Raw genomic sequence first — 68,601 nt, forward strand, 5'->3', positions numbered from 1 at the left:
TTCTATATAAAGGATTCAGGTTTTGTTTGTTGTTTTTTTTTAAATTATCCTCCCTTCTAAATTAACCTGGCTTTTGTTTTTAACAATCAAATGAGCTAAGAAAGAAAATGAGGCAGTGCTTCCAAGTAGCGTCTACATAACCAGACGGAAAGGTTTTCCTGCACAGTCGTCATTCAAAATGTCACCATTTTCTGTTAGGGGCTACAAGGTTGTGTGTGGATTGTGCGGGGAGCAGAGGAGGGCGGCTTCTCCTGAAAGCGGGGCCAGGCATGTCGTCCACGAAACGAGGCTCGTGTGTCGACGAAACCGCGTGGCATTCCCTCCGGGCCCCTCCCTTCTCAGTCCTTCATTCATTTGCGCGACACGTAATTGTCGCGTAGGTCCCCGAGGATCACTGAACAGGTCTGGCAAGGACCTCGCCCTCAGGGGCTTACGGTGCAGCGGAAGTCGAACTGGTGAACGAGATGGTTTCCGTACTTCGTGCCACAAGTAATTATCAGTTCATTTTTCAAGACATCACCCTTGAGCCTCCACTATAGGCGAGGTGCTGAGAACCATCATTGTGCAAGAGAGCCCAAGGGCTTGCACTGAACGAAGTTAAGCGGAGACAGGTCCGAGTGGTGCCGAGAGAAGTGCCACGGGGTATCGTGATGGAGGAAGGAAGTGCTGGCGGGTCTTCTGAAGGGGGGAGGAAGGCAGGCGGGGGACCTCTGGTGAAGACCCGCCGTGTAAGCCAGGGCCGCGAGGCTTTCCCACCTCCTCCGCGCAGCCCTCCTGCTGCCTGGCTGCACCCTTCACTGGGGCACCCGTCACACTGCTGGTGCTCCCGTTCCTCCTTGTCTGTGTCTCATCCCCACCCAGGGCCATGACCTCCGGGAGGGCACAGGGTGTCAGCACACAGCTAGCTGATTGCAATTCCCAAGCCTGGGTGGAGGCAGGCGGCGGGAAGAACCTTCCAGCGGGGCGCCGCGGGCCCTGCTCCGTAAACACCGCGGGACGGTCCACTGCGCCCGTCCACGGGCCTCACGACGCGGGGCGGGTCAGGGCGGGGCGGGTGTGCGCAGGCGCAGCGCCCCGGTCCGGCCCGTCCAGGAACCCGCTGGGCCTGACCCAAGTCGGCCCAAAGGTCGGCGGGCCCCGCGACGCCCGCGAGGGGGCGGGCCGTCGGCCGCGTGCCGCGCCTGCGCAGTACAGCGACGGCGCCGGCGTCCCCGAGAGCGGCTCCCGGAACTGCGCCGGCGCAGTGTGCCCGGCGCTAAAGGGCGGGGTTTCCTTGCGCCGCGCACCAGGCTGGGGCAAACCCCGGGCCGGGATAGGGCGAGGGGCAGTGCGTCGGGACGTCCTTCGCGTCGGGCCCGACGGCGCGTGCGCGCGGCGCGGCCGGCTGGGTGGCTAGGAGGCGGGGGGCCGCGGCGAGGGTGGCTCCTCTCCCACTTTGCGCTGCCCCGGTATCGCGCAGGCCCCGGCACCATGAAGATCTGGACTTCGGAGCACGTCTTTGAGTACGTGTGGGGCGTGGGGCGGGTCGGCGGGGGTTTCGGGGCAACTCGGGGTGGGAGGGGCGGCCCGGGCGGGAGTGCTGGCGAGGGCGAGGCGGCCCGCAGGGAGCTTCCAGACGTCGGCCCAAGCGGAGGGAGCTGCGCCGGGGCCCGCGCGGTCCGGGGGGCGCCCAGGCGGAGTGGGCCCCACGAGTGGGCCCCAGGGCGGAGCGCCGACCCCCGGCCGCCGCGCCTCTCTGGGCCCGGGGCCGTGGGGCAGGGGCCGGGGGCCGTGGGGCAGAGGCCGGCCCGCGCCCGTCCCCCCGGGAGAGGCGGCGGCGTCCTGCGCGCGAGGTGCCCTCGGGGGGAAGGCGGCCCCTCGCTCCCGCCTCCGGCCTCCAGACCCCGTGGGACGGGCCGCGAGGGTCCCGGGAGGAAGGCGGGGCCTCGTCCGGCCTCGTCGCCCCGCCGTCGTCGGGGTGCGGTCCTGACCTCGGAGCGCGAGTCCGGGGAGCTCGGGCGCCCGCGAGACGGAGCGCCCCGCTGCCTGGGAACCGGAAGGACGGGGCCTTGGAGTCGGGGTGCAAAGTGCGGCCCTGGCCGCGACCGGCCGTGTGACCTTGGGTGACCCCGCCTCCTGGCCTGGCCTCGCGGGGGTTCTGCCCGCGGGAGATGCGGGCCCCGCTCGCCGACAGCGCTGGGGTCCGGGGAACCTTTACTGACGGAAACTGCCTTCGCCCCGCGGGCGGGAACGAACGTGCCTTCTGGTTCCACGACTCCCCGTGTACAGAAGAACCACGTACATAAGCAGCTAGGTTTTTGCCTAAGTCGTTATTCAGTTATCCTAGTGATGGGCAATTTTTGGGGAGTGAGTGCCGGGAAGGGGCCTCGTGAGGCTGAAGAGTGGAAGCACGGACCGAGGAGAAGCAAAGTTCTAAAAAGAGGACAGTTCATTGAAAGCAAAGGGCAGAACTCGCGAGTGGAGGCGTCCCCAGTGGGGGTGCCCAGGGCCGAAGGCAGCCGTTCTTCCTTTACACCTTCTCTGGCCTGCTTGGGGGCGGGCGCGGCACCTACTGATGGAATTCGTCAGGTGTGCCCGTCTGCCCACCCCGCAGGGATGGGCGATACACCCATTCCTGTTTATCGGATCCGCTCCCTTTGGCCAAAGGGAGTTTATGAGATAACGTGTTGACCTCGAGTCTGCTTCAGAGCCTGGACTTTCTGAAACGGCTGTCTTCTGTTTACGCCCCCAGGGACCTACCTCCCTGTCTACCTGACAACCTGCTGACTACCCTGTCTCACTGGCACTCTTTATTTGACTAATTCGGCTTCTCGTTGGCTTGAAATGCTGTCTTTGTCCTAAGCACTGTTGTCATTTATATATGAATCCATTTCTGAGCTACCTGCTCTGTTCCACTGATCTTGCTATTGTGGCCACACTGTTTTAGTTTTTATAGCTTTGTAGCATGTTTTAGTAACTATTTGATTTCTTTAAGTGGTGTTTCTGAGGGCAATTTTAAAAGAAGTGGAAAACTTTTTACAGACTCAGTGAAACAGACACAGCCCCGAGTCCACTGGATCCTGGAAAGTATAGAATGTTAGAATCAGAGGGGAGATTTCTCTTCTTCCTAGTTTCTTGTCGTTCTGGGGGAAAGACCCAAATGTTGTAGTCTTTCTCATGTTCTTTAACCTGGTCACATTCTTCACTGCTCCATTTCAGCCCTTGGGATGGGGAACGGTTTCTTCCTTGCAGTCCTTTTCTGGATTTAAATGCTTCAGCAGTTCTTGGCCCTGTGTCTCCCTAGAACGTTCTTCTCCTGTCACCCCTAACACTATGCCCTGGCTCATCCTCTACCCCCATTCCCAGTCTTTCTGCCCTTTTTACTTTAACGTTTCCCTCTATTCTTCCCCTTTAGTGTAAGTGTTTCATGCGATTCTATTGTTGGCCTTCTTGTCTTGAGTTTCATCAGTGATTCTTCTCTTTTTCTCTCTTTGTTAGAGAGTTCCCTGAGATTTGATGAAAGCTGTAGGCCCTCCTCCCAGAAGATAGACATGTTCAAACAAATGCTGTACATATCCTGGGAGAAGAAGCCCTGATTCTGACTCTCCCCACATAATCAGGGCTTTTCGATCAAAGTCCCAGCTGTTAGCTACACATTTATACCACCCAAATCTGCACCTTGGGCTCTAGCATCTTGAATTTCAAATCCTCATTTTCAGGTCTCACCAGATAGCTCTACTCGTATGTCCCACAGGCTCTTCAACTCAGCATACCTGAAATTGAAGTCATAACCTGCCCTCACAAGTCTTAGACCATTTCCTTGTGTCTCCCGTCTTAAGGATATTACTTTCAACATCTAAGTCGTCATTCTGTGTCTTACCCCTCCTTGCTTTTCCAACACTTCCTCGCGGCCTGGCATATCGTTTGCATGCAGTCGTAGTCATTCATTGATTCCTTCAACAAACATGAATGCCCACTGTGTGCCAGGCACTGTTCTTTGGATTGGTTACATTTTGGTAAAAGAGTCAAGACATTGCTGCTACTTGAGTGGAGTTAATGGTGTCTCCCACCTCATTTTATAGGCGAAGAAATTGGGTATGTCAGTAAGCTGCCCCCAGGTTCTCCAGACTGCCCTTTGGTGCTGTCTTTGAATGTCTTTCATTGTGAGGTCTTGTCAATAATTACATTGGTACAGTTAAAATTAATTGTTGGAAGACTATTGATTGTAATAGGCGTCGTTTGTAATGTTTGAACCAGTTATGTTTCATAAAGCAGTCTTAGTGAAAGCCAAGTCAACGCCGGTGTTTTCAGGTTGGCTCAGAGAAGAGAGGATTAAATTGCAAGGAATGCATGACCACCCTGAAGTCATACAATTACTAATTTTTTAGAGGGGATGAGGGAAAGAGATAAGTGCAAGGAAGCCAGCTAACCATGCTTAAGTAGCTAGACGGAGACAGGGAAAGGGTTCATCTGATTTTCATTTTAGATAGTTACCTTAGTAACAATCAGTGTTTGGCCTGTATCACTTCTACTTGTGGGGACTGTTTAGATTTATAAAGTAGCTCCACTTATATACCTGCATTGATTTCCTGAGATTAAAAACAGAATGAGGTTCTTTTATATAATATAGCAAAAATGAAAACATTAAAAATAATGTCACTAGTTGTCCAGGGTCCTGGGAAGTGAATGGTGTTGAGATTTTCCCTGTTGGCAGGAAGTAGCTGTCAGACTTAGTTCTCTGAAAAGTTAAGTTACCTTTCATACTCGGTGTAGTTCATAAGCGCTCTTTTGAAAAAGATGTCTATTGTATAAGCATCTTACTCACATAAGTTGTGAAGTGAACAAACGTGCATCAGATTTGAATCCCCCAGGCACATTGCTTTTCCAAGAAGATAAAGATCCTGCAAGTTCCATGATATTGTTACCATTTCAATTCCTAGATGATAAGCAAATGCTTATTATATTAAGAGTAGTAGAAAAATAGCACATTAGGAGCATCTTAAAAACATTTTATTCTATTAGCGACCTTTTCAAAACAAATCAGAATCACTCCTTTGAGAAAAACAATGGATAAAGATTGGAGGGGCCGCTGTTACTTATTACCTTAATATGAGAAAAACATTTTTAATACCATATTTAACTCAGTAATGCTGTGGATCTTTTTGTAGTTCCTGTAAGAATTTACAGTGCATGTAAGTTCTTTTACTTGTTACTTCTTTATAACTTAATAGAAATTTTAAGAAACTGTGCTGTGGTACTCTGTAGGCTGCTCTAATCTTCATGGATATTAATGGAACCGTATAGCCTGTGTCCTGGAAAAATACTGAAACCTACGTGTGTTTAAAATATAGACAGAGCTCCCAGAATCATCTCTCAGTCAATGTTCCAGAAAATAATTGTCCCTAGATATATTAATTAAACTGAACAATAATTTGGTGGGTTATAAAGCTGGCTTAATTTATATGCATATTTTAAATGTTTGATTTTGGTTTATGTTGGCAGGCACCCATGGGAAACTGTTACAACAGCTGCAATGCAGAAATACCCAAACCCTATGAACCCAAGTGTGGTTGGAGTTGATGTATTGGACAGACATGTAGATCCTTCTGGAAAGTTGCACAGCCATAGACTTCTCAGCACAGAGTGGGGACTGCCTTCTATTGTTAAATCTGTAAGTGTGTCTCTATTCCTGTAGAAATGTGACTGCTGGAGAAAAGTTTTCTAAACCACATTATAATTTCAAATAGGTTGTGGGAGCCAGTTCCGAATGTCATTTCTGCATCAGTTCAAATTGTATTATAATAAACTTGAGTTATGAGTGTATAATGAATTAGAAATATTATTACAGTCTTCATGAAGGCACCCGATAAAACCTTCTGCAGGAAGCCAGCTAATGCTCTCAAATCTAAACGGAATTATTCTACTTCTGCTTTGCCACCAACTGGATAATAAGACTTGGGAGTCATGGTCCGTTAGTTGGTGGCTATTAGCTCACAGTTGCTGTGGTCAGTGGCAGGTCGTGCACATTCAGTGAGGAGCAAGTCCTTAGACTCTGCTGTTGCCATATTGGTTCCAAGGTCTGGCACTCCTCCCCATGCATTTAAAAACTGTGTTCCATTCAGATACAAGCAAGCAGGCTTTAGTGAGTCGCTTTAATCAGCAAGAAACTGAATGCCAGTTTATAATTGAGAGAACTCGGGTATGATAAGTGGACCCAGTTTTCAGTGAAAGAGGTTCTCTTTCTAGAAGGTAGGTCCACTCCAGAGAACTGAAGTACACGTTTGTCAACAGCAAATGTCCTCATTGTTTCCTTTGTACAGAGCGCTGCATCAGGTAGTGGGGACACAGAAATGAGCAAGACCAGGGGATTGGCTGGGGGTCAGCACAGGGGGCGTAATACTGCATGTGAGGTACTGTCTTTAGTGAGGTGCCTGCTTTTCTGCCAGGACAAGGAAGCCACGACGCCCTGTCCCTTAGACTGCTCTAGGAACACACCAACAGATACTCGCGCTCTCCTTTTTCTAGATGCCATGTTTCCCCCAAAGGTTCTGATGTCTGTATTTCAGGCTCACTGCTCCACAATCACGCGGTTTCAGCGTCTTGCCTTATATTGCAGTCGTTCTCAGTGGGTTGGTTGCCAATTGCCTCTGGGCAGGGTTTCTTTCTGTGTCTGAATCTTATGTCATCCATGGTGTGTGAATTCCTGTCACTCTCAAATGTGCCTCCTTCCTGACCTTTGTCTGATGCCTCATGTGTTTTAGGAAACATTTTTGATGCAATACATTAACACATTTTACTTTCAGATAAAATATTGATATACTTGTTAAGAAATCCTTCCTCCTCTGATTACTAATTCTGGATGTTTTGTTTAGCTTATTGGTGCAGCAAGAACCAAAACATACGTTCAAGAACATTCTGTAGTTGATCCTGTAGAGAAAACAATGGAACTTAAATCCACTAATGTAAGTTTTGGCTCCCTTTTGTTTTTATTTTAAACTATTTGGCTTAAGTTTTTGTCTCCTCTGCAGTTGACCTACAGAGGAATATAGCTCTCCATTGTGGCTTGGGAAATCGAAACTTACATGCTGGATTGTCTGCCTGTTGGCATCTTAGCCTCACTGCTCTAATGAGCCTGCTTATTATTTCTGGGGGACAGTACTCAATAAAATGAATTTGGGATGCTGTGCATATTATTACTATTGTAAAACTTTTGCCAAATGTATTTTTTAATAAAAAGTAAGCAATGAATAGTGAAATTTAAGTTTCATTTACATAGTAACATCAAAGTGGTTTATTATATATTTAGCTAGCAAGATTTTGGCTTATTAGTTTGGAAATGTTTTTAACCTTGGTTTCCAAAATGATTTGATTTTTTTTATTAATTCTATAGATTTCATTTACAAATATGGTTTCAGTAGATGAGAGACTTGTATACAAACCACATCCTCAGGACCCAGAAAAGTGAGTAAAAAATGTTTTAACAAACTTACTTTACAGGGTATTTTAATTTTTTTCAATCAAATATTTCCTTAAAAAGTGAAAGTTAGATCATTCTGAAGCTGTGTGAATTTGTTTTGTTCCAGAACTGTTTTGACTCAAGAAGCCATAATCACCGTGAAAGGAGTCAGTCTCAGTAGTTATCTCGAAGGACTGATGGCAAATACGATATCTTCAAATGCTAATAAAGTAAGTACGGCTGTTCCTTCACTGCTCTTATTCCTAGGTTTTGTTTGTTGGAAGAGCTTAGTACTGAGTGGGTGTCTGTCCTCATAAGCTGACTCAGCCACAATGCAGTGAGACTCCATATAGACTGTTATTTGCACAGGCTCTGGGTTCCAGCACACCTGGGTTCACATCCAAGTTCTAATTCTTACCAGCCTTTCAACCTTGGGCAGTTAACCTTCCTATGCCTCAGTTTACCATCTGAAGCGGAGATTAACTACCCATCTTATAGGGTTAGGCATGAAGAGTAAACAACAGAATGTACATAGCCCAGGGCCCAGCACATGGGAAGTGCTCGGTGATGTGTAGCCATGTTTCATTGTTTAAAGCACCAGTTCTCAACCTTTTTTCGTTATCATTTCCTATTGCCCCCACTTCCCAGATCCATTTGAGACATTTTTTTCCTAATCACTCTACTCTATGAAGTTATTTAACATGATAGATTGGATGGATGGATGGATGTGCTTTGTACATATAGAGGGCAATTTTTTCCATCACCACCCCCACCTAGCCCGACTGAGAACCCATGATTTAAACAAAGTAAGTTTAGAGAGAGAGATGCTTCACGTACTTCTTTGTAACGCCTTTAATATAATCATTTAGCCGTCAAAAGATACTCATACATGCCTTCTCTGTGCCAGGCAGAGTGCTAGGCTAGACTGGGGATGCAGTGGGGAAGAAAAAAATGTGGTCCCTGCCTTTGTGGAACTCACAGGAAGGTGACATTAATCACACACCATGTCATTAGGAAAGGAAAAGTACAGAAGGGTATGAGAGTATTTAATGAGTGTCAGTAAGTGATGTTTCTGTTAAGTGCTGAACGAGCCACGAGTTGGTTGCCAGGGATGTGCAGGAAACATTCCAGGCAGCGGAGCTGCATGTGCAAAGGCCCTGAGACAGGAAGCACAAATGCTTCTTTTTCTTTTCCTCGAGGAACTGCATAGAGTGCCAGGAGAGAATGTTGAAGACGTAGTCAGGGACCAGATCTTTCAGGGCCTTTTACAGGATTTTGGTTTAAAATATGGACATAAAAAGAAAAGGATTTGACCTCACCCCCAAAAAGGGCACCACTCTAATCATGAAATAAGTAAAATATCATTATTGTCATTTAATTGTAGATTCTTTTGAGAACATCTTTTGCATACAAAATAAAAATCAGTTGATAGATCAAGCCAGTTGCTCAAGTCACTTGATATTTGGTAAATAACATTAAGAAGGAAAAGCCAGGTAAAAAAATCATCCTGGTGAGGTTTAGTTATGTTTGTAATGATCCTGGTTACTTCCTGGTGTGCCATTTATTTGATACGTACCTTTGCTCTCTTGGTAACAATAAACGTTTTGGATTTGTTTAAGGGCCGAGAAGCAATGGAATGGGTAATACATCAATTAAATGCTGAGATTGAAGAATTGACGGCTTCGGCAAGAGGGAGCATGAGGACACCAATGGCAGCGGCAGCATTTGTAGAGAAATGATGAATGTTGACATGCAGCACCCAGGACCCTGGGTCTCATTAGCTGGCAATATATTTATTTGTTATTTAAAAAGTACGACTATATTTTAGGTAGAATTTTTTTTTTTTTTAGTAAACTGAAGAAAGGCTATGTGACTTGCTCAAAACAGAGAGGTGCAGGGTTTCTAAATAAAAAGGGCTCATCTGAAATGGTTAGTGTTTGAAATGACTGTCTGGTTTTGAGGGTTCCATTATTTATGTGAAAAATTAACAATTTTTGAAGAGTACTTGGAAATTGGTTTTAGCATATTACAGCGCCTTAAGTTAGACTTTTAAAGCTTTTCATGCCTTGGCACTCTGCCTGGCTTTGGACCAGCTGCAGAACAAAGCAGAGCCACCTCTTAAATGTACACAATTGCCCTTTGCAGCAAACTTTAAGAGGGAACTCACTTTAAAAGGAGAAATTGTATAGTTCTAAAAGACATTGATTTGTATAAAATAACTTTCTCTGCTATAAACCACCATTAACAACCATACTTTTAATTTGGTACTTAAATGACATTTTTGTACTGAAAAATATCACTAAGTACATAATGCCAATCAAAAAATACGATTTTATTGTATTTAAGAGTACCGTCTTGATTTGCCAAAGTTTTGTAACAAGTAAAAGTATTTCCTTCCTTGGATTTGTACTTTGTGACTTAGTATGCTGTATCGTGGGCTGGTTATGTTAACTGAAAAAAATAAAGTCATTACCGGAATTTTGCAGCACTCTAAACTTAAACAGAGAACAGCTGTTCACATCTTTTAGCATTTCACATTTGCCTAACTTATAAATTGCCATGTGTCAAAATCATGGTTCTGTAATTGCTAAAGCATGATATGTCAGGTTATTTGAATATAATTACTTTTTGAAGTAATTGTGACCACAAAACATCTTTTTTACATGAGGAGCTAGCTGTACATCACTTGAAATTACTCAAATGATGTCTTGCTCTGAAGCATAAATCCCAGGTACTTAATGTTTTTAATAATATGGCGCCACTGCAGGGGCTGGGGGCCGTGAGGAAGAAGAATAGAGAGGAAAAGACCATTGACCTAAACTAATGACTACATGAATTGTTCTGCAGCTTTTATTCATGGGAAATCCTCATTTGGGGTGCCAAAGGGCAGCTGCACTCTGAAAAACTATCCAGTAATATATTTTGTTTCATATTTTGTAGCAGTCAATTATCCACCATAAATACTATATTTAATACTTGCAGTTGTTGCAGACGGTGTTTTTGTTAAAACGGTGATTAGCTCTTTATTTTACAATGCTTAATGTGATAAACTTCAGTCAGGTTTCCTATAAAAGAAACCAGGTAATATATGTACAGAAGTAGTACACCAAACTATTTAAAAGTTAGTGTTTTTCTACTTAAAATATTGTTTAGCATAACACTTCTTAAGGCATTTGTAAAAGCAAGTTAAATTCAATAAGGTTTTTGATTATTTTTGATAACCAGAGATGGTTTTTACAATTGAAATATTTCAGCTAAACAAAACATTGCTAGATACTGATACTTAATAAAAAGGTGCCTTGTACAATTTCTTGTAAATTATACATGTTCAGAAATTACAATTTCTTGTAAATTATACATGTTCAGAAAAAGGTGTAATGAATGCCCCAATGATAAAAAGATTTCTGAACAAATTTTATCCTGGCTTTTTTTTACTCTGACCCAATATGATAAAATTCTCTAAATCTTTTTCCAGTGTATTTACCTGTGTCGTGCGGGGTATCACGCAGGGTCTCTAGTCCTGCTCCCCACATAAGAACACAGGACATGGTGAGGCCAAAAAGGAACACCCACGGAGCCATAGGTAAGGGAGTCACACCACTATGGTCTCCCTGGAGGCTGGATTCACACGACGTGCGACCTGCTGTCCGCTTTGCTGCCAACTGACCGACTTCCCTGGCTAGCTGCAGTCCGCCGTGCTAACTGCAATCCGCACTTGCCAGCCCCCATCATTCGCTAGCGTAGCCACGGCAGTTATACTAGTGGCCAGTGGCTCGCTGGTTACAGCTGACGGCCAACTAGCCACAGCTGATGGCCATCCAGTCACAGCTGACGGCCATCTACTACCCGAGCCAGCACCTTTCCACGTGAGGCCGAGAGCCTGGGAACTGCCCTCCGGGGCTCTGTCCCCACAACCTGTTTTAGTAAAATAGCTGGTAGTTTATGGCTTTTACCTGTTAAAATAGAAATGCGCAGCAAGCAGATGCATTTGAGAGGATTAAACTGGCAAGTATTCAAAGATGAGACTCGGGGACTATGGAGCATTTATCCTATTTAACATTAAAAGTGGAAATCATGAATTAAGAACATTCAATAAGAAACTTTATTTTTACTGTTTTTCCTATATTTTCAATGTGAAGAGCAAGATAACTTTTTTCACCCTGAGAATGCACTCGATTGCGCAGGCTAGACGGGCTCTGCGCTGCGGGGCTGCGCCCTCCCCGCTGGACGCGCAGAGACGGGGTTGAATCCCACGCCTCCGACCCTTCTTTCCGCCGGTCTTTCTTCCCACTCCTTGTCCAGGCACTTGCCTCCGGTCTCGGCACACTTCGCGGGTGGCCGTAGCCCGGTAAACGTCGGGGAGTCGGCATGCTCTGTCCAGATCCACTCGTTCACTAATTCACAGGTGGAGACGCCCAGGTGTTTTCAGTGTCAACGACGCCACGCAGCGTCTGGTCCGCAGGTGGGCCGTCCGGCCGTGACCCGGGGTGGGCTGCGCCACGACAGCGGCCTCGGGCGTGGCTCCGCGTCTCGCGCCCCCGAAGCCACGCGGTCTCGGGCCCCCTGCAGCTCCGCACTCGCCCCGCCCGCCCCGCCGGGCACTACGGAAGCCGCCGGACACTCGGGGCTGTCGCCTCGCCAATCGGTAGGCGCGGCCGGCCGGCCGGCCTGGGGATTGGCACCCGCGGCCCGGGCCCTGCGCCCCTATTGGCTCCCGGAGCCGGGGATTCCACGGCAGAGCAGCAGGGGCTGTTGGAGGGGGCCGGGCGGGGCCAGGGGCGGTGGGATTGGCAGGTCCGAAGCCCCGCCCCTTCCGCTTCTCAGGCCTGACCTTCCGGCCGCTGGGTCGCGCGCTGAGCCGACATTGACGCGTCCTCGCGATTCGACTCGACCGGCCCGCTCTCGTAACATCATGGTGGCCTACTGGCGACAGGCTGGGCTCAGGTAGGCCCGGGCTTGGGGGGTGGGGGGGCGGAGAGGGCGCGGGGGAGGCCGGCGCGGCCCGAGGCCGGAGGTCACGCGGAGCGCGGCGGGGGTCCGGCGACCCTGCGACGTGGGGCCGGGCCGGGCCGCAGCCTCGCGGGACGCGCGTCGTGTGTGCCGACGGCGGCCCGTGCCCGTCGGAGCACCGAGCGCCTGCGGCAGGTGTGCCGCTGCCTCCCGGACTCGGGTCCCCCGCGCGGGGTCTTGTCCCGCGTCTGCGCGGGGCCCGCGGTCAGCGGCGCGTGGGTGCAGAAAGCTGGGGGCGCGGACGCCCTGGGCCGCCTTCTCTGGTGGAAACCACTCGGCATCGCCATCCTCCTTTCCAGCATCAAAGTGGGGCCTTTGCAGATGGTGCACACTTTCTAAAAAGTATTATTTTAAATTGACTCCTGTTGCTCTCGGGTCTCCTGATCGGTAAAACGGGTGAAACCCTTGGTCACCTGTAGGGCGCTCTGCGCACAGGTGAGTGGTGGCTCCTGGGACGTTCAAATGCGAACCCATTTGAAGATACACCGTCTAGTGTAAGGGGAAACCGTCCGGCTGGGTGGTCCACACCCGATGTCTCCGGGCCTCGCTCCAGGTGGCACTCCAGGCGACACACTCCAGGTGACACACTCCAGGTGACACTCCAGGTGGCCTTGCTGCAGGTGACACACTCCAGGTGACACTCCAGGTGGCCTTGCTGCAGGTGACACACTCCAGGTGGCCGTGGTGTTTCACTGGTGACACACTCCAGGTGACCGTGGTGTTTCACTGGACAGAGCAGCAGCTTCTGGCGGTGGCATTCTTGGGTGTAGGCCTGAGAGGCTGCTGAGCAGCCCAGGACGGTTCTGACTTGTGAGGCCAAGCACAGTGTCGCAGATTTGGAAGGATGCTTGTTCCAGTAATGGGTGCCGTTTAGTAAGCACCTACTATGTGAGCAGTGGGGTGATTCATGCTTTTCACACTCAGTCTCTCCTCCTCCCACCCACCGGTGGGGCAAGTATAATTATCCTTCTGTTTTATTCTATTGTTTCTCTGCGTGAATAAACTAGCTGAAAAGATTGAACAGCCTGAAGGTCACCCAATTAGCAAGAGTGGAAGCAGGCATGGGAACGCCTACCTCTTGGCCAAAAAAATAAATAAAGTAAAAACCGAATGTGAAACATGACAAAATAGACAGCAGCACCCTCCCCTCCCTTCCTGTTTTCAAAAAGTGTTAAAAGTGAGCTGACATCTTTTGGATAATATGTTGATGGGAGTCCATCTATTGAACAGGAAGCAGACTGTTAGATATTTTGCTGTAATTGATGATGTTCTCTAAGGACTTTTTAGTTAAATTTGGAGACCTTGATTGGGAAGTATTTTTGATGGCAGACTTGTGAAACAGAATATGGTATTCTCAGGAAAACCTTTCAATAATTAACCAGAGGAAGAACTTTTGATTCAAAATAGTTGTTTTCTCTTTTAATTATATATACTTTACCTTGTAAGAATAATATAAGAAAAAATTTTAAGTAGAGAATTAGGGGAAAGAAATCACTCATGTTACAGATTCCATTAAGATTTTGGTCCATTTCCTGTGCTGTGGGAGTTTTTAAAATAATGCATCTTTTCTTTTAAATGAATGTGCATTAAAGTGGGAAAACAGTTCAAAGTAGAAAAACTAAAGATCACGCATCCTAACACTAGTTAAGACTTTGGTACATTTCATTCTAGTCTTTTTTGTTTGTTTCTATAGATTCCTTTTGGTATTAGTCATTTTTAAATCCAATTTTATAATAATGTGCAATCAAACCAAAATTAAAAGTATAGGAAGAAAAAAGAGTATCACAACCAGGCTGTATGGATCATAGATAATTAACTTTATATTCTCTCATTTTCTCCCAGCTACATCCGATATTCCCAGATCTGTGCAAAAGCAGTGAGAGATGCTCTGAAAACAGAATTCAAAGCAAGTGCCGAAAAGACTTCTGGCAGCAGTGTAAAAATTGTGAAAGTGAAAAAGGAATAATCTGTAAGTTCTGATTTATTTAGGAGGCTTGCATCTTAAATTATTAGAGTACTTTAAAAAATCACAGTAATTTTACTTTGTTTTGAGTTGTATCCTTTTTTTTTGCTCAGTCCGTATGTGGAGAAGTTAGGTAGTGGGATAATAATTGAAAGCACACAGGTTATAAAGTCAGGTGGCATAATAGAAGAGTGATGTTTTGGGCCCTGACAAGCAGAAGTAATTGGCACGTTGATTTTCAGCTCACTTAGCAATGCTTAGGAAGAGAGGCCTTCTTATTTTAATTAAACCTGTTTCATTTGCGCAAAATCAAATAATGGGAGGATAAACTCCCCACTTTTGTAATTGTTATTGGAGTTATTAATACATAACAGTTCCGGAGCATGAAAAATCACAGCTCTTTGTATTTTGATTTCCCCCACATCTGCGAGTGTTCTCACAAATCGCTGCCTGAACGGAAGAGCTGCAGGTGCTGCAAGGGTCCTGCTGTCCCGTCCAGCCGGATAACCTACAAGACCCTGCAGTGAGCCCTGTTGTGCTCAATGTGTTGTGCCTGCAGAGGGTTTGGTTTATTTCCCTTCTCCAGAGGTGTTGGCAATCTAAAGTTACAGCCTATACAGGAAAAGACAGTTTTGTTCAGGCTTTTGTGCACCAAACTGCTGAAGTGATTTGATCTCTAAACCACTTTCTTGACTTTGTCATTTCGAAGACAAGCAAGGCAAATTTCCAGAGAGATGTTTTTCAGGTTTGATTTTCTTGTTTTGCTTTTTAAAAAGCGTCAGACCCGCAGTAGCAGGGAAACGTAAATATTAATCCTTTGGCAGCTTGTGGTTATGAGCAATTTTACTTATTGGAACTGTCTACCCTAAGCACTTTTCATTTTCATTTTGAATTAGTAAATATTTTATTACAAGCCTAGAGATGCAGTGTTTTGAATTTAGCCCTTTTTCTAGGGGCCCTCTGTCTAATCTCATAAGTCTGAGTAATGAGACCTGGTTTTATGTTGGGCTGTTTTGTTTTTAACAGTGAATTAACAGAAAATCACTTAGCCTTTCTCTGCAGCATAATTGAGCCAAACTGCATGTAACTCCCTTGACGTTGTGATATCCTTGAGGTCAGAAAGTAGTGCCCAGCTCCCTTAAACAAAGCATTGACCACTCTCCATATGTCCTGCAGGCCAGTCAGCCCCCACCCCACAGCACAGGGGAATTTTAGTGTCTTTTCAAGGCAGAGTAGGTTGTTTATTGCTAGGAGAGTTTGGGTTTTACTTAGCAGGAAGTACTTGCCTGTTGGGCGGAGGCTCTGCGCGTGAACCAGCACTTTTTTGGCAGCCAAGACCAAAGTTCATCACCAGCCGCGTGAGTGGAAGCCACAGTTAGCTTATACAGTTCAGTGTAAGGAAGTCATTTCCCCCATTCAGGTGGGATTTTTAAGAAAACACAAAGGACCAGCAACTTTTGCTTTTTCTTTTTTCCTCCTAGGCCCTGACTAAAGCTTGAAATGCTACAAGGTGAAGATGTATGGGCACACGTTATGGCAGATTGAAAACGATCTCACTTCTTGGGGAAGAAAATACCTGTCTTGTTCATAGATTGACAGTGTCAATAAATTGAAGTATGGTTCACTCATGCTGTTGGGTTTTGGTTTCTGTCGGACTTTTTCCTTTTTTTATGGGAACTGCACAGCTGCAAGGTTATGACTATGTGAACCGAGATTTTGTGAGATTAATTGCTAAAATTAGACTTTCATTGAGGCTCTCGTCCCTTTGAATTGCAGAAGCCACGCCAGAGTAATGGATGGGTCCTTAACCCACCGGCCTCCTCCTTTTGTGCAGGTGGCACTACCTAGGGAATACTGCTTGGCCAGTGGCCTAAATGAAAATAATAACTGAAACCCTGGATGAGAAGAAAAACTAGGAAATGGTAGCAGTCAGTTTTTATTGTGCGCTTACAACCTATAGAGAAGAGCTATCACTGTTGGAATTTCAGCACAAAGGGCTTTTCACATTGTTTTATAAATGACTCTCCGTGGGCTGAGAGTCTTTCTCTTAGGAAATGAGGCAAAGCTATTCAGTCACCAGGTCGATGGCCGAGCTGCAATCAAAACCTAAGATTCTTGCCTGCAGCCTCGGGCATGGTGATCACAAGTTAGGTGTTTGCAACGTGATTCGTTTGTTCATTAAATATTTACCGGTGAAGAATTGTTGGAAGTGTTTTGTTTTCATCTTTCTTTGAAACTTAGCTGAGTAAAACTCCACTGCAAAGTTAACTGCTTGATTTTAACTGTTTCTGGGGAATGGAGAAATAAATTTGAACAGGGCATTTTGAAACACTGTTGAGTTTGTGCACCAGGCCAGTCTTCAGCCTGGTGCTGGAGCTAGCAGGAATTTATCAGGGAAGGAGCCTGAGAAAAGGTCCTTGTTGTCAGCTTCTGCTGGTGACTTCCAGGACACTTGGCGTGTAGGTTTGATTTCATTCTCAGCACAGGGCTTACAAGGAGAAGTGACACAGCTCAGCTCTGTACCGGCCCACAGCCTACGAGCTTGAGGCCTCTGCCTCGGGGCTGTTGTCCTGCTATTTTGAAGTCGAGACACCTGGGTTGTCAGTGCTTCCTCCCGAGGTGAAGGTACTAGGAAGCACCTTTCATACAGACAGGACTAAACGGGCCTTTGTGATGCCAGACAATAAAGTAACTGATAGGCAAAGGGCTAACTGATTTCCAGCCAAGGAAGGAGAGAAAAGTCATTGATTAGGGAGGCTGGCAGATGTGATCATTAGAGGTGAGACAGAGACAGGGCTGTGGTGTGGCAAGGATTAAAGTAACTGAAAAAAAGACGCTGCCAGCAAAGATTCTTTAAGGCTCTTTTCTGTTATTAAGAAACACAACAAACCTGAACTGTAACTGATGAAACAAACTTTCCGCATCCAGCCCTGCTGGGTAGCTGGCAGCACTGCCCCGGTTACCCGGGGACCCTGATCAGATCTACTTGTGGGTATTTCACTACCTGGTTGTGTGATTTCATTAATATCTTGCTCATTCCATGTTCTCATGTGTGAAGTGAAGGAATTTGACAAGCTCTGAAATGCTGATTCTACTGTGTCGGTCTCTGAGAGACCAATGTCACCGTAGCAACCATACCGCTAAAGGAGCAGTCTTCAAAATCAGAGGACGGGTTTCTTTTGGTTTCTAGTATTGTTTTTTAATCTATTTCTACCATACAAAAGAGTAGGCTGGTGAGATGCATTTTGAAATATTTTTAACTACTCAAATTAATCAGTCTGGGTGGTTAGACTCCAAGAAAAGGAATTTATTTAGTCTGAAATAAAGCAATTTAGCCATTTGAAATTGAATTTCTTTGTACTTTAATGATTACTATTGAGCAAACAAAAACCTTATAGTAATATGAAACAGAAGTTTTTTAATTTAGATTTATATTCTTCCTTGCATCTATTTAATTGCCTTGTGAGATTTGAGAAGGAAAGTGCTAGAGAAAGCATGTGTATCAATTCTTATATAACCACAGGTTGTAGGACTTTTGAGCATCTAAGGCAGTTAGGAACTTCAAAGTAGGAGTAGATAATTGCAGTTTCTTATTAAATCTGCTTTTGTTTTCAGTGATCTTGATCAAGTAAAAAGTGTTTAAAACCTTTTTTTTAACTTTGTAAATAGAAGACTTCCTATGATACTAGCAGGAAGACTTAATTTTCTCTTGCTACATATTTTAGTTACTTCCTCATGAGGCATTTGTGAAAAGAGTGAAGTTTCTCAGAATGAGCTACTGTCGTCCACCCTCCTGCTGCTGCCTGATGATTGCAGATGACAAAGCAGTTCGGGAGAGTTCTGCAGTGAGGGTCGAAGCATCTTGCCTTTGCAGGCTATGCATGGATCAAGTAGTACACAGCTCACTGGTAATTGTAGAAGGCCATTAAAACCCTTATGGTACTGGAAGGGACGGCAGTGCTATATGTCAGAAATAGGTAAACTGTAATTAAGAAGTTATGGATGATTTGATTACACTCTTGTGTATTTGGTCCTGTTGTAATGTGAGCAGATTAAAATCGTGTAATGGTTAAAGCTGTGTCATCATGCAAACATTTATGGCAACTTCTGCAAATTAATTTGAACTGTGAAAGTTCCTTAATGAGATGATGTCCTCCGTAACCGAGAAGGACACTGCAGCCGTCGCTGCTTAATTTTTAGATTTGAATGGTTGCCGAGCATACACTGCCCTTTTAAAGAGCCGAGGCTTCAGTACAGTCTCAGAAGGCGATCTCAATGGAAGGGAAAAGGGCATTTCGAAACAGCCTTTACAAGGAAAACCAAAGATGATTCATGAACTCCCAGAGTCTAACGCTAATAAGAAACTTAAAGTATATAACTATGTTGGTTAAAAGCCAGGTATTCAGAAAGGAAGATAAGGCACGATTGGAGTTCCTCAGTTTTGCTTGTCATTTGGGGGCTTTTATTTTTCAGCTGGGTGTTTTTGTGGAGAGGACCGTACTTGCGTCCCTTTTATCCTTTTCATTTAGCACGTTGAACTGTGCACGGGTCTACACTTTACTCGTGGACACTGACTCACGGACGTGGGCGGTGATACTCCCCACCTGGCACTTAGGTACCTGGAGGCCGGCAAGTACCACGAGGCAGGGTGCTGGGCAGAGTCCTCACAGCCCTAGGATTCCCAGGCGTGAGTCTGCGGAGCTTCTCAGTCTGCTCAGAGCTAACAAGTTGGTTAGAGCGTGGTACTAATAACACAAAGGTTGCCAGTGGGATTCCCCACGTGGGGCGCTGTGGATTGCACCCTCCTTAAAAAAAACAAACGCTAACAAGTTAGTGTCAATTGCAGTGGTTCCCTGCACAGCCACATGTGTCATCCCGAGGCCTGGCATGCGCTGTGGCCTACGGGAAATACCCAATAAACACTTGTAAACAAAGGGGATGCTTTATGATAAATGCAGTTTGCTGTGAAAAGTTCCTAGAGTATGTGCTGAATATCAAACTGCGTGTTGTGTGCCAGCAGAAGAGCCTCATGCCTGCCAGCCGCGTGCCCAGCCCCCGCCCCGCCCGCAGCCCAGCGTCAAAGCTAATGCCGAAGTGGCCATGTGAATAGTTCACGGTGGTGCCCAGTGGGCAGGCTTGGCATTGCGGCCGGAAACACTCGTGTGCAGAGGAGCTCTTGTGTAAGGGCCAACCCCCTGCAGCTGACACTCACAGGGCCTCTCCTGCCTAAGGTTCCTTATTTTCTGCTTCCGTTTCTGCCTCCTCCACGACCTCTTCGTTTTCCTCTAGAACTACTCTGGCATCTTGGAATTGCTGGTACTCGGAAACCAAGTCATGGATGTTGCTCTCAGCTTCGGCAAACTCGTTGACATCCATCCCCTCCCCGGTGTACCAGTGCACGAAAGCTTTCCTCTTGAACATGGCGGAGAACTGCTCGGACACCCTGGTGAAGAGCTCCTGGATGGCCGTGTTGTTGCCGATGAAGGTGGCGGCCATGTTCAGGCCGGGGGGCGGGATGTCGCACACGGCCACCTTGACGTTGTTGGGGATCCACTCCACGAAGCAGCTGCTGTTCTTGGTCTGCACGCTGAGCAGCTGATCGTCCACTTCCCTGGTGGACATCTTCCCCCGGAAGATGCAGGCCACCGTCAGGTAGCGGCCGCGCCGGGGGTCGCAGGCGGCCATGGTGTTGCGGGCGTCGAACATCTGCTGGGTGAGCTCGGCCACCGACAGGGCGCGGTACTGCTGGCTGCCCTGCGCCGTGAGCGGGGCGAAGCCGGGCATGAAGAAGTGCAGGCGCGGGAAGGGCACCATGTTCACGGCCAGCTTGCGCAGGTCGGCGTTCAGCTGGCCCGGGAAGCGCAGGGACGTGGTGATGCCGCTCATGGTCAGTGACACCAGGTGGTTGAGGTCCCCGTACGTGGGGGTGGTCAGCTTGAGGGTGCGGAAGCAGATGTCGTACAGGGCCTCGTTGTCAATGCAGAAGCAGGCGTCGGAGTTCTCGATCAGCTGGTGGATGGACAGCACGGCGTTGTAGGGCTCCACCACGGTGTCCGACACCTTGGGCGACGGCATGACGCTGAAGGAGTTCAGGATGCGGTCGGGGTACTCCTCCCGGATCTTGCCCATGAGCAGCGTGCCCATCCCGGACCCCGTGCCGCCCCCCAGCGAGTGGACCACCTGGAAGCCCTGCAGGCAGTCACACGCCTCGCTCTCGCCCCTCACCACGTCCAGGACACTCTCCAGAAGCTCCGCTCCCTCCGTGTAATGGCCCTTCGCCCAGTTGTTGCCGGCCCCAGAGTTACCTGTGGCAGACAGGGGTAATGGTTACCTTACCCAGACAGGAGGGAAGGGGGGTGGCGGGAGAAGGACACCACCAGGAGACATCCCCATCGCATCCTGGTGGAACCTTCCAGAAAAACCTACCATGGACAAAGTTGTCTGGTTGAAAGAGGGTTCCCAATTTGCCAGATCGGATGCTATCCATCGTCCCAGGTTCCAGGTCCACCAAGACGGCTCGGGGCACATATTTCTTATCTGTGTTGAAAAATAGGAAGAAGTCAGCAAACTGTTGTTTTTCTAAAAGTTAATGTTTCATCAAAATAGAACCTTGTGACACTGGCCAAAAAATAAAACAGGCATTCTTTTATTTTTTTAAAAAGACATTCTTTTATAAGAAGGTGTCTTTGGTAGGTAGAGATTTGGAATCATCTCCTTGACCCCAGTAACAATCACAGAAATGGATAAAATACCTTACAAATTCTCTTTCTAGCATTGTTTTGTTGTATTGCCCATGACAGATTCTGTTCCTACTGGAAGTGATTCTGGTTTTCATTTTAAAACCAAAAAGGAAAGTTGGTGTCTTATCTGCATGTGTTAAGACATGTGTCCCCATTTAGTGGCTTCTTTGAGCAGAGCTTGAGGACTTGTCACTCAGCGTTCCCATGTAAAAGCTCGCGGGCCCCACTCTCTGTGCCCCCAGGGTTGGGGACCATGGCTCCCAGAGCACAGCATCCTACCGTGGGCTTCGTTGTAGTACACGTTGATTCTCTCCAGCTGCAGGGCAGAGTCTCCGCCGTAGCTCCCAGCTGAGTCGATCCCATGCTCCTCTCCAATCACCTCCCAGAACTGAAAACAGAAGGAGGGAGGTCGGGGGTTGGGGGCTGAACCTCTGGAAAGGCCATGTTGGCTCCAGCAAGCCAGCAGATTGAGCAGGAAGATGGGGAGGTGAGCCAGGGCCTGCTTCCCTGGGTCTGCCTGACCATCCCGTCCCTGAGACCCTTTCTGGTCCTTTTCATAGATGCCTTCTCCGTGACATAATTCACTCTGTGCCTCTACGAAATGCAAATTGCCGACTGCATTTTACAGCCACCTAAACTCCTTAAATGAAATGTTAACACAAACTATTCAACTGGACTTTGCTCCTGTTGAATTCAGGCCATTGTATACATTACAGCTGTTTTAGGATTTCCCATCAGACAATGTATCTCTTAATTTCACCTTCAAGCTGGTACGGGCTGGATCCCATAAAATGAAAGGAGACTGAATGCTCATCTGATTTCACAATAATATCTCGTTTCACTTTGGAGATATATTTTCATGAAGTTTCCCAAAAGGCCCATAACTGGGACATCTATGCACAATTTAAGCAGTGTTTGTTTTTGGTCATCAGGTGGGCTCACGATTCAAAGCATACATAGCTTGTTATCTCTGGCTTTCAATCACATATCCAGTATTTATTAATACAGATAACATGCCAAGCTCTTGGTATGGAAACAGTTACTGAGAGGACTTCTTTGTTGCCCTAGAGAAGCACATAGCACAGTGCAATGAAAACATTTATGGCCAGGTCCCCAGGGCCATGTTCCCAGCCATATCTTGTAAACGCTGGCCCTGCTTTGGCCATGGTCTTATTAACAAGACTATTTTGTAGTAAATTGCCAGCACTGTTCAGGGTTTTATGGCAACCCAAATTAAATGTGATTTAGACTTCCTATGGCCCCAAATAATAAGTAGTGGCCAGGGCGCTAAGCACTGGGCAACACCATTCTGGAGTAAGAGCTGAGACCCTATCTAGACCCTGCACTCCCTCATGCGGTCGTCTCCATATTATCTTCCAACCGCAGAGCAGTGGGGGCGCGACCTCCCACTTCTCTGTGTCTTAGTTTTGAGTGTCTTATCACTGTGACATGGAAGAATGACTACTTCTTTTCAAGCAGCAGTATTCCTTGCCTCAGGTTTGAAGCACTTGCATTAAAAGACTAGTTTTTGCATAGCTGCATTAATCACAATAACCAAAACTTGGAAACAATCCAAGTATCCATTGACGGATTAGTGGATAAATAAAATGTGACATATTCATACACTGGAATATTATTCAGCCTTAAAACAGGAAGAAAGTACTAACAGTACAACATGGATGAACCTTGAAAACATGCTAAGTGAAATAAGCCAGTCGAAAAGGACAAATTATGATTCCACTCATAGGAGGTCCCCAGAGTAGACGAATCCATACAGACAGAAAGGAGATAATAGTTGCGAGAGGTTGGGGGAGGGGAAATGGGGAGTTAGTGTTTAACGGGGAAAGAATTTCAGGTTTGCAAGATACACTGAATGATACCCTTTAAAATGGTTCAGATGGTAAATTTTATGCTGTTTTATCATAATTTTTTAAATTAAAAACAGTTTTAATACAATTCATACTTGTAAAAGTAATTTCGAAATAGCAGAACAATCAGATAGCTGTTACACTCTACAATTGGTTATCTTAAAATTAGGGTTGGAGACCTTGGGCTCTGCCATTGGTTTTCTTAGTGTTAGCCAACTGAATCATGTCCTTTGTAGAAGAATTTAAGGGGGGAGGAAAATAAACACACTTATACCCCCCAGGGAAAGGGGGTGTATTTTAATGCTCTCTGCTACTGTACACAAAATTTTTAGGTTTACCTCTACTTTTCTATTATATTAAATGGAACGGTAGTTGATCTTTTTTAACTTCATAACAAACTATGGGAGAGGAGGGAAAGATATCTTAGTGACATGGTGTAAAAAATTTCCCAGCAAACCTTGGAAAACTGTTTTGAGACACATTACTGTTTTTAGATATGAAAAGTTCATCGCTTAATGTGATAAAAGTCATTGATGTGTATTATACACAAGTAAGAGTCAACATAATTAACATGAATTAAATGAACCCTTTTAGCCTTTACTATGTCCTCTGTCTCTTTAATTAAAGGCATTGTTTAATAAAACAAATATTGAGCACACGCATGCACTGGGCGCGGCTCATTGTCTCCCCTGCTAACTCGGGGGTATTTTCTGAGTCGTCTACTCCTATGGACCGTGGTACAGCCAGAACCAGCAATCGAACTTTCCTTACCTTGGATCCAATCTGGTTACCGCACTGGCCAATCTGAATGTGTACAATTTCACGCATCCTTGCTCTCTGCCCGAGTATAAGATCTTCACGGAATCCTCTGACTCTGGGAGAGCCGCCCTTCACTGGTGTGAGCCCAACACGACTCTGGTCATTCAGTGATGGGACCAGCTGACCCAGCTACCCTCCCAGTGTGACCCAAGGGTGTGTCCAGCCCAGAGGCCAGCCCTCAGCCTTCTCCTCTCTCCGCCTGTCATCCTGGTGAAGGGGGTGTTTTTCCCTCTCCCAACAAAGAATATTGCCCAGTCATTTCCCAGAGTTTAAGACCAAAGGCTGCCTTTGTGCAGTGCCTGGAGGTCCTGCACTAGGTGTGGGCCTTCTGTGATGGACTCTGGGCTTCCAGCTGGTGAGGCGTGCGGTGTGAATACTGAGCCGAGGCCCCTGGCTCACTGAGGCGATGGGGACCACCTCCAGAGCTCCCCTGTCCAAGCCAGTTGTATTATTAGAAACCCTTTTGTCTGAACCCATCACTTGGCAGATGAGACCATGCGTGATGTCCCAAAACATGAAGAGCCTTCACCACAGCCACACAACCATGCTCGCTCAAGAACTTTCCACGGCCCCCATGGTCTTCAGCCGTGTTTCCTAAGGAGTCTGAAAGCCACTGGCGGCACTGGGCGACTTTGGGGGTAACATGCTTAGACAGTTTTTATGTTGTGTACCTTAATGTGGATAGAAAACAATAACTAGTATTTGTAATAGTAAAATAATAAGAAAAGTTTCCTTTTTGAACTTGGCCAAAGTTGTAAAGGTGATATGTGATTGTCAGGAGTTTGGGAAACCATAATTGCAAGATAAATCTAAGCTCCGTGGTCACCATCAAGGCCTTTCCCAGCCTGGTCCCAGACCCTTCCCCACCCCTTTTCCAGACTTTGGGCCTCATCAAGCCAGTGCTAGAGAGGACAGGAAGACGTTTCCACGTGGGACTACTGTGTTTCCCCAAAAATAGACCTAGCCAGACTATCAACTCTAATGCCTCTTCTGGAACACAAATTAATATAAGACCTGGTATCATATTATGTTATATATTGTTATGTTATGTTATGTTATATTTTATTATATTACATTACATTACATTACATTATATTATACTGGTATTATATAAGACCTGGTCTTCTATTAAAATAAAACAGGGTCTTATATTAATTTTTGCTCCAACAGACGCATTAGAGCTGACGATCCAGCTAGGGCTTATTTTCAGGGAAACATGGTGTCATGTCTGTGACTTGTAGCTGTGCTTTCCCATTCTGCATGTTGGCACGTGCTCGTTTTCCCTTCCCTCACATTTCCCACTCCTCTGCCACCTGCTCTGTCACTGCCCTGCCACACCTGCTGCCCAGGCCTGGGCCTGGCTGGCCGTCTCCTTGGCACCTCGCCTGGTTTTGTGCACTGCTGCCCCCCTTTGTCCCTATGTCCAGGGTTATTGCTTGCCATCGATTTCCTTTACCGGGGTTTCTCCGAGAGACGGACAGACTCCCAACAGCGTTTCCCTGACTCCCACCCACAGCCCGGCTGCCCAGCAGAGAGCTGCAGAGGTGCAGGCCCAGAGCAGGAGAGCCACATCCCAACCCTGGAGCCCCCGGCACCTGGACAACCACAGCTGCAAGTGCTTGCTTCTCGAGGCCTCTCTTCAGTTTGCCCGGCACCCCAAGGCGGGCCCCACTCACTGAGCAGCTACCAACAGGGACCTGCCCCATGCGGGGCGTGCATGGGGAGTTGGGGACTCAGGAATGGAGGAGACGGGTGTGGGCAGCCCCTGAGCTCACAGAGCTCTCCTGATTTAGGAAGAAAGCATCGCCCAGGGTGTGGACCCAAAGGCAGCACTGAACTAGACTCAGACTTGGAGCCCCTGGGCCCTCCCTCCCCTGCCCTGCCTCGGGCCCTCCCTCCCCTCCCCTGCCTCGGGCCCTCCCTCCCCTCCCCTGCCTCGGGCCCTCCCTCCCCTGCCTCGGGAACCGCTGGGTAATGTGGGCTAAGGGGTCGGCCCTGCCCCCTCCCAAGCCCCATCCTGATGGTCAACCCTGTGCACTTCCTACCTCCAGGGGAGGCCCGAGTGGTGAGGTCAGATACTGGCAGGACAGTGACTAGCAATGGACTTCCTGGGGGGAATAGGCTCCACTTACTCCCAAAGGAGATCATCCCCACAGTGAAAGCGCCTGGGCTGAGCACTGCAGGACAAACCCAGAGGTGGGGGAGGACTCTGTCCCTCGGGAGCCAGCTCAGGACGGCTCCCGGGCTGTCCAGTGACCTCTGGCCTCCAAGAGCACACATGGCCCTGGGTCGGGTCCTGGGCCAGGGAAAAGTTGCTGGAAGGGACGCTACTAGGACAATTGCAGTCATTTGAATATAGACTGTGTAGAATGGATAATAAGTATCCACAGTGGAGCTGCTAAGTGGGAACCTGGCCTGAGGCTTCTGCAAACAGAAATCCTTGTTTTCACGAGATACTGTGTCGCATTCAGAGTCAAGAGTCACCAAGCAACTTACAAACATTTCCTCAAGAAGAAGAACAGTGTGATAAATGGAGAGAGAGAGAAACACACGTGGCAAAATGGTCACAATTGGTGCATCTTTGCAAAAGGGCTCTGGCAGCGCTTCTCTGAGTTTGGAATTTGTTTCTATTCAAATATGAATCACTGTGCCCTTCACTGGTGCTTCTGGTCCCAACCCTGCCACCCCCACAGGTAAAGAGAAGAAAGTGTAAATTCAAGAAGAAGAAATTTGCAGGTGCCTAGCAGTCTTTTTCTCAAATTAAAAAACATACACAGAATAAACCTTTCAGCTTCCAGAGACGTCGCCCTATCCCGCTTCCCTCAGTGCCTCCCTTGAGCAAGCCTTCGCCCCTTTCCTCGTCCCTCTGTCCTCCCGCACCTGCCCTCCCCACCCTGCTCATCAGACTCCTAAAAGTTCCAGGGCAGCTCTCCTGCACCCCTCCTGGAGTGTCTGTGACCAGCCCCGGGCCCAGGGTCAGAGCCCCCCCCCCCCTCCGCCTCCTGCGGCCCCAGCACTTCACCGCATGCCCACGTGTTTGCTAATTACTTACAGACATGCCTTATCTCCCCACCAGCCTGGCAGCTGCCACTGCCATTTCAGCATTGAGGTCCCTAAGTGCCTGATGGGCAACCAGGCCTCAGTAAATGTTTGTGGAGCGCACACTGACAGCTGGGCAAGTTTGAGCGGCCATGCTCAGCATGGCAGGTTTTCTTAAAGCCAATAATGCACTGATTCACGAGTATGTCCTTGTGGGGCTGGTGCCCCAGGACTTTTTCCTCCGTCCCCTAAGAGGTGATCTAGGCTGAAAGTATAAACTGTTCCAAGAAACCTGGATGTCAGGAGTGGCTTGCAGAGGGAGTAACCGGAGTGGCTTCTGGAGGGGCTGAAAGGGGCTGTGTGGGCCACGGGGCCGGCCAGAGGGGCGTTTCTGATCTTCCTGTGTTCATTCTTGGCCGTATGAGCAGGGTCCAGTGTGTTGGGTCCCCCCACCACCTCTGCCCTGGGACACATCCCTCTTGGTCATCTCCGTTTGCTCAGGGAGGAAAAGGCTAGGTTTCCAGATGAGCGCTTAAAAGGTTTTTCTGTTAATGGGGCAGTTGGCAAAACGGGGGAAGGAGGAACCCTGTTTGCCTTGATTCCCAGCTCCGCGGGCAGTGTTTACTCAGTCTGGGCACTGTGCTGAGCTCTGGACGCTGCTGGGGGCAAGGGCAGATGCTGGGCAGCGAGCCTGCGGTCCCCGGGCCAGGCAGGCGGCAGGGGACCCACCTCCTGCCTAAACCTGAATTTGCTCAGCTGTGAGATGGGATAAATGGTTGGTCCCAAGCTTGCTGTGGGGACTAGCGTGCCTTTGCAAGCAGTGTTTCTCAGCTCTGCTTCTCGGTGGAAAAAGCTGTGGCTCACTGTATAGACGGCACCATTCAACCCTAGCTATTGAACACCTACTGTGTTTCAGGCTTGAGCTAGTTGTGGGCACAGTGGGTTAGCTATCTGAATTTAAAGTTCAGAGGTCTGAAAAGCAGTCTGTTCTGTCTCCATTCCTTTGTCTTTATTGAGGAAGGTAGCTGTTCCCCGAGGAAAGAGCTGTCCTCTGACTGCCAGTTTAGTAAAAGCCAGGGAAGCGGTGAATATATAGAGCCTTTCTCAGACCAGTGGTAGTGGTCCCTTCCCCAGGACACAGCAAAACAGTCCCCCTTGAGCAGCCGGTGTTACCCAAGTCTATTCTCTTGCCAGGCTGAAGGTGACCCTCTCCCTCCAGCCCTGAACTGTTGCAAGTGATTAAAAGTGGCCATCTGCGATGAATGACAAAGTCTTTTTCCCCCCTCCCCCCCACGAGGGCTGGCCAAAGTGTGTTAGCAGTGACTGCGCTGGAGCTCAGAGGTTTGGGGAGCGTTGCCCCCGAGGGCAGAGGGCAGGAGCAGAAGCGTGCCTGAACACGCCTGGCGGGGAACACGTGTGGTAAGGATGCCCGCTGCCGGAAGACACGGATGATTAAATACCACCGGCCAGCCAGGAGCTGAAACACCATCTCCTCCGACACACTGTCACTGTCCACGAGGACACGCGACGGTAGCAAGCCTTTGTCTGGATGGTAGCAAGCCTTTGCCTCTCCATCTATTATGGGAACAGAAGTTAGATGATAAGAAAAACCAAGTGTCACCCAGAAACGCCACATCGGCTGCTTCCACACTTCCCCTGGGAGCTGTCCTCGAGTGGTCAGATGGAGCCCCCACACCCCCCCTCCATTTGACAAATGAAATGTAATTAGGAGAAAAACAGAGTACTCAGAGAATTCATTGATTTCATCCGCCCCGATGTTCCACTCTGAGTACATTGAAGTTCTTTGAATAACTCACGGAAGATTGTTGAATTATAGTGTTTGCTTGTGATTCAGAAGCAGAAATTTTTCCAAATGTCTTAGCAAGAAAATGACATCTGAGGGGCCATTATCAGTGAGTCAGCAGGTGTGGGCAGCTCATCAGATGAACTGAGCTCCACTTCCTTGCCCTCTGCTTTGATGTGTGTTCTCTTACTGTAAAAGAAAGTTCTGGGAAGAAGAATAAGTAATTGTAAGAGAAAAGGAACTGGGAGAACGTCTCCGTGTTTCCTTACTCCAGGCTGCCAGGCTTCATGGAGGAGCCTGAGACTTTCTCCCCCGGCCCAAGCGTGGTATCGTACCCACACCACGCTGGCCTTGCTGGGCTGCTGTCCCTCCCTTGCCAGCCTCCGAGCCCAGATATGGAAATGCTGTGCCATCCCTTCCGGTACACGTAGGATCAGAGTCCTGGGCTGTGGCACCTCTGCTGTGCCGGAGGAAACACAAGCCCCCCTGAACCACTGTGAACCTCCCCCAGCCTCTCCGTCACCCAAGGTGGGCAGCTCCTGAGAAGCAGCGGCCCGCGGCAAAAACAGAGATAAGCATAATAGGGCCAGGCCCCTGGAGCTGAAATCAAACAAAAGTACACACTTCTTCTAGCCCGGTGTTTGTCCTAGGAATCTCTATTGTATGCATCTCGGAAATCCATCCGTTTGTGCACAAATATTGGCTGAGTGCTCTGCTCTTTGGGGGGCTCGCGGGACCTCAGGGAAGTGGGGAGACATGGGCCCTGCACTCACTTCGGGAACACAGAGACACAGCAGTACTTTTCCCTTTCCACTGGCTGTTACCAAGTTCTCTGCCACCTCATTCAACCGCCTTGGAGCTGGGTGATGATGGTTCTCTCCATTTTGCAGAGTAAGCAGAGGCTCGGAGAGGAAATTGGCATGTTCAAGGCTAACACGGCGGAACCAGGCACCGGCCACGGGTCCTCAGACTCCTACATGGGGGGCGGGGGGGGGCGGGGGGGGGGGCAGCTTGAGGCGTCTGAAGGCAGGCCAGCGAGATGCCTCCAGCTGGGCACCCGAGGAGACTGGACAGCTATTTTCTCCTTCCTCCTCACTACTGGCCCATGCCTGGGTCCTGCCAGCCCTGCCGCCCAGATAGGTGGCTCCTTGTGTCTGCTGCCACCATCTCTCCAGCAGCACCCTAACCCGTCACCACCAGCGCGCCCATCTGCAACGACAATAGCTTCTAACTGACCGCCACTCTCGCCTCCTTCCATTTCATCCTCCCCCTGCCACCAGAGGGATCTTAACAAACATAAATCAGATCTCGCCTGCTGCCCTTCAGGAAACTAGCTGCCACTAGGGTGAAACCACCCCTCTGACCACAGCTGATGTGTGGTTGAGATTCTTGATGGGAAAACACTAGTGAGAGGAGTGAAAAGACAGCCGAAGAGGACAGAGGTACAGGCCTACCCTGAAGATGGAGAGAAGAAAAAGAGGCGGGCGGGAATGAGGCAGGGGTCCAGCCTTGATGGCAGAGCCAGCAACTGTGCTCCCTGCCGCCCGGAGGTCTGAGAGACGCGTTCAGGCCGCCTTCAAGCTCTCCAGGGACCTCACCCTGCCTACCTCTCGCCAGCCTCCCTGCTGCCACTCTCCCCAGCAGCTCCTTCCAGCTGATCATACCCACCAAGCATGTTTGCATTTCAAGGACTTTACGTACTCTTCCTTCTGCTTAAGAAATCCAGCATTTTCTTTGGCTCTGTCCTCATCATTTAATTCCAACTCACTGGAGAGCTAAGGGAAGTGTCTCAGGCCGAACTCCCCAGAGCCCCTGCCGGTCTCTAAACCCCGCTCCCCTCTGCCCAATTGATCCATCTCCAAGCCCTTTTCTACTTCCAGAGTCTGTTCCTTTATCTACATGCCCCTCACCAAGGTGTAAGCTCCCTGCAGGCAGGGACCTCCCACTGCTGTACCCCAAGGGATGGGACACTAGTTTGGCACATACTAGGTGCTCGGCACATGTCTGCTGACGGTCCAACTGTAGAGAGCTGACCGAGTTGACCAGGTGAGTGACCAAGACCACTGAAAAAGTTCATGGGCCAGCTCCCAGGTGGGCCATATGTGACGTGCCGGGCCGTGGCTGGCACGTTCTGAAGGTGCGGCTCCCGGGCCACCCTCACCAATGTGACCCCAGGGAGCCATGTTCCCTCCCACGCAAGTGTGTGCAGCCAGGAGAGGGTGTGGTGACGATGGCGCGTGGGGACAGCAGCCGGGTGGACAGCACCCCGGACCCGCCCCAACGCAGGCCTTTGCTGTGAAGGCCTCTGGGAGCATCCGACCCAGGGGGCACGTGGTCCTGCTAGAGGAGCCCCTACAGCTGCCAAGGAAGCCAGACTTGCCTCCCGAGCAGTGTCAGCATCCATCAAAACAAACGCTGGTTTCCAGGATGTGGCTAAACTCAGGAATGCGGGATAATAGGAAATGTCTGCAGTTTGCCGGTGGGAGCCAGACAACGTGGCACGAAGGAGCAGGGGAAGAGGCTTTTGAGGCAATTCCACAATAAACAAAAACTCAACCTGTGTCTTCTCCTCCAGGTTGGGCAAGTGGGCCGGCCCTGGCCTAAGTTATATGTGCTCTTTATCGAGACGAAGGGGAAATCAACCTCATTTTAAAAAGTGAATAGGTTTTTGTGTCGTGGCCCTGGGTCGTGTATGTGCCAGGAGACCTTATGGGGGGGAGGGGTGGCTAGATTCAAACCTGCCATCTACAAGCCTTATGCTAAGTACAGGTCTCTTGACCTCTCTGGAACCTCAGTCTTCCCACCTGTAAAATGGGGCGATAACATCACCTCACTGGATCTTGCCAACATCAAATGAAGGCAGATGTTCCCCAGACTGAGACTATTCTAGAATGTCATTGTCTCTCCTTGTAAGCACCACTGGAGAGCAGGTATGACTCGGTCACATCCAGGAAGAAAATCCCAGGGCATAAAGCTGGTCGGCTTCCAGGAAGAGGACTTCACTCCGAGTCTCAAGTACTTAGGAGATGTAACCCAGATGGGACAGTGGGGGCACACACAGCCGAGGAGAGCGCTGCGAGCGCCAAGCTCAGGCAAGGAGGCCTCAGAGGGCAGCCAACCGAGGGGCCCTGTCCCGCTCCTCCTGCATTCCAGGCCACAGGAGCTGAGTCACAAATGTCCTCCCAGGCACCAAGGGACACAGTTCCCAGGTTTGCGAAGTCCCGGCCGGAAGCTACCACTCAGGTGCATTGGTTTTGAAGAGAGATGGGTAGGCAGGGCAGCCAGTCGAGCAGGTTCTTTGCTGTGCTTCCTCTTCTGTGCTGCAGATGCCTTTTAGGTTTATCTGTGTGCCTTCCAGAGAGCTCCCGGGGCCAAACGCCCTTTGCTAATAGCAGTGCACCCACCTGCATTGCTCTGACTGCATTCTGTAGCCAAAATTTGGGCTGGGTTGGTTGGTACCTGCCCGCCTGTCAGAGTGGTCAGCCAGGGGGACATGTATCCATCCACTGACCACAGCCAAGTTCAGTTGTGAAGAAAGGACCCTGGGTCTGCTTGGCTTCGTGTGTTTGACCCATCAGGGGCTGAAGAGACAGACTATGTCACATTAGTCCTCACTTGTTTCTTGCCTTGCAAGTTGTGGTTTCAAATGTCTAGCCTCCTCCTGCCTGATTTTCCCATCACCTTGAGTTTGAGTTGCTTCTAAGTCGGGGAAAGCCCAGGGCCACACAGCTTGTCAACTCCAGATGTCCTATCCGTTAGCAGCCTGAAAGTGTCACCATCCCTCCCTCCACTACCCTGCAGTCCACAGGGTTGAACGGCCTTCCCACACCCTCCCTCACCCTTGCCCAAGACCCTGGCTTCTGGAGGCCAGCTGATTAGGCAGGCCTGTACGCCCTGTAGCAAGTGAACTGTGCAGCTCAGCCTTACACTGAGCAAGGGGCCCTCTGAGCACAGGGCCCTGTGTGACTGCAGGGCACCTGACGAATTGACTGGCGCCATGGGTTACCAGCAGCTGACTTTCCAAGAAGAGAAAAGGCACTTCCAAGGATGGAGCCCATGACTGCACTTTACCTCGGTGATAGCTGTTCAGGAACAAGGCCTAAAACTTCTGGGCTGATAAAGCAATGCCCTTGGCCGCAGAGGCCTTGCCTGCTCTGACAGGTGTCCTGGCCCTGCAGGGATCCCTTGGTCATCTCAGCACTTCCAAAGGCGGCCACAGAACTTGCTGCAAGTCAAGGAGGCAGTCATTTTGATTTCTGATTGCCAGCTGGGCACAGGCTGAGGCGAGTACCCTTTCACGGTAGAAGGGGAAGAGCAGGGCAAGCTCACACATGGGGGGACCCCACAACAAAATGCCTGAACCCTGTTGTGTCACATGAGGAGCAGAAGGGAGGGAAGGAATCTTGTTATGAAACGAGGCCCGCGGTCCCACTTCTGCTTTTGGTTCCCCATTTGACTCTGAAGAATTTTGTTAGCAGGAAACCTTTTCAAGCATCTTTGGAAAGCAGAACCAACGATTTCTTTGCCAACTGAAGTGTTCTTTGGGGGCATTTGCGGCCTTCCTCCTTTGTGAAGGGTGAACCTCTCTCCAGAGGGCCAGGGCCCTTGGGAAGCAGGGTTCAGAGAAATCAGGCCAGGGCCTAATTTCTGTGGGGACAGTGGCTTCCTTCCAGGACTTGGGGAGACCCCTGTCCCATGGGGGGGGGCGGCCTGGGCCCAGGTGTATGTGGGGACAGGCAGCACCACACCGGGCCCAGGATCCCAAGAATCAAAGGCTGGGGAGCCATTCAGACCCTGCAGTTCCCACCCAGCCCCCGGTGCCCTCCAAGGTCTGACAAGCCACCAAGCCACGTGGCTGGTGGCCGGCGGCGGGTCAGGGTTGGGGTCTGGCGCCAAGCCAGGCTCGTGACCCCGAGTTCAGGCCCCTCCCCTGCCCGGCGGGAGGAGGCGGCTCGCCCTCGGCTCCGGGCGGGGCGGGGTCACCGGGGGCAGGAGCGCGCGCCCCGCCCCGGGGGTGTGTCCGGGCACCCGCGCCACCACCTTAAGGGCCGGGCGGGGCCGGGCCCGAGCGCCAGGAGCGGGGCAGCGGCGGAGGGGGTTCGAGTCAGGACGCGGAGCGGGACCCGGAGCGGGACTGGGCGCGGGGGCCATGGCGTCGTCCGGGCCGGCGGGGCCGCCGCTCGTGCCGCTCGTGCTGCTGGCGCTGCTGGCGGGCGCGGCGCGGGCCGGCCTCCACTTCCGCCCGGGCCCGGGCTGCTACCGGCCCCCGCGCGGGGACCGGCTGTCCAGTCTGGGGCGCAGGTCGGCGCGGGCGTGGGGGCTTCGCGCGTGCTCCTGCCTCGTGGGGACCCTGCCGCCCCCTTGGAGTGCCAGGCGGCCAGGCGCCCTGCCTCCCTTGGCCTTTGAGGGTCACATTTCGCACCTTTGTTGTGCAGGTCACCCTTGGCTTTCACATCCAGGGGAGCCCTGGTATTTGCAAAGCCGGACAAACCCCACTTTCCTGCATTTGGGGGTGCCCTGCCTCCATCATATTCTGAGGGGGCTGCGGTCTTCTGCTGTGGGATGGACTCACTCCCACGCCCTCTCATTTGGGGGAGGAGGCGGTGCCGGGGACCCGTCTGTGCCCGCCGCCCAGCAGCCCCAGTGCTGATTCTGTGGGTGGGGGTCTCTTTCCAGGACATATCCCCGGCCTCATGAGTACCTGTCCCCATCGGATCTGCCCAAGAGCTGGGACTGGCGCAACGTGGATGGGGTCAATTATGCCAGTGTCACCAGGAACCAACACATCCCTCAGTACTGCGGCTCCTGCTGGGCCCACGGCAGCACCAGTGCCATGGCGGGTAGGTAGGGGACCCGCTGCCCCCTTGACTGGGCCTTGTCAGCACAGGAGGGCCGCAGCCCAGGGTCCCAAGGGCCTGTGATTCCGTGCCAGAGCTCAGCCTGGGATGGGGAGGTGTGTGACCCTCAGACCTGGGGGAGCTGACCTGTGCTGCCTGCTGCCCCAGACCATCAGGCAGGCCCAAGTGGCAAAAGCTGGGTCGTGTCTCCACTATGCAGGGCCCGTCGGTGGCAGGCAACACTAGGGCTGGAGCCCAGTGGCTCCCAGGTTCCTTTCCCAAAGTTTGTGAACCCCGCCATTTGGGATCAAACCAGAAATGCAAACTCCCCGAACTCCCTGCCAGAGTTTGGCATGGAAGTGAAGCTGCTTTTCAGCCGCAGTTAATATTTGAGGGGAATGCCTGTCTTGCCCTTGGAGCGTTAAGTAAGGCCGGAGCCGTCTGACCATTGAGGAAGGAGAGGCAGCTGAGGCCCGTACCACTTGGAAGGCTGTGGGGCCTGGCCTTGGCAGAGGAGGGAGAAGGACAGACTGCACACCAGTGGAGCCTTCCTTCAGCCCCAGGCCCACCTGGCAGCCCGAGGGAGGGGCTCTGGCTTCTCCCGTGGCAGCCCTGAGTTCCAGGAACCTGCAGTCACACTGGAAGTCCCTTGGAGAAGGGACTGCTGTTGGGAAGCTGGCCCCTGAGGGCTGGGAGCACCCCTGCTGCAGGAGGGGTATCTGGGGGGGGGTCTCCCTGGTGGCCTTGCCCCATCTCCTTTTGACGACAGAGGAGGAGACTCCTGAGGGGTGGAGTATAAGGGGGCAGGTCGGTGGAAGCCCCCTTTGAAGGTACAGGAGCCCTCAAGGGAGCTGGAGATGGACAGGGCAGAGGCTGACCGACTGGGAGAGATGGGTGTGGGCAGCCTCCATCTGCCACAGGCAGAGAGTCAGAGCAAAGGCCGGGCAGGCCGGCAGGCGGGAATGGCGCTCTGGTTGAGGAAGTGAAAGAGGGCCTTTGTGGCAAAGCCCAAGTGTGGGGGAGGGGAGAGGGGAGAGCTGGAAAGGTCACAAGGGGCCCTGCCCTCAGGGAAGCCTCAGGAACTTAGAGAGGCAGTCATGTGCCATGATTTGCGTTTGTAAGACTACAGGACAGGCAGGGGATGGCTAGAGGTGGTCACTTTTCAGATGGGTCAACCTGCCACAATTCTGGAAGGGAGTGTCTATCCTGGGCAGAGAGACTGCGTCTCTCTTTCTCCTCAACCCTCTAACATTGTCCCCAGTAGCAGGGCCCTTCTTCCTCTTTCACTGAGAAAATATGTGTAGACGCCCCCAGAAGGGGATTTCCACGGGCCCTGGCCCAGCTGCCAGCTAACTCAGCTGATCCCCGCCTGTCCCCAGGAGCCCAGCACCTGAGCCCCTTGCCGAGGCCCCGCCGCCCTGGGCTTGGACTGGACCAGGACTGTGGGCAAGGGCTTGACCCCAACCCGCTTCCAGCCACCACCCCACTGCTGCGCTCCCTGAAGAGGTGTCTGCAGCCCATGCTTCCTCTTCTCTATCCTGAACCCACTCCAGCCTCACTCCCACCCCCCACTCCACAGACATCATGCTTGCCAAGGTCATCAGCAGGAGGTCGCCATGCTGGCAGGTCCAGTGGTCAGCCCCCGGGCCTCTCCGTCCTGGGCTCTGCTTGCTCAGTCCTCCTTGTAACGCTTTCCTCGACTTTGCATACACCCCGATGTCCTTCCTCCTCTTTGAGGTTCCTCAGCCTCCCAGCTTCATTAATGAAGGTTGGGTTCCCCAGGACTGAGTCCTCGGCTGCAACCAGCCCCTTCACCCGAACTCCAGCTTGAGACCCAGCTGCCCCCTCTCCCTCTCGCTTGGACACCAGACTCCTCAAACCTCATATGCTCAGATCTCAACAATTCCTCCTTCCCACCACCACCCTCACCCCTGTCAACGTGAAAATATCCAAACCTGGAGAGAATTTTTCTATGAGTTTATTTGAGCCCAAACTGACAACAATTGCCGGGGAGCAAGATCCCAAATGCTGTTTTATGCATTGGGAATGAAGGAGGGGACGCGAGAAGAGTATCTGCGGGTGGAGGAAGGGAGGCGGGGATTGTGGACAGTTAACAAGGGCTTCTGCTCTCTTGAAGGTCCGAAAAGAGGCATATCAAAGGTGTGTTCACCTAGATGTACAAGGGCAGGGCTGGCTTAAGGCAAAGATAAACCTTCCACTAAAAAATTACATGCCTGGGGATGTCAACCCACCATGACCTGCCCCATTAGGGATTCATGGTCAGATTATCCCGTGAGGTGACCTTCCATAGAACCCACGCCTCCAAACCTGGTCCTTCTCCGGTCCTCCTTGGCTCACTCAATGAAAACATCCCCCATCCAGTCTCTCAGGCAGAAGAGCCTGGAGTCTCGCCTGACTCCTCCACTGCATGCCCTTGGTACAATCTGGTGACAAAATCTTGTCGGTTCCGCCTTCAAACTAACTGTCTTGCAAACTCCTCTGCTTCTTACCACCTGCACTGCTACACCCCGCCTGAACCCCACATAAGCTGGCCTCCCTGCCCTCCGGTCACAAACAGCTAGACCAAGCCTGTTCAAACCCAGGTCTGCTTGAAACTCTCGAAGATTTCACGCAGATAAGACACAAAATTCTTCCTTGACCTCCAAGCGCGCATGTATGCTGCTCCCTGTCCCATGTCTGGACCCAGTGTGCGTGCAGCGGCTGGGCCACGGGAGGGACCTTGTCACACCAGCCCCTGCTCTCCCAGACCTGCCTCCCATGGGTGCCACCCCAGCCAAGGGCTCAGCCACCCTCTGTACCCACTCGGAATTCTCTTCCCGTTTTCCTCAAAGCACTATACTCGCGTTTGTTTACTGTCCCTTCTCCCCCACCACATGGCCTTCATGTGGCGAGAAGCTTCTGTCTGTCTGGAGGTGGGCCAGGGGCTGCAGGAAGGGAGGCAGGGCGGCCCGGAGAGGGCCACCTGCACGCCCGTAATCAGCGGCAGCACAGGTGAGGCTGCTGTGATTTCTGCCGTGGGGGCGGGAGCATGAGCTCACACCTGGCTGGGTACGAGGTTGCGAAATCACCTTGAGACAGTGGAAAGTGAGCTGATGGGAGCTGGGGTAGAACTGGCTGCAGGGCCGGTGATGGCAGGTCAGTGGGCCACGGGTGGGTGCAGTGGCTGCCTGCAGCTGTCCCTGGCTGCCCACGGTGAAACGTGGACCCGGCCCATGGGCAAGGACAGTGTCACCCTGACCAGCCCCTGGCTGGCTGCTTGGAGCCCTCCCTCTGTGACCCCCTAGGCCACAGGGGCTGAGTCTCTGCCAGCCTCCCCCCGGGGCCTGGTGGCCTGGGCTGCGCTGCCTCATGCAGTGTGCTCCGGTGTCTGTTCCTGCCTCGTTCAGCTCTGCAGCCGGCACTTCTGTGACATCCACAACCCCACAGGACAGGCCTGGCCCTGCCCGCATGGCACTTCCAGTCGGGTGCTTTGGGCAGACACATCAGGGCCTGGGAAGGGCCAGGGGAGGCCTCCAGGAGGTCTGTGGGCGGTGCCCTTCAGAGAGGGGCACACAGCCGTTGCAGCGGCCGGCAGGACAGGGTGGGTGCTGACCTTCCTGGGCACTGCCTTGCAGATCGGATCAACATCAAAAGGAAGGGGGCGTGGCCCTCCACCCTGCTGTCCGTGCAGAACGTCATTGACTGCGGCGAGGCTGGCTCCTGCGAGGGGGGCAACGACCTGGAGGTGTGGGAGTACGCCCACAGTCACGGCATCCCCGACGAGACCTGCAACAATTACCAGGCCAAGGACCAAAGTAGGAACCCCCAACCCCCTGCCCAGGGAAAGTGCGGCCTGCGCCCAGGCCAACCCACGCTTCTCACACTGTCGGGCGCTGGGGGAAAGCTTGAACCCGGTGGGTCTGGGGGTCCAGGAAGCTGGCGCCCATAGGCCTTGCTGAGAATCACAGGAAGGCCTGGGGAGGGGCGTCTCCAGCCCTGTGTCCCTGTGGCCGGGCCTGGCTGTGGTTCTGGGTTCTCACGTGTTGGCTTCGTGGTTCCGTGGGCCTTTTAGGAGAGGCGCAGGTGGCCCTCATCCAGGGGAGAGTAGGCTTTTCAGGAGCTGGGTGGGGAGAGCAGGCAGGCCCAGCTGGAAGAATGTCCCAATGGCCTGGTTCCCGCCCCATGACCCCAGGCCGCATGCATTCAGGTGGATCTGGGGCCGAGGGGCCGTTGCATGGGCCAGCAGACCAAGCTGGCCTGAAATCTGTGGAGTTGGCACATTCCTCTCAGGCTGCTCCCTTTGGAAAGGAAAGGAAATGTCCAAACCCCAAGCCCATAATTGGCAGTTTCGAGTCACCTGCCTCTGTCAGAGTTCCCTCCTAGCTGGCGCAGAGTGCTGGGACGAATTCAACAGGCTGTTTGAGATGAGAGGGGGTGAGGGTAGGGGGAAGCCCAGGTGCTTTTCCACCCCCTCCATCTATAGAAGGGTCAGCCCAGCCCCCTGTGCCCTCTGAAGCAGCACCGCACATTCTAGGAACCATCCCACGCCTCCTGGGCCATATTGCCCAGCCACAGAGAATTCCCCCAGACTGGTTGGGTGAGTCTTGTTGAAGTGGTAAACGCAGCAGGGGTCAGAGAAGCGGGAGAGGGACAGATGGGAGGTGGGGGGGAGTGACTGCCAGGAACCAAGAATCAGGTGGTCCCTGCGGCCGCGCCCCGCTCGGCGCAGCCCTGAACTGGTGTCGTCCAGCCTAGGCCAGGCCTCTCTAACCCCCCTAGTGTGACAGGGCCAGATGGAGCTCATCGGGACGTCACTGTTTGCAGTAAATAGTCTGGTCCTTGTATTAGCAAATGTGGCCCCAGATCCAGCACTTTCCAGTTGTACTGAGCACTGGGCATTTGGTGGCCAAGGGACACGTCCAAGCAACAATTTAATCCTACAGGAGTTTATAGTCCTGGGGAGGAATCTGGATAAGAAACTGTGACAGTAACAGGGCAGGTGGAATCGTTGAAAAGACCGGTCGCGGGCCTGGGGAAGGCAGGCGATGGATGGTGTGGAGTCTCACAGAGCTAAGGACTAAAACTTTGTTTCGTTTTAGCCTAATTCTTGATACCACCCCAAAACAAAATAATTAGAAAATGCACTTCTTCCCCCCAAATGATTGGCCTATTCACTAGCCAGCAATAGAATCATAAGAGCTTATAATTGAGTTACACTCTGTTTTTAGCTCTAAAAGGACTGTGAAAGGGCCCTTCTCCAGGCCTTTAAAGGAAAAGAAAAAAAGGCTATCTTGAGGGCCTACTGTGCGCTAATCAACGTGTCTTTCCTTTTCGCCAAGGCCTGGGAGAGGGCTTTTCATAACTCTTTTGCAGTTGAAAGAACGGCATGATTAAGCAGCACCTGGTGCCAGATGGTGTCCGTGATTCACTAAATGAGACAAGAGGCGATTGGGTCTGGGGCGCTTGTGTTCGCGGGGTAACGAGGGGGTGGTCTCACGCTGCCTTTCCATGCCACCCCTCAGAGTGTGACAAGTTTAACCAATGTGGAACATGCACGGAATTCAAAGAGTGCAGCCCCATCCAGAACTACACCCTCTGGAAGGTTGGCGACTATGGCTCCCTCTCTGGGCGGGAGAAGATGATGGCAGAGATCTACGCCAACGGCCCCATCAGGTGAGGGGCCCTGGCCATGGGTGTGTGGGCCGTGGTCTCCACCCTTTTCCTCCTGGCCCACTCTAGGCTGGAGACAGCTGCACAGGAGTTTTCTCTGAAGTAAAGCAGAGCTGGCCAGGGGGCCCTCGGGGTACTTGAGTGACAGACACATGTGGAAAGGTCCCTGGGTTGCAGCAGTGCTGTGGGGCTGTGGGGACCAGTCACCAAGTGAGGGACGACGGCAGTGTAAGCAGTCACCTGATGTGCCTTGTGACTTGAGTTTACACCCATTTCCATCCAAGTGCTGATTCTTGAACTGCTTGCTCCCAGCTGCGGCATAATGGCGACAGAGAAGATGATTGCCTACACCGGCGGCATCTACGCCGAGTACCAGGAAAAGGCCTACATCAACCATATTGTTTCCGTGGCTGGCTGGGGTGTCAGCGATGGGACCGAGTACTGGATCGTCCGGAATTCATGGGGCGAACCATGGGTGAGACGTTCCCACTGACCCTGCTGTCATCGATCGTTCTGTTGGCTGTGGAGCCAGGCACTGCAGCCTGGGAGCACGACTGACCTTTGGGGTCGGGTACTTGTGCTGTCGGAGCCATCCTGTGCATGGTCGTGTTTAGCAGTACCCCTGGCCCCCACCCACTAGACGCCAATAGCTCCTTCTCCCTGTCCCTCCCTCCCCCCACCCCCCCACCTCCCCCTTGATGAAATATGTCTCCAGACATTGCCAGTCTCCTGGGGAAATCCCCCCGGAGGGGGGGGGGGGGAAGTACCGCCTTAGAAGTTTCGGTTTAGTTTATTCCTTTACAACCATCTCATTCTTTTTCTTGTGCGTTTCAGCTCCTAAGCAATACTGTGTAATTTTTTAAAAAATACTTTTCAGTTGGGTCAAAAATACAGGGGAGGTATACTGCCTGCCAGAATTGTAATTTCTAAGACCTAGTATGAACCATGGAGGTGGACAGAGAAATTCCATTATTATGAAACAGAGGGAAGTGATTAATGTAGAAGTGATGAAATGTCAATTTTTTAAAAATCAGATGACTACAAATACAGATATGAATGGGAAGTGAAGTCATCTGGGCCAGTTACATTTCAGTTACATTAACTAGCTTTTGGCAGCAGGGCCGTGTACCCCTCGTGTTACATATTAACCAAGTTAAATATTTCCCAGAAGGTATTTCCAAGCAGGGGTCCAGAAAGGGGAAGGAGCAGCTGAGCAGGTGGTTTGGGGCTGAGATGAGGCGGAGAGGGGGCCGGTCTGTGTGTGGGGGGGTCAGGAGACTGCTGGCTGAGAGCTGACATGCCCCCACTTCTCACAGGGCGAGCGAGGCTGGATGAGGATAGTGACCAGCACCTATAAGGACGGGAAGGGTGCCGATTACAACCTTGCTATCGAGGAGAACTGCACATTTGGGGACCCCATCGTTTAAGGCGATTGTCTCTGGAACAGCAGTTTAAGAAATGTTGCCGCGAACCATGACCAGAAGCGACCCTGTCCCGTGGGCACTGGGTTGGTACTGCCAGGGTTTGAAGGAGCTGGGGGCAGAGAGTGAAACCAAATTGATATCCAGGCACTGGCACTTCGATGGGGCGCCTGTCGAAATGCCGACCACGGGTGTCCTGGCTGAGCACTGCTGAGAGTCTAACGTGGGAGGATGTGGACACGGGCGCAGGACAGCTCCCCACCTGGTGACGGCAGCAGACCACCTGCCTGTCAGAGAAGTGGCCTGCGAGGACATTAAATCCCGTGACCCCCAGTGTCTTCAGCTGATGGTTTGGTATTTTCTATCTGGCAACTGTGGTTGACAATGTGGCATTTATCACCAGTGCTTATGGGGGGTGAGGGGGGAAATGGCAGTTTCCAATCGCCCCAGTGATGAATAAAGCACACGACTTCACACGACAACTGAGCCTGAGTGTGCCTCATTTATACATGACAACACCTTTCTGCACCTTTCAGCCCAGTAGAAAGGCTTTTATTTGTTCTTGGAAAATTAAAACAATTACAGTAAAATATCAACTAATCAGGTTCTTGTGAGAAAACTAAGTCAGCTTCGAAAGCAGTGCATTTAAGTGTCTCCGTTTCTGACTCCCTACCACCCTTGGGGCTGACATCCGGAGAAGTGGACCCCACACTGGACCCCACATTGGGGGAATACTGTAAACAGGACTTACAAGAAGGACAGAGGACTGTTCATAGTAGCAGTTTTTCACTTATACTGCTAACATTTTCCTTTTTAAAAATGTTACCTCCTCCCCCCAGAATGCATTTCCAAGATGCTGACTGAGCCTCTTCAAACAAGTTTCTGGAATGTTCTGCTTCAGCTCTGGAGGATGCTCTAAATTAGTTCACCAGGATGAAGTTAGACTTGCAGTGAGCTTTAACAAACAGAAGAAAAAGTCAGAGATTAGAAACAGGAGGTAAAAGAATGACGTTTAAAATTGTAGCAAAGGGACAGTCACGTCAACCGTACCTACAAATTCCGTCACAGGGTCATGTTCGCCTTCTGTTTTGATGGTGCCTGCGATGCTGTCATTTTCCAAGATGGGGAGGAAAAGCTGCACGAAGTCCGAGGTGTACGGAGGAGCTATGACATCCAGGACCTGCAGGGACAGACAGCAGGTTACTGCCCCGGCTCAGCCCGAGAGCAAGCTGACGGCATGGCAGGCAGTCTGGAGGAAACCCCCCTCCCTTCCCTGCTTCTTGCTTCCTACTGACAACAGCAATCTCCATCATAAGGCACCCGGAGGCAATGGAGGTAAAACACGTAAGCCAGTCCCTGCAGGTAGGAGGTGCCCGGTAAACCTATCTATGTCACAGTCATCAGCATGATTATCAGAAAGCACAGTTCTCAGAGTCAAGGTACAAAACGAACTAAATTAAGCCAAAAAGGGCACTGGTAAGGTAAACAGTATGAAACACGAAACAAATGGCGTGTTGCTGACCTCGGTTACAAAATAGCGAATGAGTGAAATGTCAGTGTCCAGCTTCTCCAGACACTTTCGGATGTAACTGACAACAGGAAGTACATAACCTCGACTCAGCAGGTGAACCATTCTGTCCAGCAGGGTCTTCTTCAACTCGAGCTGCAAGAGTGGGGGCAGAGGTCTGTCAGGAGGGGCCCCCAAGCAGCACACGACCCACGGGACGCTGCTCACCTGCTCCATCACGTCCAGCTGGGAGTGCTCAGTCTCAAAAAGCTTAACAAGCAGCTGAAGGACCTGCGGGTGCAGGAGCTGGTGGCAGGTGCTGATCTATAAACAGGCCAAAGGGAGCCTTGCTGAGCGAGCCTTGCTCGGCTCTCTGGGCTCCCATCAGCATGCAGGGACCGCTCTGTGACCACAGCCACCAAAGACAGCTGCTCGCTGACAATGACGGTCCTTAGCATCATCCCAGAGCCAGTCAGCTTCTGTGCCATTCCTCATCCTTTCAGGGACACTTGATAAAACAGAAATCTACAGACTCAGTGCAACTAGTTCTTTCAAAGGACTAACTAGCTTTACGCAGCATCTTCTGAGCTCACTGAACAGAAGTGCTGGCCACACAGGCCTAAGAGGACAGGCACAGACAGAGCAGCGGGTCACCGAACATCTCAGTCTGCGGGCTTTGGTTACCATGTGATGGGCTGCAGTGGGAACTGAACTCTTGTTTACACCAGTCAGCCTGTGGGAAATGGGTTCGGTTCTACGGCATCTGCCTCACAGTGGCAGAAGCTACTGACAGCGTTCAGTGGGGGCTCTGTGTGCGCTGTACGTGGCCCTGCGGCCCCCTACCTCGTCGAGCAGCGCCAGGTGGACTGGTGTGTGGTCAGTCTGCAGCTGGAAGTACCTCGGTTCCGACACGGTCCAGTCCACCCACTTCAGCACACCCATTGCTACCACGGGGAACCTACAGGCAAACGAGGCAGGACGCTCCTTTACACAAAGTGTGTCAAGAAACAAACACCACAACTAAGCGGGGTTTAAAAGACAATGAATCCCTCCCGTAATTCACTCCTCTTTGCGCTCCCTGGGAGCTGCGTGTTAGCGTCGATGGTGTGAGGAGGCTGGCACCGTCAGTGCCGTCGGGACCCCAAGGGGCGAGCGCTCAGCTCACTGCACACTTTCATGGTTGGCACGGTGAAGCTCCTGGGTGCACAGTGCCCCGCAAGACAGGTGGGCTGGCCTGAAATTTCCTCTTCCCTCGCACACCCTTTCCTGTCCCTAGTACAAATCAACAGGGCAGAGACCCAGAGACCCACGAGGACAGCCTACTGGGAAGCTTTCCTCGTGAACTCTTATCTACGGAATTGCAAATCACTTCTATGTCAGCACTACGTCGTTGGTCTAACTTTTACTGTAAACAGACCCTTTTCTTCAAGTCAATGTTTATAATCCGGGTTGGTCTTCCTTTCTGTTAGTCAAATTTGTGAACAGACCTCTGTCAAGTAACACCTGAAAATTACCCACGCTGCTAACACCATTTGAAGTCCTCCATATATGTTCAAAGAAGGAAAAGTAAATCAAATGAACGTCTTTCTGAAGTGTTTCTGAGCTTTCACCATGGAGACTCGAGCTGCCCTCCCGAAGGAGCTTCCGAAGTGAGAGCCCGTGCCTACCTGATACACTGGTACAGAGTGCTCAGCTCTGCCACCAGCTCCGACGCCCCTTTGTTCTCGTTGCAACACAAACTGTGAACGGTTTCAACAGCTTTTGATGTTGACTTCAGCTCGTCTTTATTGATGCTCGCTCGTTTGTTCTGAAAACACAAGGCGCGGAGTCCGACGGAGCTCCCGGCCTCGTGGTGGGGTGACAGGTAGTGGCCACTTCTCTCTGCAAACCACCCCCCATCGCTGAAGTCAGGAGTCAGCTGACTGGCCAAGCCCCACTCGCACGGCACATGGAAACTGACAACCGTGGAGACTAGCAGTGTCCCGTGTCACAAACTTCAAGTTACAGTCTGAGTGACGAGTGGAGGTGCTGTGCACATTTTCTTGAGACATTTAGCACTTTGACTATTTTATGGATAAACACTAAAAAAGACCTTTTCGACGCTAGATGGGCTCACGGTTTCTCGCAGCCCAATTCCCAAATAACACCAGCGAGGGGGTGGTTACTCGTCTCGCTGCCAGCCTGGCCTCTCGGACGGACAGTACCTTCTTCCACGTCTCCACCACACTAGCTGCATACGCCAAGATGTGGATGTACTTATGCTTGTGGTCCTGGTTGATCCTGGCGCCCGGTTTAAAGAGCGACTGCATGAACAGGTCCAGGAAGGCTGGCACCCGGATCTGAGGGGAAACACAGAAGGCTGACAAGGAAGGCGGGAGGGAGACGGCGGCTGAGTTCACCACACCCCGCCGCATGCGCGCTCGCAGCCACCCCAGCGCGGGCTGCAGGCCCAGTGTGTGACGGCGAAGGACCAGCAAAAGGACAGAAACACTTCACCAGGAACGTGCACTCACTGACTTCAGAAAAGTAAGGCCAACAGACTTTCCAAACTAACCCTTCCAGCTCACATGGGGGGTGTCCCACCCTCTGATTAAATTGAAAAGCATCTTACGAGTTCAACAGGAGGTGGGTCCATGCTTGTAAACATCTTGAACAGGACTGTGATGTCAGCCGGGTTCAGAGCGCCCTTGGACAACATGGCCCCCAAGGCCTGACAAGCCCTGGGGTAGGAGGCAGCTGTGCCCAACGCTAGCGTGATCTGACTGGCGTCGTGGCCTCTTGATGGAAACAAAATCATATACCCTATAGTTAATAAGGTGGGACACATGGTTGCTAACGCTTCCCTTCTCCCCTTCCCTTCCTTCCTTCCTTCCTTCTTTCCTTTTCCCACATTTCATGCTTGGAATTATTGAGATCCCTTTATTTTTTCGTATTTCTGTCATGTGCTGGTACACTGACTGACCCAGGAAAACAACATTTGGAGCTAACTTGGAAAGAATGATTCAAATACAGCTCGCAGACTTTCTGAAAGGAAACACACTTTTTAAATACCTTATTAAGACTCCGTTAGTAGAAACTAAAGACAACAAGAGCTAATTGTGTTCTAAGATATGGACTATAACACCACGAGGAGTCTACGGAAAAACTATTGCAGGTTATTTATGGTTGATGAATGCCAGTGTGTGAAGGCGCGGACTCATGACTCCGGTGAGCTGACAGTGACAGTCATCGGCACCTAACAAACGCTCGTTAGTGCTCTAGAAAGCACGCTCTCTGCAGGAACTGAGCCGCCCGGACTGTTCCAGCCCTGCTGGCCAGCAGGCAGTCCACCCATGTGCCGAAACGACAGGACCCAGTTGAAGAAGGGCGATGAGGTGAGGTGGGGGCCCTAGTGGGGGACGAGCAGACCCTGCTGTCACCTTTCCTGCGCAAAGCGCTGGACCTCCTGAGCGATCCTACGGACAGCCGAGCCCCCCTGTTCTTCCTGCGCCAGCACGGACATCATGGCCTGAGCAAACAGGTATGTGTGCTCCCCGTGGCACACCATTTTCTGGAAAATCGCAGAGAGAGAGTTTGGGGAGTCACGACTGCAGCAATGGCAAACGCAGAGAAAAGAGTCAGATGGGGACAGTTGTCCTGCACGAAGGTGTTTCCCTGGGAGGAGCCTTCTGACCTGGACATTCTCTAAAGGAAAGGGGCGTTTCATGTTTGAAAATGCTTGACCCCAAACAGCCTCCTTCAAAGAACTTACAGCAAACTCAGGGAGATTTTTTTCAAGGTTTTCTTCTCCTCCATCCAAAATTGTTGCTAGAGAGGTACGGAGTACTCTAGAGAACACTTCCAACTGCTGACAAGCTGTGGACACACTGGTTATTTCCCCTTGGTACCCTGCGTCAGAAATAAGCTACGGTACAAAAATAAGAGGCCAAACAAAGTGTCAACAAGAAGTGACCACACGTTTCATAGAAAGTTGGCTTGCTGTCTGTTTGTGCTGAGATGGACAAGCACTGGTCTCAAACCCTTCCTCTGACCCCGGCTTCGCCTCTAACTAAGTTTGTGGCCCAGGCTAACCACCCCGGCTGGTTTCTCTGTGTATGAGATGAAGGACATACACCAGATACTCTTAAATGTTCCTCTCAGGACAGCAGGAACTCTAGCAATATATTCCTGCCAAATCTCAACACACCGTCCACACTGATCCAAATAGAGACAAACTCTGTGCTTTTCTTTCTCAATGTAAGACTTACTAAAGTGAAACGATGAAGGCCTTTACCAAAAGAACACATATGATCTTTCAAAGAAAAACGATTACCTACCAACCAACCCAACATAAGCCTTGCTCACAAACACTTTTATCTTTTCCTCTAACTCCAATACTCTTCCTACCTTAACAGTGAAGTTAAGCATCAAACAGTCTGGATGGGCTTCCGCCAGTTTGTAAAAAAGATCTCTCCATGTGGTGTGCGCAATCATTTGTTCAAGCCACGCTGGGGTCTGCCAACAAACAAGCAAACAAACAGCAAGGGGCCCAGCTTTGGCTTCAGTGACACTTCCGCAGTATAAACAAGCACAGGACCTTCCAGCTGGAAGAGCACAGGCCCAGTGAGCATCCAGATCTGGCCCTGCAGTCCCAGGGTGGTGATGCCCGTTGGGCGGCTAACGGGCAGAACTGGGCCCTGGACGCCCAGTCAGAGCTTCCAGAAGACCCAGCGCCACACCAGAACACCGACAGGGCCTCCTGCAGACACCAAGAGCCTAGGGGAAGCGTGTGTACAGTGGAGCTGCAATCACGTGCACAAAGTGAACTCATGCTCAATCAGCCGTGTGCCCTGGGCATGAGAAAAGGGCAATTTAAATACTAGGTTGGTGCAAGAGTAACTGCGGTTTAAAAGAGTAAAAACTGTTGCACCAATCTAATAGCACAGGTGGTTCTGCTCCACCACCTGAAGAGGCACCTCAGCGCTCGTACTGTATGGCTGACGGACCCCGCGCTGCACCCTGAATCCACCATCACGGTGGGCCAAGGCCAGGCTCCCCACGGGCTGCTCCCACCACTGATGGGGGGCGGCTGGGCTCGAAGCCACACCTGTTCCTAGGAGACAGGGGCTCCAGTGACAGGTTGTTGTGGCCTGAAGACTCTGGGGACGCTGAAACTTTCTGAAAAGCGCACTGTCATCTGAGACTCCAACCGGAGCGAGCTTCCTGCATCACCGCAGGGGTCAGACCTGCATCACCACACCCCACCTCCCTCCCCTCCCCTCCCAGGTGTGTGCTCTGTGATCTCCTGCACCTCTAATCGTGTCCTGGCAGCTGCTTTTAGGAGGACCCAAAGGAGAACGCCGCACCACACACAGAGCCTGCGCCCCGGAGTCAGGAGAATGCGGGAGGTGGGCACTGCTGCTCTTCCTGAGCTCAGCACCTGTGTGCACCTTCTCCACGTGCAGGATCCCACGACACCGACGAGGCCGTGTGAAGGGCGCCTGACCACGGCGCAATTTCTGCCGCCCAGCCTGATTCAGTCCCGTCCCCAGCTCTACCATTACTTACACAACAGGCCACACTCCAGTGTACACATGGAATGAGCAAAAGCCCCTAGGAATTGGTATTGGAAAAAGAAGAGATTCCTCACCTCTCCTTCTTCAGTAAAAATCGAATCTGCTTTGCGGGGGTCAAAATGTTTGATCAGTAAACTCTTCAGGTGATTTTCCACCGTTTCCTGAACCTGCACCGGTTCAACACCTGAAAGAAAAGGGCACTCTCTCAATTCACTGTATTACTTTAGAAAAAGTAGACAGGCCAGAAGTCTACGTGTGAGTCAGGTACCACAGAATCGCTTCTGACAACTTAGAATTTGGGGCCTCTTATCAAAGTTAACATTTGAGAATCACATTCAGCGGGAAGAAGCAAGCAAGAACCCAGAGCAGGACCCACGAGGGTGCTTGACCTTGTCGACAGGGAAAGGTCATCTGCAAAACCTCGCTAAGGACAAGGACAAATTGCCGAAATAGTAAGTAAGAGGGTGGAAAGACACACGCTTACACAGGAGAAGAGGGACACTCGTCCCCAGTCCCTGTGACAGCAGCGCCTGGACTCGTTTCCTGACAGTGTCATCAGTGATGTCGTCTGTACCCACTTCAGTGACTTACAGTATGGCTCCACCTCGATCACAGTAGCTAAAGGCCATCGTCACACCCACTCTTTAACTGTCCCTCACTGGCTGCTGGCTGTAACAGACAGACCTCTACAAAGTGACACAGGGAGCAGCGTACGCTGCGTGGTCCTGAAGTCTGCAGCATGGTACAGAAAACAGCTCAGTGGGCACGGCACGAGCTGCCTATCTATAAACCTCAATGATCGAAGCACAGAGTCAAGCGGACAAAGGGGCGTAAGCAGTTCAGTCCTTCCGTAAGCGAAAACCCAGGAACACAGAGCCTTTCCAATGGGTCAGCACTATAGTGACCCAGAGGCCTACTGAAAGGGGGAGTGATGAGCAGCCAGGACCGACCACCACGAAGCACCTGTCTGGATGAGCCACTCGGCCAGCAGGTTGACAGTCTGAGCCACAGCAGTGTAGTTTTCTGACAAGAGCTGGATGACGTTCTCCGGTGACCCTCCTGCCTGAAAATACCTGGAAAAGGTAACCAATAAGCTTTTACCTAAAATGAAGGTAGACCGGCGTGGGCAGGGATGCCGACACGGAGGGGAGGGAAGAAGGGAGACAGCTAGGTTATTAAGATTTTTAAAGCGCAGAGCCTTCGTTGTAACATGACATTATTCTTCCTTTTCCATATCACCTTCTGGGTCTCCTATTACACAACTCTCCCCAGACCCTCCCACCCTCCTCCCAGCACAAACAGCCCGCCACGTACCTCTTCAGAGTGTTAAAGATGGAGGGTTCCATTATGTAGTCCCGGGTGGAGAACTTGTGTAGGCATTCCTGCTGCACCTCGGCGTCATCTTCTCCCTCTCCATAGTCGTCGTCCTGCTGTTGGGAAATGCCGCGGGCCACGCTAGTTTCTCAGCAATGCAAATGTCGTATAACTCCACCTTAAATCTGTGTAACACCGTCCCTTTCAAAAGTACTCCACAAACATTATTTCACTTGGCTTTCATGAGAATGTCATGAAGTGGGCAGGACAAGTACTGAGTGGCTGAGGGAATGGGATCCACAATCACACCGAGTGGGTCTGCGTCACGACCCCACTCTGCGAGCTGTGTGCAGCGGTCATGTAAGTTACCTAATCTCTCTGGGTACCCATTTCCTCCTGTTAAACCGAGGTGATCACAGTAGCCACTCCCGTTTGGCTGTTGTCAGGATTCCATGAGCTAAGTTTTGAAGAGCCAAGCATAACCTGACATTTAGTAAGAGTTCGATAGATGTCAGCTATTACTGCTCTTTCACTGTTACTACGTCCCACGTGCCGTTTAATAATTTCCAACAAAGTCGGACACGGTGTTCTCGAAGGCATAAGCCATGAGTTTCCTGTTAGAAAGTAAAGACCACTGACTCGCGGCGAGTCAGCAGGCCTGGCCGGATTCTAGTCCCAGTCCTGCGTGGAAACACATTCCCGAGTCTAAGGACAAAGCAGGGCAGTAATGTGACAACTGTGGACTGAACGGCCCCGAGGGCTCCATCTTTGACACCGTCACCCTAAATAACCAGTGGGTGCTTTCTGAACAATGACTGTGCACTGAGCACTGTCTTTGTCACCAGGGAACCTAAGAATATATAAGAAGACATGTCTTTTTGCAGGAAAGGAGTTCACAAACCAGTAGGAGAGACCAACCACCATGCACCTGACTCTAGCATAACGGGTTAACCGCTGGCCTAGGAGTCAACAAACTATGGCCCAGGGCCACATCTAGCCCCCGTTTTTGTAAACAATATTTTATTGGGACACATTATTAAAAACAGTATGTACAGCTGCTTTCCCCTATAACAGCAGAGTTGAGGAGTTGTGACAGAGACCTGCAGAGCCTGAAATAGTCACCAGCTAACCCTTTACAGGAACGTTGACCCCCACCCCCAGTCTAGTTGAACATCCTGAAAGCAAGTGTTGTGGGAGCAGTCTTCACTCTGGAGGCGGGGTCTTCTCTCAGACCGTTTTTGTGTGGGGAGCCTTGGACCAGGCTGTGAAGAAAGGCCAGGCTTCACCCTGAGACCCCTCATGTCTGCATTTGGGGGCTTCTACCCTGGACCCTCTTTGCTTCCACTAAATCTTCTCCGGGGCCATGCCACCTCCCTACTCGTGAACCTCTCTCTCTCCCCCTCTCCCCCTCCCTCTTCTCCAGACTCAAGTATTCAGCAGTCTATTCTCATTTCCTATCATCTTTCGCACGGATTCCACAATGAGCTTCATAAGCCACAAAGCTGATGACTCTCTCGTTTCAAGTGTCCTATCTCAGAAAAGACATCCAAGGTCTAGCATGACCGTCACCTTCCACGTGTTCCCCAGGCCAGTCTCCTCTCCTGCCACTCCCATGGGCAACCTGCAGCCAGACTGAGCCATTTGCATTTCACTATCTCTTAGCTTCCACGGTGGCCTTAACGTCCCAGCAGCCTTCCGACACATCGTCCTGCCTTCCACAATCCACCTAACTGGGCCTCAAGTGACTCGAGTTTGGGTCACAAAAATTGACCTAGCACTCCCGTGCGAAATCCAGCTTATGCCACCGTCCTGTCACTTTACTTGACGTTCTCTCTCTCCTCCAAGCAGTCAGATGACTGTGAAGGGAACATCTGGTCCACCCAGATGTCATCAACGAGAGTGGATGAGGGTCGTGATTCAAGTCCTCCAAACGTGAGCGTCCCCAGCCGCCGTGGGGTGTGGACCTGGCCGCGCCATTCCTAACTGATGAGCTGGGGCTCGTCACTCGGTTTACAAAATGGGCACCTAGTTCTGGGACTCTGGGACTCCAAGGCTCCACGTGCCAAGAGCTGACACTCTGAACGGACGCTCCAAACACCCACCCGCCGCCACGCTAGGCTGCTCGCCCCTGGACCACGTGGGGGACCAGCGGTTTGCTAAGTAGCGAGGGAGGCCAGGGGCCTGGGGGGTCGGCAAGTGACAGCGCCTCGCACTGAGCCTGGCCCCAAGTCAGTGGCCAGCGGGCCACCTCGCGCCTCGCGTGGGAGCCAGCACGAGCCCTTCGCTGGGGAAACTGAGGCCCCACCGTGCAAGCGGGGCTCACTCCGCGGGGCGCCGCCCCTCGGCCCCACTCCCACTCATCCGCCAGCGCGCAGAGCGAGGCCGGCGAGGCCGCGTGCGTGACCCCGCGGGCAGCGGCGAGAGGGGCGGGCCCCGCCGGCCTGGGGTGCGCGGCGGCCAAGAGTGGGGCGCGCTGTGCTTAAACCACACGGTGACCGCGGGGCCGCGGCGGAGGGGACGGACACCGACAGTCCTCGTCGGGGCCGCCCGGTGCCCCCCTCACCTGGCCGCCGTCCGCCTCGTCGCCCCACTCGGCCGCGCTCCCGAAGTAGTCCTCGTCCATGATGGCGCCCGGCGCGGCCCCCGCCATCCTCTCCCGCGAGCGAGCGCGCGAGCAAGGCGCAGGCGCACGGCGGAGCGGGCGAGTGCACGCGCGGCCCCGCGACCCGGCCCTCCACGGCCGCGCGCCTCGGCCGGGGCGGGGGGCGGGGCCCTGGGAAAGGGGCGGGGCACAGGGGACCGCCCCTTGCTGGTTGCTGCGGGCGCCCGGGGCCCGGCGGGAGCCAGCGGGAGGCGGGGCCTGAGCGAAGGGGCGGGGCTACCCCACCCACGTTGATCCCAGTGCCCAGCGGCGGCTGGAGCTGGGCGGGGTGCGGGCTGAGGGAACTTCCTGAATCGACCCAGGGGCGGAGCCTGGATTTAGGCCCGGGGCATTTCAGCGGTGGTTAGAATTCTTGAGCTAGACTCACGCTTGCTTTGGGTTGGGGTCCCAGCTCCACCCGCTTCTTCCCTGCAACTTTCAGTCCGGAGAGCAGAAGTTTCCATATCTGACGACTGGGCACGCAGCAGAGCCCACCTATCAGGCAAAGTACCGAGGGCCCGTGAAAATGTTTTCATTTCTTTTAAAATCATTAGAACAATGACTAGTATAACAGTGAATCCAGCCTGGATTATGTCAATATGTGTAACTGGTATAAAGAACACATGCAGTGTAATATATAATTTTTAATATTTCTTTACGGAAGAAGGGCTCACGAAGGCCAAAATGCCTAAGGCCCACAGATGTCATAAGGCAGCCCTGGAAAAGACGGCCTCCCTCTGGGGTTGCTGCTGAGGATAAGTGAGATGATGCTTTTAAAGCCCACAGCTCCCTTCCCAGCAAGCAGGAGGTCCAAAGGGAGAGCCTGAAGGTCACCCCAGAAAGTTGTGAGCAGAGATGTTAACACCATCTGCTCTGGATGCTCTGAAAAGTGATGCCCACGTCAGTACCATGTTTCCCCGAAAATAAGACCGGCGCTTATATTAATTTTTGCTCCAAAAGATGCATTAGGGCTTATGTTCAGGGGAAGTCATCCTGAAAAATCATGCTAGGGCTTATTTTCCAGTTCGATCTTATTTTCGGGGAAACACGGTAAATTAAGAGCATTGGAGACAAGAGTTCTAGGTAATAACGACTGCGACGATATATGAAGGGCGCTGTGCTTTCATTAATTCCTTCTTTCAGTCATTCGACTACTGTTTATCCAGTGCCTGTAAGTGCCTGGCTGTATTCTACTCCCTGAGCTCATCGCTGAACAAATTGGACGTGGTCCTTGCCCCAGGGGAGCCTACATTCTACTGAGGGAATGGAATGGGAAACAAATAAAATAATGACAGCGGGTGATAAGTGCTAGTATTCTGAGATAAGAGGAGAGAATGACTTTGGGCGATCAGAGATGGCTTCTCCAGGAAACTTATGTTTGACCTGAGAGTCATATGACAAAAGGAGTCAGAGAGCGTAGGAGAGCGTAGCTGCTTGCCATGTGTCCTTGGAACACAAGGGCCACTGAGACTGGCCCCTGGCAGGCCAGGGAGAAGCCCAGATGAAGTGGGCAAGGCAGGCGGGGCCAGATCTTCGTGGGGAGTTAGGTTTTCAACCGAGGGCTATTAGGAAGGGTTTAGTACAACAATGTATGTAGAGCACTGAGCATGACGCTTGCACACAGTAGGTGCTCAGTAAGTATTAGTTATTATGATGAGGACGAAACCTTTGGGAGCTTTTTTGTTTGCTCACTTTGAGGGAATAACAGGACCATGTCTGTGTGTTCAAAGCTGTGTCCTGTAGCTGAGGCAGGAGGCCTTACCGAAGGGAGCTTGGAGGTGGGAATGCCAGTTAAGAGACCTCAGTGAGAGGTAGGGGGCGCTAAAAAGGGGCGGGGGGTGGCTGCTGTGAGATTGGGTTTCTGTGAGAGAACATGACAGCCTTGGGGGAGCCAAGGAGCAGTCTGGGAAGATGCCCCTGAAACTTGCAGCCTGTGTGCCAGGTATGGCCCACTGCGGAGGCAGGAAACTCAGGCAGAGAGCAGATTTCTGCAAGGGACCATAATGAGTTTGATCAGGAGTTCAGATTGGGATGCACTGAATTAGAGGTGCCGTCAGAACACCTATTTGGAGATGTCGTGCTGGTGACTGGAGGTGTGAGGGTGCAGCTCCTGATTCAATGAATGGAATTCAAGCTTCTATTCAGAAAATTAAAGTGTTTTAAGTTAATGAGTGCCCCTGCTGATGGCTTGTTTCTGGGTTCATTTTCATGTGCTTTTTGGAATGTTGCAAAGAATGGATGGCTGTTAAACTCCTACTCCCACTCCCCTTGGATTTTCTTTTATTAAATAGTGCCTGAATTGAAAGCAGGCAAATTAATATATGTATAACTAATTGCTTGTATAGAAGCAGGGATTGTTTAACTCACCACGCCCTCAACCAAAGGGTTACTCATTAAATGGATTAACAAACAACCCCTAATGAAAGCATTACATTTGGTCTATAAATCGCAATGATTTAGCATAATTGGGCCTATACATCTTGCCTCCTGAGATATTGTTGACTTGTCTTTTTTGAAAAGCCTCATCTAAAATGTCCAAATTACTTTGCATTACTTAAAATATGTATTTAAAGTCATTTAAGGTATTTTCCTGTTTAAGAAAAATTCTGGTGGAAAATTTCCATGGAAATGAGGAATTGGTGTCACTTAATCCCGTCAAGGAATATTGACTGATTGATTACTTGGTGTTATGGGCTGGAAGGTAGCTGTGAACCATACACATGGTCTGTCTACTGCTAATGGCAGAAAAAAGAAAAGCCATCTGTCATGACAGGGAAGGTGCAGATGGGAGGGCACTTGAGCCCAAGCAGATGTGAAGGAATAACTTTCTAGAGAAATGTATGTAAGCTGAGACTCTAGACTTGAACCTGGAGTCTGAGGAGAAGAGAGCACAATAGAGAAAATAAACGATGACAGTGAAAAGAAAGTGGCTGGAGTGCAGACACGAAAAGAGGAGAGAGATGCCAGAGAGATAGGCAGGAGCCAGAGGACCTACAAACTTCCAAAGGGTTTGGACATTGTCCCCCAAGGTAATATGTAGCCTTTGAAAGCTTTAAACACAAGAGTGATGTGATCAGATGTAGGGTTTTCAGGAGATCCTATGGCTGCCACGGAGAAAGGATCTGAAGGGAGCAAAGCGGAAGTTGGGCAGCCAGTTAGGATGCTATTGACAAGATATCCAAGTGGGGCTTGATGGTAACAGATAAAGGCAGGCTTGAGGACGAGGCGAACACGTTTGCGAAAGGCTTAGGAGGCCAGCTATGTGGCGTTTGAAGGGTCTTCCCTGATGAGTGTGTAGTAAACACGCAATTTTTAAATCCTGCACTTTCTATTTATGCTTCAGCCAACCCCTCTCGTCTTCTGTCTCCTTCGTGACGCTGAACAACGCCTGCCAATGCCAACCTTTATTCCATATGCAGAGAACTTTTCTCTGTCTTCGTTCTATTTGACCTCTCGACACGAGGTGATACAGGTAGCTCTGACCTTCTTGAAACACTACCCTTCCTCTGTGTCCGCAGCATCACACCTTCCTGATTTTCCCCCTCCCTCCTCAGCTGTCCCTTCTCAGACTTCTTCCCCTGCTGTTCCTTTACTTGTTCTCTAGATATTGTAGTTTCTTGGGACCCAGGCTTAGAGTCTTTTCTACCTCCACTCTCAACCATCCCACATCTTTAAAACCATCTATATGCTGAGAACTGTCAAGTTTGTATCTCCAACCCTTGTGTCTTCTCTAATGTCCAGGCGTGGGTATCTAAGAGACCTAACTGTCCTTGACTTCACCATTAGATTTCCCTAGGGGCATCTCAACATCTCTACGAGTACCGCAAACATGGGCCTTCTGCAGGAAATGGGGCCACCGGCTCCACAGTTACCAACACCAAACACTTGGAAGCCATTCTTAACTTCTGTCCCTGCCTCCCCCATCCAATCCAAAGGCGCTTCCTGATTCCTAAAAGCCTACCTTCAGTCTAGCCACTTCTCTCACCTCCACTGCCACCTTCTTAGTCCAGTTTCCCCTAGCTCTCACCTAGTCCACGGCGGTGGCCTCAAGTAAATATGACTACATCTGTCCTTACTCTAGTACAGTCCATTCTCCAAATGTGCACAAAGTTTTGCCTTTTTAAAATTTTGCTAAATCACTTTATCATAAAGAAAAACACCAAAGATTGCAGAACTCCCCCTATTTTTTGCTATAATTTGTGTCCTTATGGTGCAAGTAAAATGGACAAAAGTTATGGGACTTCTAGGTGCCAAGGAGGAAACAAGGTGACCAAGATGAGTATGACCCATGCCATCAAAGAGCTGAAAAATCTCCTCTATCATATAGAGGAGATATGATATGCAGGTCGATAATTCAAATGTGAGGGTAAACATGACATATGCTGTGAGAGAAGAGCTGATAAAATTATCTTGAAATTCAGAAGAGGAAGACCTTATTTCTGGCTGAGATGTTTAAGGAATGCTTCTTGGAAGAAATGGCTTTTGAGCAGCTACTTAGAGGGTAGGCGGGCTTTAAGCATGTTGAGATTAGAGGAAAGGACATTTTAGGGAGAAGGAACAAGAAGCAAAGATATGAGGAATAAGGAATGGTTCCATTTGGTTGGTCCCTAGGAAAGGGAAAAGGGCAGTGGGCGATGAAGTTGGAAAGTAGTGTGAGATCCTGGAATGCCTTGAACTTTGTGCTGAAGATTTTAACCATCTGTCCTATAGGGAATAGGCAATGGAAAACTGAAGGTTTCTGAGCAGGAGAATCCCATGGACAAACTTAAATATGATGAGAATAATCCAGCAAACGTGCAAATAACGATTTAGAGGGTATACAGTTTCCATCCCTAAATTCCTTGTCTGCTTCTCCAAAGAGACTCACTTGCCATCACAAAGTTGTTTTTTCAATACTCCTTTCTTCAAGAGGTGGGGCTTAGAAAAAGAACAAACTAAACCAAATTCAACAACATGGTCTACAACAAAAAGGACTGTAGACCATGACCACGTGGAATATTAACATCTTGTGCAGTTCCAGTTTACATCTCAGAAAGCGTGACCATCAAAATCTCTTAAATGTATTTCCCACCATTCAAAAAATTATCCAGGTTATGACTGCTATATCCTTGCTTCCAGTCCAATTTTGTAAGTTGGGGACTGGATGGGGTATCCACCCCCAAATCAAGAAAATGTGGGCTGGAGAAAGAAAGTGCTATCCTGTGATGCACAATGGCTGCCAGGGTCCCACCAATGGTACAGGGATTCTGACTGACCCAGTTTGAGTTTAGTGTCTACTCCTGGGCCAATCAAAAGTGGCCAAGGGACAGTCTTACGTTCTACAAAATGGCAGTCAGGCTCCCATCATTTCTGTTGACCACGTATTGCTGAGGAAGGAACAGTTTCCAGGGGGAAAAGAAGAAACTGAGTAGCCACCACAAAATGAGGGCACTAAATTGCATCCTTTTTTTTCTCATTCATAAGGAGAAAACACTCACAACTTCCTGCCACCCAAACCAACCACACTGTCTCCTCTCACCTGTTATCTGAGCGGCACCTGCTCTATCTCACATGAATTCCTCCAACAGTACTTTGGTTTCCATTGCCTCCTCCTTTCCTAGAGGTCTCACATTATCAACCATCCCTTTTCTCTTCTTCGTGATCATTTTCTTCCTCGCAACTGGATCCATCCTATGGACATTAGGAAATGCTCCAATATCTCCTACTTTAACTCACCAACCCATCCTTCTCCCAACCTCACACACAAGTCCAGCACTTATCCTGATCTCCACCTCTGTCCTAGTTAAGTTTCTAGAAAGTCATACTGGCTCACCTCCTCTTCATTCCTCACTCAACTTCTGGCTCTTACTCTTATCACTCACAGAAAAGCCCCTGCTAAGACCACCAGTGCCTTCCACGTCACTGACCGAGAGGTCTGTTCTTAGTCTCTTGCCTCTTTTCTGATGTCAGCGACATTTGATATTGTTCACCACTTTTTCCTTCACAAAACACACTCTTCCCTTGAGTTGGTGACCCCACACTCCTCTGGCTTTCCTACTATTTTTCTCCTTAGTCTCCGGTCTCTCTTGCCAACCCCTCCTCCTCCTTTTCTTGGCCATTAAATGTTGGAGATTCTTGGGGCTCAGTTCTAGGCCTTCCCTCTCACTCTATATTTGCACCCACAGCCCCAGGTTCAGTGATTGTTCTGCCCTGATGACTCCTAAATGTATCTACCCCTGCCCTGGTTTCTCCTCTGTGCCCCAGGCCTTTATACCCACCTCCATACCAACAGCTTTTTTTTTTGTCTGTCTGAAGGCATTTCAAACACACGCTGTGCGAGTTTCACATCATGGGTTCCCTCCACCCATCCTTACTCACCCCTGCTCTTTATCTTGGTGAATGGTACCACCACTTCTGATCAAGTCAGGAATCTAAAAGCCATGCCTGAAACTTCTCCCTTTTACCCCATTTCCAATCCGTCACCTAATGCCCCTAATATTGAATCTTTCTACTTTTCTCTGTCTTCACTGCCACCGAACTGGTCCATCTTTTCTCACCTAGATTGCAGTGTTAGCCTCCTAAAATGTCTTCTCTGTGTCTCCTCTCGCTCTCTTTTATCCCACTGCCAGATGTGGTTTTTATGTTGTTGTTGCTTTGTTTTGTTTGTTTTAGCTATCTTACTGTCATTGTTCTACCAAAATATCTCACTAGCTTCACAAAGACCCAGATTCCACATGGTCTGTTCCAGCTTTGTAATCCCTTCTTTCAATTCCCCGGCATGCCGTACTCTCTCCAGCCACAGGTCTTTGCATTCGTTGTTTTCTCTGTTTGGGTTATGATTCCCCTCTCTCCTTAGATTAAGTAACTTTTAATCATCCTTTAGACCTCAACTTATACACCGTTCCCCTGGGGTAGCCTTCCCGATTCCCCAGAAGAGGGCAGTTTCCCCTACTGTATTTTGTTGTAGACCAGTGGTTCTCTACCAGGGGCAATTTTGCCCACCAGGGGACATTTGGCAGTGTCGAGACATTTTCAGCTGTCACAACTGAGGGGGTATGGTGGGGTTTGATACTGGCATCTAGTAGATAAAGTCCAAGGGTCCTACAATACACAGCACAGCCCCCACAACACAAAGTTTTCCAACTCCACATGTCAATAGTGTTGAGGTTGAGACACCCTGCTGCCAACCTGTGTTCCTCTCCTTTGCAATATGTGTCTGTTCATTACCAGGTATTCATGGTGTGCTTCTTTGATTGGTGTCTGTCAGTTTCACAGTGAGTTTCACGAGAACTGAAACTGTGGTTCTTGTTCATGAGGGGTCCTCCATGCTTGGAACACCCATACGCCATTTGACTGCTGCGGATACTAGGGTAGTGGGCAGTATCTTTCTCTTTCTGGTAAGAGCATCTTGATTTTCCTGTGGGCAACATCTTTTTCAGCATTTCATTTGGTCTTGGGGGCTGCACCTATCACACTACCGTGGGCATATGACCCACAGCAGACTGATCAGACCTCTCTTGTTTTTGAAAATAAAGTTGGAAATTTTCGTAAATAAACATGGAATAAATATCGGAAAACAGCCGTGCTCGTTCATTTATATTTTGTCTATGGTGCTTCCACATACAACAGCAGAGTTTTGTAGTGGTGACAGAGACTGTATACCCTGCAAAGCTGAAAATATTTAGCATCTGGTCATTTACAGAAAATATTTGCCAACCCCGATCTGAAGCCATAATTCATGAATTCTCACTGCTGAGAACCTTGGAACTGTTCTGGACCTTTCTAAGGCCAGCTTGTTCACTTTCCCTTCAATTCTGTCACCTTCCCAGTAATACTCAGGTAACCCCCTTCGCCTATCCCCTTTTTGGAGTTGGATCAGCCAGACTAGGTTTCATCTGTCACATAAAGAGCTTTAACTAACCGAGCACACCAATGGATGCATGTTAAGTAGCTTAACATCACACTAGGTTGAAGGGTGGTCACCCAAAGGAAACATCCGCGTCCTAATCCCCAGCACCTATGGATGTGACCTCATGTGGAAAAAGGGTCTTTGCAGATGTACTAAGTTACGGATCTCACAGTGAGATCATCCTGGATTATCTGGGTGGGTCCTAACTCCAACGACAAGTGTCCTTCCAAGGGACACAAAGGAGAAGGCCATGCGAAGAATGGAGGTGGAGATTGGAGAGGTGTTTTGGCAGACACAGCCAAGGAATATTGGAGCCAGGAGAAGATGGAAGAGGCAAAACAGAGTTTCAAATATTTCTTCTGTTCCTCTGTCATCTGGTATTCCCATCACAGGCATGTTCCACCTTTTCTAGCTGTCTTCACAGTTTGTGGGTTTTCTGTTGGTTTTAACCCCCAGTGTTTTCTTTCTCTTTGCTTTTCAGTTTTGGGCGTTTCTACTGTCATATCCCCAAGCTCAGAGATGTTTTTTTTCTCAGCTGTGTCCAGTGTACAGACATAGCTCCGAGGTTTTGCAGGTTTGTTCCTGAGCATTGCAAACAAAGCACATCTGGCAATAAAGTGAGTCGTAATCTTTTTCTGGTGTATGTGTGGGAGGATGGGGTCTTGCCTTCAATTTGTAAAAAACGTAATATCTGTGAAACACAATAAAATGAGGTATGCCTGTAGTAATGAGCCCATCACAGGTGTTCTTATTTTCTGTTATAGTGTGGTTATCTCCAGCATTTCTCTTCTGTTCTTTCTTAGAATTTACATCTCTCTGCTTATCCTGTGTGCTTGCATGCTGTCTCCATTAAAGCCCTTGGCATATTAATCCTAATTTGTAAAAACTCCTGCTCTAGTAATCCCACCCTTCCTGCCATCTCTGAGTCTGGCTCTGATGTTTGAGCTGTCTCTCTCTTTTTTTCTAAAGAAATATATATATATATAACTTTTATTTATGTTAAGTATATTTTTCCAGGACCCATCAGCTCCAAGTCAAGCAGATGTCCCAATCTAGTTGTGGAGGGCGCAGGTCACAATGGCCCATGTGGGGATCAACTCAACAACCTTGTTGTAAGGGCACCACACTCTAACCAACTGAGCTAACCGGCCGCCCCTGCGCTCTCTTTAAATTGTATGTTTTGCCTTTTAATTTTTTGTTGGAAGGTGGCCATGATGCACTGGGTAAAAGGAACGGCAGTGAGCACATCTTTAGTAATGTCGCTCTAAGGTGTGGGGAGGGAGAGGGGCGTCTGTACAGTCCTGTGACTTGGTCTCAGTCCTCTGGTGAGCCTCTGCCCATGGACAGTGAACTTCCTCCGAGGTTCTGTTTTTTCCTTCCCCCTTTGGTGGGACAGGATGGCTGGGCAGGGCTGGCGGTGGGTAGCTCTCTTCCTCCCTGTGGAAGGCCAGAGCCAGTTGCAGGGGGTTCTTCACTCACTGGGTCTCCTGGAGTTTTTAACTCTCAGAATTGTCTCCACTGAGCCTTCCAGCAATTCGTCAATTGAGGTTCAGGTTTTCCTGCCCGCTGCTGGTTCCTGTGGAGGTTTCTGCCTGTGGGTGTCTGCACCACTGAGTTGTGAGTCTATCAGCCCGTGTCTCTCTAACGTGGGGGGCAGAGGTTTGCCCTGTGATCTAACAGTTGTTGATTTTTCCGTTGGTTCAGTTTTGAACTCATTGGGATGGATGGCTCCTTCCATGCCAGACTGGAAAGCAGGAGACCCACTTTTTCCTTTGAACATTATTTTGGCACTTATAAACATTCTTTGCCTTTATACATAAATTTTAGAATCAGCTTGTATACTGCTACAGAAATCCTTCTAGGATTTTGATTGGCATCTTACTGAACTTAGAGATTGTGTTTGGTGGAATTTACATCTTCATAATATGGAGGCTTTCAATCCACGAATGCAAAATCTCTCTCCGTTTCCTTAGGTCTCATTTGATGCCTTTCATCAGTGTTTGGTATTTTTCAGCATGCAGGTCTTCACATTCTGTTAGATTTTAGCCTATGTATTTCATGATTTTCGGTGCCCCTTGTCAATGGTACTTGAAAATTTTTCATTTTGTAATTGTTCATTGCCAGTGTATAGAAATTGAATCAATTGACTTGCCCTTGTATGCTGTGACCTTGCTATATGCATTTATTCTAGGAGCTTTTGAAAGCAGAATCTTTTGCATTTTCTACATAGACAATTGTCATTCATGAATCGAGAGTTTTATTGTTTATCATGAATTACATGGCTTTTATTTCTTGTTTTTACACTGGCTAGGACCTCTGGTATAATGAGCTGCTGGGAATGGACATCCTTGCACGGTTTTTTTTCCCCTGTAACATGAGTATGTTTAATATTGCATTTTTAAAGAAGTGATACATTTACATTTTGAAAATAAACTGTTATCTGGTGCTAAAATATACTTTTTGTTTTGTTGTTGTTCATGACTTTAGGAGAAAGCTTTCAGTTTTTCACAGTTAAGTATGATGTTAGTTGTCAATTTTTATTGTCCTTGGTTGGGTAGAGAACTTCCTTCTATTCCTAGTTTGTGGAAAGTTTTTATCATACATTAATGTTGAATTTTTGTCAAATGCTCTTTTAATTCTTTTTTTTTTGCTGGTATCGAGATGTTCGTATGGGTTTTCTTCTTTGCTCAATTGAATCACATTAATTGATTCTTGAATATTAACCAATTTTGCGTTCCCAGGATAATCTACTTTGTCATGATGTATATTCTCTTTACATATTGCTGGATTCAGTTTGGTAATATTTTATTTATAACTTTTGTATTTCTGTTCACAAGAGATAATGTTCTGAAGGTCATTTTTTCTTGAAACATTTATTTCAGGTTTTGGCCTCAAAAATGAGTTAGGAAGCAATGTCTTCTCTTCCATTTTCAGGAAGATTTTGTGAGAATTTGTATTATTTCTCCCTTCAATGTTTGGTGAATTCATCCCTGAAGCCATCTAGGCCTGGACTTTTGGGTTGATTTTTTTGTTTTTGTTTGTTTTCTTTTTAACTACAAACGCAATTTCTTTATTATATATGTATGAATAGCTAGATCCCCTATTTCCTCTTTAGTGAGCTTAGGAAGTTTATGTCTTTTGAAAAATTTGTTCATTTCACGAAATTTGTTGAATTTAAAGGTATAATGTTTAAAATTTTTTTTATCCTTTTAATAATGTCTAAGATCTATAATATAAGATCTCTCATTTTTTTCCTTGTATTGGTAATCTGTGTCTTCTGGTGTGTTTTTTTAATTTTTATTACTCAGGCTAGAGGTTTATAAATTGTATTGATCTTTCTGAAGAATCACTTTCTGATTTCATTGGTTTTCTTTATAATTTTTCTGTTTTCAATTTCATTGATTTCTGCTTTTTGTCTATATTATTTGCTTCTTTCTGCTTACTTTGGGTTTAGGTTACTCTTTTCCTCTAGTTTCTTAAGATGGTAGCTTAGATCACCGATTTGATACCTTTCGTCTTTCCTAAGCATTTAATATTTTTCTCTAAGACTGCTTTAGCTTTATCCTACAATTTTTGATTGGTTGTGCGTTAATTTTCATTTAATTTAAAATATCTTTAATTGCCCTTGTGACTTTCCTTTACCCATGGGTTAATTAGAAGTGTGTTGTTTAATTTCCAAATGTTTGACGATATTCCAGATATCTTTTGTTCTTGGCTTCTAGTTTAATTCCTTTGTGGACATAAAATATACTTCATACTATTCCAATTCTTTTAAATTTGTTGAGGTTTGCTTTATTTCTCAGAGTATGGTCTGGCTTAGTGAATGTTCCATGTATACTGGAAAAACTGCATTCTGCTCTTGTTGTGTGGAGAGTTCTATCAATGTCACTCAGGTTTTCTTCATTTACAGTCCACTTTAGTTGGGTTTTCTGTATCTTGCCCTTAAAATGTTCCTACCAATAAGGAATTAAATGGGCCTGGATCATTTGCCGAATCCTGTGGCCACAGGAGCAAGGTTCTCTGATTGGTACTCCCTTCAGCATCACATGACTGGAATTGAGGATAACTGTCCCCTTAAGGCATTGTGGGGGCTGGCCGGGCAAAACCAATAAATGCTCACTACTATCCACACCTCGGCTTCTGCGTGTGTATGCACACATATAAATGTGCATAGACACGTGTTCATAACCTCGATATGTCCAATATTAAAAATTCCTCCATATGCATCGCCTAAATAACTCCAAAATCTGACGTCTTTTCCAAGTGAAGATAATGCAGTCACATCTAATTAAAACACAGCTTCAAGCTTGGAGTCTCTGGGTGAGATACATGCTGCTTTTGATCATGTCTGAGTGTTAATCCTCCTGCTTCGGTAACCGATGTGCTAGAGATGAATGCATGAACACACTCTACCCCTCCAAGGACACCTGCGTGCAGAAAAGCCATAAAAAACAAATCCTCGGGGCAGCTCTTACTTTTTGTCTTCCTGGTCTCAATATGATGCTTTCACTGTAGATGACCAATGAGATGGTGCGAGGTGTTAAGTACGACCAATTTATGTCCCTGGGTGAGTGCGGACTTTGAAGAAGAACTGTAAAGAACTAAAAGAAAACACTAGTGCATTTGCCAGGTCAAAAGTGCACGCCCGTGTGCTGGCGCTGTGCTGGTTTCCTCCAGTGAGGAGAAATGGGAGTTTCTCCACAACTGGAGAACCAGCTGATTAAGATGGCGCTAATTCACTGGCATCTGTGTAGTTAATGTGTGCCTGCACTGTGGTTTCGGTGACGTCATAGGAATCACCAAGCAGACCCCTTCGAATTATTTGATGGTGACAACAATCTACATTTTCCTTAGAGAGGTGATATTGCTTTTGGTTGCTATTTTGGAGGGAAGGAGAAGTTCTGGTGTTTTCCTCTTGGCCCTGCCTAGCGTGGTGGCATTTACCTAGCCAGCCAGTGAAAGGATTCTGCCTGCTGCTGAAGAGGTTCATCCCAACTGGTTACACCTGAATAGAAAATAGCCTTAGGATGGACTTGTCATACCTGTGATCATATTGACCATAACTCCATTTCTGTCTGGATTGTCGCAGCCCTTCCTCAGAATGGCAGATGAAGGTGACACTGATTCATAGGACCCCAACAATTAACATTACCTTGAAATAACTATCGAATGAACCAAAGACTTGAGTATGACCAGTCTCCTAGGACACAATTTCTTTGGGAGAATATGAGGAAGAAGACTTATCATTTGCCTTGGTGTTCATAGAGTCTTATGGCTACCTGACATCTACTTTCGTCTAGACTAGAGACTCTGAATCAATGAAGTGACTCAGCATTAAGAATTAGATAAAAGTCCTTGACTTTCTTGGGCCTTAACTTTGTTGATTTTGTTAAGTTGTGCCTATTGACCTGGACTTGTTTATGGAAAAAAAAAAGGATCATCTGTCACTTTAATTCCAGAGAACCCTATAGTTAATTAACCACAGATAAAGATCTCTGCGCATCACACCATTTTGTGAAATCAAATAAACGTAGCTGCCCTGTTGCCTATTACGATAATTAGGGCCACTTTGCTTCTGGCAGGTAACCGTGGCTACTTGGACCTAGCCACCGTTGGCTCCTTTCATCCCCACTGCAATTGATCAATGAGGCCCATTGCAGCCCCTACCAGCAGCATTCTAGGAGAACAGTCAATACGTAGGAGACCATTTCAAAAGACTGATGTCTTCCTCACCAACCCACTCCCTAAGGCAAACGTAAATGTTGTCTTTCCAGGCCTAATGGGAGATAGAGCAATGGGAGTGGGGAGGTGGGTGTCCTGGGTGAGTGACAAGCATAGGCTACTTCCAATTTAGCATTCTTGGCTCCTGAAATCTTTGAATGTTTTCCTCTGTCTTCTGCCAAAGTGTTTCTGGCTCTTCCATCATTTTGCACAGAGCAATGTTCAACACATTAGCCAAGACAGCAAACTGCTAAAGCAGCTGTCTGTCCATGCCTCCCGAAAGAATGCACTCAAATCAATAACTTCATCGCAATGGAAAAGCAAACCCCACCTTCCATGTGCAAGTACCCCTAAGTCCATGCTCACAAGTAGACCCAAGATGTAGCCTCTACTTACCAGCAAATCCCTGCCCTTCTTTCACAGCATGATTCCTTTTCCTACCCTGGTTCTATGGGTCATTCCAGACCACATTGACTTGGGATTCCAGTTGCCATTTGAGCAAACAGTTGAGGTCGGAGGGCCTGAGGGAAGCGGCTGTCTTTCCTAGAAGGGGAAGGATCTTTCCTGAGGGAGGAGAGGCACAGTGAGGAGCGTTTCAGAATGATGGGGTCTGGGGGAATCTCAGACGATTTCTGGACATTTTTATTCCATCGCCAACTTGTCAGACTTTCTTCTCAGCCACTGCTATAACTCTCAGTTGAAAGCACTTTACACAGTACTTTTGCCTGTTGGAGTTGGACTCTGATAAGTCAGCAAGCTGTAGGCTCGCTCTCTGGTGGGTCTGCTTTGCAGTGGTCGTCGGCTTCCTCATAACCACTTACACAGTCTTTGAACATTGCTATAGAAAGGCTCTGAGATTTTCTTCTTTCCTTGAGGCAAGCATTTTGATATTTGGGCTACTGGTAATCTAGTTGTAAGTTAGCTGCCGCTGCAGAAACAGCCTCTGCTTCATTGTTCTGCACTTCTCATTCCCTTCAAATTGGCCTCTGGATAACAAGGGGGAAAGGCAAGATGCATGCATTTTATACTACCTGCTTTATTGAGACGTAATTATACCATATAATTCATCTTTATAAAGTGTATAATTCAGTGGTTTTTAGTACATTCACAAAGTTGTACAACCATCACCACTGTTTAGTTCCAGAACATTTCATCACCACAAAAAAGAAACCCTGTTTCTATTAGCAGTCACTTCCCATGTCTCCCTCCCCGTAGCCCCTGACGACTGCTAATTTACTTTCTGTCTCTATGCATTTGCCTGTTCTGGACGTTTCCTATCAATGGAATCAGATGATATGTGTCCTTTTGTGACTGGCTTCTTTCACTGAGCGTCACGGTCCGGCCGTGTTGTGGCATGGCATGGGGCAGTCATTTGTTCCTTTTTATGATTAAATAATAGTCCATTATGTGGACAGACCCCGTTTTGTTTATCCGTTCACCAGCGGATGGACGTTTGTCGCTTCCACTTTTGGGCCATGATGACTAACTATGTTGATATGAACATCCGTGTAGATACTTTTGTGTGAACGTGTTTTTATTTCTCTTGGGTGTATATCCAGGAGAAGAATCGCTAGGTTGTACAGGAATTCTATGTTTAACTTTTTGAGGAATGCCCATCTGTTTTCCACAGCAGCTGCGCCATTTTCCATTCCAATGAGCAGTCTGTACGGGTTTCAGTTTCTCCCGTCTTGGCACCACTTGCTATTGTCCATCTGTGATCATAGCCATGTTAGTGGGTGAGAAGTGGAGAATATCACCTTCTGTGTAAAACGTAAGGAGGACAGAAGAGTGTATCCATGTGTAACTGCTTATAATTTTACAGAATAGCTCGGGGGTATTACATGAGGAGCCAGCAACGCTACTTGTCCCCCGCGACGGGGTTGGGAGCTGGTGGGTGACGTGGGAGGGCCATTTGATGCCACTTGAACCTTCTCTACATTATTACGTTTTAGATCATGTGGAAGTATGACCTATACAAATAACTAAATTCGTTGGAACTTAAAAAAATAAAAATTACATTTATGGACTTGCAGCCAGGGTTGGCAACTGTGGCCCGTGGACCAAATCTGACCTGCCACCTATTTTGTATGGCCCCTGAGCGGAGGGGTTCTGACTTTCTAAATTGGTTGAGAGAAACCAGTGAAAAGACTCTTAGCACATGCAAATTATTTGAAATTCAAATTTCCAGGCCCACAAATAAACTTTTGTTGGAACACAGCCATGCTCATTTGTTTCCACGTTTTCCATGGGTGTTTTCCTGCCACTGCGGCCAAGGTGAGTGACTGTGGCGGGGATTGTATGTGGCGCTCGTGTCACTTTCCACTGCTGCTTGGAACAATGCAGATTGTGTTACACGGTTAGAACTCAGC

General features: G+C 49.5%; 5 protein-coding genes across 11 annotated transcripts; 3 read left to right on the forward strand and 2 right to left on the reverse strand.

Moving 5' to 3' along the window:
* Positions 1–1,183: 1,183 nt before the first annotated feature.
* Positions 1,184–10,416, forward strand: PRELID3B (PRELI domain containing 3B). Its single transcript, XM_081034496.1, has 6 exons — positions 1,184–1,502; positions 5,482–5,650; positions 6,852–6,941; positions 7,370–7,440; positions 7,563–7,665; positions 9,055–10,416. Exons 1-6 carry the CDS (start codon positions 1,471–1,473, stop codon positions 9,172–9,174), a joined length of 585 nt encoding a protein of 194 aa, XP_080890622.1. The 5' UTR covers positions 1,184–1,470; the 3' UTR covers positions 9,175–10,416.
* Positions 10,417–12,259: 1,843 nt separating this feature from the next.
* ATP5F1E (ATP synthase F1 subunit epsilon) lies at positions 12,260–16,032 on the forward strand. The gene is made up of 3 exons (XM_081034497.1): positions 12,260–12,379; positions 14,288–14,414; positions 15,890–16,032. Exons 1-2 carry the CDS (start codon positions 12,348–12,350, stop codon positions 14,409–14,411), a joined length of 156 nt encoding a protein of 51 aa, XP_080890623.1. The 5' UTR covers positions 12,260–12,347; the 3' UTR covers positions 14,412–14,414; positions 15,890–16,032.
* Positions 16,033–16,329: 297 nt separating this feature from the next.
* Positions 16,330–24,035, reverse strand: TUBB1 (tubulin beta 1 class VI). The gene is made up of 4 exons (XM_081034495.1): positions 23,788–24,035; positions 21,428–21,536; positions 20,835–20,945; positions 16,330–20,713 (listed from the first exon to the last, which is right to left on the reverse strand). The coding sequence occupies exons 1-4, from the start codon at positions 23,842–23,844 to the stop codon at positions 19,635–19,637; spliced, it is 1,356 nt and encodes a 451-aa protein (XP_080890621.1). The 5' UTR covers positions 23,845–24,035; the 3' UTR covers positions 16,330–19,634.
* A 9,709-nt stretch (positions 24,036–33,744) lies between these two features.
* Positions 33,745–42,200, forward strand: CTSZ (cathepsin Z). Of its 2 annotated transcripts, XR_013992316.1 has the most exons (7): positions 33,747–33,979; positions 34,355–34,518; positions 38,151–38,330; positions 40,038–40,188; positions 40,498–40,660; positions 41,502–42,008; positions 42,057–42,086. XR_013992316.1 is itself a non-coding variant. In XM_081034502.1 (6 exons), the coding sequence occupies exons 1-6, from the start codon at positions 33,828–33,830 to the stop codon at positions 41,610–41,612; spliced, it is 921 nt and encodes a 306-aa protein (XP_080890628.1). In that variant the 5' UTR covers positions 33,745–33,827; the 3' UTR covers positions 41,613–42,200. The 2 variants fall into 2 exon arrangements, 1 of the variants encoding a protein (XP_080890628.1); XM_081034502.1 differs by having other exon boundaries at positions 33,745–33,979; positions 41,502–42,200.
* NELFCD (negative elongation factor complex member C/D) lies at positions 42,137–52,683 on the reverse strand. 6 transcript variants are annotated; one of them, XR_013992314.1, is made up of 15 exons: positions 52,546–52,683; positions 49,983–50,095; positions 49,632–49,741; positions 48,743–48,852; positions 47,500–47,607; positions 46,865–47,017; positions 46,533–46,663; positions 45,725–45,890; positions 45,318–45,452; positions 44,781–44,920; positions 43,957–44,071; positions 43,342–43,437; positions 43,218–43,269; positions 42,657–42,786; positions 42,137–42,561 (listed from the first exon to the last, which is right to left on the reverse strand). XR_013992314.1 is itself a non-coding variant. In XM_081034501.1 (15 exons), the coding sequence occupies exons 1-15, from the start codon at positions 52,630–52,632 to the stop codon at positions 42,527–42,529; spliced, it is 1,770 nt and encodes a 589-aa protein (XP_080890627.1). In that variant the 5' UTR covers positions 52,633–52,683; the 3' UTR covers positions 42,137–42,526. The 6 variants fall into 6 exon arrangements, 4 of the variants coding, with proteins under 4 accessions (XP_080890627.1, XP_080890626.1, XP_080890625.1 ...); XR_013992315.1 differs by having other exon boundaries at positions 49,983–50,098; positions 52,546–52,674; XM_081034501.1 differs by having other exon boundaries at positions 43,129–43,269.
* Positions 52,684–68,601: the final 15,918 nt, after the last annotated feature.

This window comes from Rhinolophus hipposideros, assembly GCF_964194185.1.
Source record: "Rhinolophus hipposideros genome assembly, chromosome: 22".
NCBI classification, from domain to species: Eukaryota; Metazoa; Chordata; class Mammalia; order Chiroptera; family Rhinolophidae; genus Rhinolophus; species Rhinolophus hipposideros.

Bases quoted from the DNA above. Each gene is read 5' to 3' on its own strand.
- PRELID3B (XM_081034496.1), top strand. From the start codon at position 1,471: ATGAAGATCTGGACTTCGGAGCACGTCTTTGA. The intron at 5,651-6,851 runs GTAAGTGTGTCT...TGTTTTGTTTAG, and splicing joins TGCCTTCTATTGTTAAATCT to CTTATTGGTGCAGCAAGAAC. The intron at 6,942-7,369 runs GTAAGTTTTGGC...TTAATTCTATAG, and splicing joins TGGAACTTAAATCCACTAAT to ATTTCATTTACAAATATGGT.
- ATP5F1E (XM_081034497.1), top strand. From the start codon at position 12,348: ATGGTGGCCTACTGGCGACAGGCTGGGCTCAG. The intron at 12,380-14,287 runs GTAGGCCCGGGC...ATTTTCTCCCAG, and splicing joins TGGCGACAGGCTGGGCTCAG to CTACATCCGATATTCCCAGA.
- TUBB1 (XM_081034495.1), bottom strand. From the start codon at position 23,844: ATGCGTGAAATTGTACACATTCAGATTGGCCAGTGCGGTAACCAGATT. The intron at 21,537-23,787 runs GTAAGGAAAGTT...TTCTGTTTTCAG, and splicing joins GTAACCAGATTGGATCCAAG to TTCTGGGAGGTGATTGGAGA. The intron at 20,946-21,427 runs GTAGGATGCTGT...TTTTCAACACAG, and splicing joins GTACTACAACGAAGCCCACG to ATAAGAAATATGTGCCCCGA.
- CTSZ (XM_081034502.1), top strand. From the start codon at position 33,828: ATGGCGTCGTCCGGGCCGGCGGGGCCGCCGCTCGTGCCGCTCGTGCTG. The intron at 34,519-38,150 runs GTAGGTAGGGGA...ACTGCCTTGCAG, and splicing joins CAGCACCAGTGCCATGGCGG to ATCGGATCAACATCAAAAGG. The intron at 40,661-41,501 runs GTGAGACGTTCC...CACTTCTCACAG, and splicing joins ATTCATGGGGCGAACCATGG to GGCGAGCGAGGCTGGATGAG.
- NELFCD (XM_081034498.1), bottom strand. From the start codon at position 52,632: ATGGCGGGGGCCGCGCCGGGCGCCATCATGGACGAGGACTACTTCGGG. The intron at 46,664-46,864 runs GTAAGTTCTTTG...GCGATTTTCCAG, and splicing joins AAAATCTCCCTGAGTTTGCT to AAAATGGTGTGCCACGGGGA. The intron at 45,891-46,532 runs GTGACAGCAGGG...GTTTCCATCAAG, and splicing joins CAGCGCTTTGCGCAGGAAAG to AGGCCACGACGCCAGTCAGA.